The following is a 70437-nucleotide window of genomic DNA, read 5'->3' as shown; positions in this document are numbered from 1 at the left end:
TAAGTAATTAAAAAGAAACTGATAATTAATTCAAATTCAATTTAATTTCAAAAATCTTTTAAAATTTCTACAACGATGACTTTATATCGTTTTGATTTGCTTCTTTGAGTAATGACCTAGTTCAGCAACAGAGCCACCCTTGGGCTAGGGTGGGCTCTAGCCCCACCTAAACAAAATTAATATCTATCATATTTTTTTATCAGCCCCACGATTAATTCATGGATTATTCGCTTCAACCCTATTGTCTTTTTTTTTCCCTCTTATTCATGGGTTCAAATCAAAATTACTTTGATTTGACATAGCTAAGTTAAAATCAAACAAAATTTAATGACTTAGATCGATTACAATGATTTACGGTATTTTTTTTGAGAAAATTCTCCTTTCCGTTTTTCATTTCTATTTTTTTCTCTCCTACGCGAACAACTCCCACCGCCTACGACACTGCCATGCTGATCTTTGCCTCTTTTCTTTTTTACCTTCTGTTTTCCCTCCCTCCTTCTCCCTTTCTTTTTCCCACCGCAGTCTGCTCCTTTATTCTCCGACATACTTAATCTTGCTATTTATTTTCCAGCAACATAACAACAACACCCCTAGCTGCTCCAATAGCAGCAATTGTTACCCTCTCCCACCGAGCAGCACTTTACTATGTGATAGGACCCTTGGCAGACAGGTAGAGGGGGGTAAATAGCCCCTGCACAAATTAAAACAAAAATACCTTTCTCAACTTATAACTTAAACAAACACTTGCATAAAAAAGAATAAGAAATCAAAAAGACAAAGGCACATAAATTTTTACTTGGTTACAATCGGGAAGATTGTTAATCCAAGTAAGTAGAGCGCACTAATATCTCCTTCAAACGCCTATTTACAGCAATGATCACACAAAAAGAAGAAGCTAAATAGAAAACTGGAAGCGTACATGTGTTGTTGCAATAATGCTTGTCATATTTAGCTTTTTGCACCAAAGTTGTATTTATAGCTTGGTCGGGGCGTCTGGAAGGATTCCAAGCGCTTGTAGTGAGATAAAATTTTATTCCTTTCGTAACAGATCGTAGTCAAATGTGATCCGGATAAAACTCCGTTTCGAGCGCTCGGACCAAGAATGTCAACCACGTTGACTTTTTTCAGTCTGGGCCTTCTAGCTCTGATTCCGCTTGCTTCGGTCCGGGTCTTCCGCTCTGGCTTCACTCACTTGGATGATTTCGGCCATCCGGAATAGGGCTCACCCGAACCCAACTTCCGGCCTTCTCAAGCAAGCTTCCGCTCTGACTTCTCGTCCCTCGGAATTGTCGTGTGCTTCCTTCTCATATGCCAGCATACTCTTTCATAGTTCTCCATCTCTCGGATGCACCGAGCCCGTCGGCTCTCTCCCGTGCCGAACTTCGCGCTAGCTGCATCTTTCGCTCCTCGAGCAATCTTCCGCTTCAACTTCTCGTTCCTCGGAAACACCGCACGCACCCTTCTCGTCCGTCGATGTACTTTTCCGCAACACCTCGTCTCTCAGACGCACCGAGCCTGTCGGTTCTCTTCCGTGTCATCCTTCTCGCTATTTACGTCTTTTGCTCGACTTCCTGTGCTCCTAAGTTCCTGCACACTTAGACATATGATTAAACACAATAGGACCTAACTTAACTTATTTGATCACATCAAAACAACCTTGGGATACCAATACTATGCTCTTTCAAATGCAACAACAACTAGCTTTTGACCGGCCAACAACAGCTTCTTCCAAGGTTTTAATTATCCATTAGTGAAAGCAAAAATTAATAATGATACAATAATTAATGAGTTTGATTAAGAAGAGTCCAAGATCACAACTTCAATAGTATGTTTACTATATGTTTTTGAATGTATTGGATATTAAATACTTTTGTTCTATAGGTTCAAACAATTAATATTCACATTTGTTTTATTTATATTTTAAAATTAATTAATTTATTATATCAATTATAGTCGACAGTCAACTCTAGTTAAATTTAGATTATGGTTACACGTCTGACCTGGTTAAAATAATATTTCAACTAGCAAAAAAAATACGTGCAAAGTATAGACTTTATGACACTCCTTAGTTTTCAAATAAACATAATATAATCATGATCAAACATATAGAAGCTAGCATATAGTTTCTATAACGTGTGACAACTACATACTTACTTTTACACGTTGTAGAAGTTAGTCAAGAGCTTTTATACATGATAGAAATTACTAGGTAGTTTTTAAATAATACTGAATCTAATGATATTTTTGGATAAAATCATGAGAAGATCGTCCACTAATATGATATTTCTCTTAATTTGGGCATCATTTTAATTTTTACCCTTTGAATTATTTTTAAATAAGTATGAGTATTTTAATATATAATATAATATTTTTAATTAAATTAGAATAATATTATTTTGATAAAATAATATTTTACAAATGGCAATTTTAATTAAGTTATAACTAATAATTTTGACTAACAATACTAAAATAAAAATAATTTTGAATGAAAATTATGATAAAATATCTTTTGATCATTTTCCTTTTAACAGAAGGGTGTTTTTTTTTAAGTATGTATTTTTAGCCTTTATGTTCTCTTTGGAAGGGCAGATAAAATATTTTTAAAGATAAGGATTTACAAGAAGAAAAAAAAGAGCATGCTAGTTTACTTTGAGGAATGAAAAGGACAAAAAAAAAAATTGTCCCAATTTTTTTTAAAAAATATCTGTAGCATAAAATTTTTTATTATTTCATTTATATAAAAAAATATTATATAATAATATTGTTTATTAACTTATCAAAATTACATAAACTTTATTAAAATTATTTTTAAATTGATTAAAATCGCTTTAAAATAACTATAACAGGTACCTAGCTACTTAGATAAATGCTAAAGTATTGTATTAGTTGTTTACAATATTGTAGTAGCTAAAGTTGTAATAACTATAATACTATAATAATATTGCATTAGTTGTTACAGTCAATGGTATAGTCAAAATTTTCAATGAGGAGAGGCGAATTTATCTCAAGATCATCTAAATAGAAGCCAATATGGAAACAATAATGAAATCAAAAGACTAAGCTCGAGTCAATATTGTTGAAGTTCTTGCAAGTACAACGAAAAGTTTTACGTGAGTTGGTGCGACAATAGGAGACCTCGTCTTAAGGGAGAAATAGTGAGGTAGAAAAAGAAGTTTCGATTCTAACATCATGTCCAAATTGATTTTGACTTTTTTTTTTTTATATCAGCCTATTGTACATAGACTATTTATCATAAATTTCATAACTCATTTGATAATTCATCAGTATTAACAAACCGATTATTAGATCCTACATCTAATAACTTAAATCCTCCATAATACTGGTCCCGATGTGACCGATGAGAGGGAATTAATAGCCTAAAAAAAATATAATAATCATTTTTTACTTTTCGAACTTAGCAAAGATGCACAATTATATTAAACAACAATAGATAATTAACATTAAATAAATAATAACTTTAAAAAAAAATGTGTAATAGTTATTTGGTTACAACTTAGATGATTATTAATCCAAGATAATTGAAAGTTCAATAAAAATCTCTCCTTCGTTGAAGATGAAGAAGCCTCTTACACTCTTTGAAAACTCAAAAATAGACTAAAATTGATTACAGAAATTGTTTTGGAATTCTAAGTCAAGAGGTTTTTTTATAGCTTATGGAAAATGTTATCTATAACTTAAAGGTGTCTTCAAGATGGTCAAAGACATCTTCAATAGGATATGTTTTATCCGTCGTAGATAAAACTTTATATTCAGCTAGCGGCTATTAAAAGAGCCTTCCGTGAGACATTGAAAACACCTTTCATAGGTCATGGAAGACGCCTTCCACAAGGTAGATCAACCTCCAGTTGGTCTTATTTGCATGAGTAATGTTCCGATTATCCAGAGTTGAGCTCACTCGAATTTAACTCCGACTTTCTCCTCGAACAGATTTCCTCCCTCGCCTCTCGTCCCTCAAAAGTCATGCACGTTATTCTCGTCCACCGTTTACTCTTCCGTAACTCATCGTCCTTCAGATGCACTGAGTCTGTCGACTCATTTCCTGTGTCATTTTTCTCATCCGCTACGTCTTCTGCTCGATTTCTAGTACTTTAAATTCCTATATACTTAGACATAAAATATTAAATACAACAAAACTCAACTTAATTTGATTGATCATATTAAAACTATTACAAAATACTTGTACTAACACACACCACATGTTAGCACATGAGATGAGATGGAAATTTAATCCTTAGTAATCACCCTTGCAATATGGATTTGCCGATTATTTTTCTTTTAAATTCAGCAAATTAGGGTCACATCAAAAGATTACTTAGGTGGTCAAATATATTTAGCGTATTATTTATTAATTTTGATTCAATCATTTTAATTCTTCTTTCAACTTTTTATTTATAAGTGGGCGTAAATCATGGAACACTTGCATGCCACGTAGCGGATCGTGGATCAAACTTTCACGACGCTATTGATGTACTCCAGCAGCAACAGCCGCCTCTTGAACTCGCCGACCTCCCTCTCCATCAATAAAAATCGCTCATTTATCACCTGTTTGGATGGAGTGAGTAAAAATTCATTAATGTAGGAAGAAGGAAAGAGAATTAAGTATTTAATTTTGTTTTATTTGGAAAGGAAAGAAAGTTGATTAACATAATATGTATTATTTTGTTTGAAAGAAAAGGATGAAAAATAAAAATTAAATAGATAAAGTTATAAAAATATTTTTATTTTTTAAATTAGATATTTTTCATAATATTAATATTTATTTTATAAATATAAATTAGATATTTTTAATGATAAAATTAATTTTTTATATTATTATTTAAATTAATTATTTTTATTATCGATAATCAATTAATTAATTAAATGAGAAATAATAAAAATAATGATTTTAAAAATTTTAAATAAAAAATTTGATTGAAAGATAATGTTGATAATATAAATTCCTACTCTTTAAAATTTATTAAATTTTGATGAAAAAATTAAAAAATAATTAATATCCTCTTAAATTTTTAAGACAAAAATAATTTCTCCCTTAAATTTAGTTAGAAGGTAAAAGTGATTTTTCCCTTCAATTCAGTTAGAAGAAATGTCAGATTCGAACTGTGAATAAGACGAATAAATTGGACTCCAACGACATAGTAAAATTAGAAATTGAAAAATTTCTTAAACTATTAAAAATAGAAATAAAAAACCTTTTATTTTCTCTTCTCCTTCCTTACACCCGGTAAGAAAATCTCTTTTTAATGAGTAAAGATTAAAAGCTTACCCTTCTTTCCTTTCCCTCACTCCTTTTCAAACAAGGTTCAAAGTTTCAATTTCCCTTATTTCTCCTTCCTTTCCATTCCCTCACCCCCTCGCAAACAGACCGTTAGAATCAGGTTCTCCTCCTCCATCTGCACTATCTGCGCATTCTGGACGTTCGCCCTGCTCTCCATCATCTCCTATCGGCATGGCGATCGGAGTCATCGCCAGGGGTCCATCTCCAACCAGTGTCATCCGGCAGTTCTGAACGAGGCGCTCCACCCCATGTTCTCCAAGTCGCTACCGCTCGACACCGCCGTCGGCTCCTCATTGTCGTCGTCCATCATCCTCACCCTCGCCGCTAGGCCACTGAAGGCGGATCAGGCCCTTCATCGAGCCGTACCCGTCGACGCCCCACTCCTTGACCATGTCGGCAAGGTCCTCGCTTGACGAGGAAAGCTTCGGGGTTTCGAGGACAGCCGGCGTGACGGAGCACGGCAAGATCAGAGGAGCGATCCCACCGGACTCATTCGCGCGGATAAGGAAGGAGGTCGTGTTCAGGGGTGCAGTGCGAAGGGGGCGGAGCGCACGAATTTCCTCTTCCGGTAGTAGAACCGGCACGCTTTCACAAGGTCCTCAACGGAAGCACCGCCGACAAGAGGCGCCATATCGCCGACAAGATGCACCCCTCCAGTGACCACCGCAGCCTTCTTGCGCTTGCCGGCAACCTTCTTAGCTTTCCAGTTCATCATGCATCCGGGAGCAGCACCACGGAGTATGCCAGGAGGGGTCGGAGAACGCCATCAGAGCCTCCGGCGCCGGAGACGGCCAGTTCCTAGTGCCACTGCCCATCCACTGTTTCAATTATAGAAAACCTAGAATCTGTTTTCCGCCCGGAAGCGATCGAAGACGCGATCAAGAACCCTAGCTACACCGAGATCGAAGGAAAGTAGTGATCAATAACACTAAAAATTGATATTTTGAGATCGAAGAAGAAGGAAATTGAAGTGATTTGTTTTAGCTCCCTTCAACTTTCGCGTCTCTTCTTTCGCCTCTTTTCGGAAACAAACAGACAGAAAAAGGGAAAGGTTTTTTATACAGATTTCACTCTTAGAAGTGTACCCGCCTACCCGGGTGTCGCTCTTACGAGTTCAGCTTCGGTGTCGGATCGTCCAGACTCGGTTCCGAAACTATGCCACGTGGTTGCCCCACTGCACTCACCAGGCCAGAGAAAAAAAAAAAAAATCATAAAATTAAGAATTAGTTAAAAAAACAAATTTAGATTAATTTATTTTTGAAATTCGTAGTTAGGTTGGATTTTAAATTTGAAAAAAATACGAAATTATCACATTATTTATTTTCAAATCTCGAATTTTCTTTTCAAGAAAACGAGGAGCTCTATTTTTTTTATATATATTTTTTGATAAAAATCAAAAGAGTGATTAGTTAGCCTAATGCCCAAAAATAAAGGTACTACCATATTTTTTTTTATCAAAAATATTTTTATTCTAATATTATTATAACCGTCATAGCTATTACAAAATACTACAGCTACTATAGTTGTTGCAATGTGTCTAATAAAGTTTTTTTTTCCAACTTAATAAATATTACTTAAACTTAAAATCATCTTAAACAATGTAATAGTCACTTAATAGCGGCTATAATTATAAAAAATAATTAATTGATATTATAATGTTGTTTTTTAGAACAGGGGTATGATTTTGATTTTTAAAAAGTAAAAGAGTATTTTTTTAACGATTTTCATAATCAGAGAATCTTTTAAATTTTAAGGTATTTATTTTGCATATAAAAAACAAAACTAGTTTCCTTTGGCGGGTTAACGGATTCTGTCAAGTTATGACTTATCCGACAAGGAACCCCGCGTTATCGACTCGGAACTGGCACGAGTTGACTCGGACTCTTCGAGTATCCCATCGGATCCAACGTCACTGGTGCACTTCGTAGTCACCGTTGCGAGGATTCCCGCTTTTCTTCTCAGCGACCATCGGCCGGCGACGACAGGTGTTTCTTCCTTCTCTTCGTCCTCCGATTTGATCCAGTGAATTATTTGGAAAGCTTTCGTGGCATTCTTCTCGGCTTCTCCCTCGCACATCGTTCCACACGCTTTTCTTGGTGAACGTCATATGGTTTCTAGGGTTCTCATGACTCCCATAAGATACTCGATTGTATTTGTTAGCGTCGATATTTATTGATTGATAGGTTTGATTATCTTTTCTTCCTACAGCTTGTTCAATGAACCCAGTAAAGCGTTTGCCGAGGAGTGTTCATGGTCCCCTGAGATCTAGCGTACTTATGTTTGACTTGCCGAGAGTGGTGGAAGAATTGGTGAACAATAGTCTAGATGCTGGTGCCGCTAAGGTGTGGCCATAGTTTCAATTTCTTACAATTTCTGTTTGTTCAGATCATGGCACGGCGACTAATTCACTGTTGTCCTTGTTCATTCTCTTACGCGATATATGTGGTTTATTACTTTACTGTTGCCTCTAATTTACTTCTACTTCCAGGTCTCTGTTTTTGTAAATGTGAGAACATGTTATATCAAAGTAGAAGATGATGGTGCGTGAATTTACTTCTTTCATCATTTTTCTTTTTAAATTTCATCTTTTAGAAATACTCGCTGAAAAGGTATGTGTAACCTTTTCTCTGATTCCAGGTCGTGGTATTTCGAGAGATGAACTGGTCATCTTGGGAGAAAAACGTGGTCTGAAATTCTCTCTCTCTCTCTCTCTCTCATCTTATGGGCTGATGAAAGTGCACGTTTTTAGTGAAATTAGAGTTCTATCTGTATACCGGTATTGGATACCATTTGGAATTTTATTGAATAGGGTGTGAATTGAATCTGACCAAAATTTGTTGAGCTGGATGAAAATGTTTTAATATATTTCTTATATGTCATGCTTCTTTAGCTCATTGGTTATACTTTTTTAGCACTATAAGCAATAACTTTTAGCTTTCACCTGTGGTACAACATTCCTTTTGCGTGGCAGCATCCTTCCATTGAACAATAGGATAAATGGAATTCATGTTTTTATTACTTTTCTCAGTTATAAGAGTGCCAAATTAGATTTATATTACATATGTCCAATTGAATTTGATGGTTCTTGAACATAGCTTCATTTTGACCAGTTGCCTCCTCGATTGCTATAATTCTCATTCCTTTAATGTGCCAGCTCAATTCTCTATTTAAACCTCTCTCACATGAATCACTTTAGACTGTAGAATGTAGAGGACTTATTAGCTCGATATTTTGACTGCTAAGATAAAGAAGTCTTATGGTGTGTCAACAGCAACTTCAAAGTCTGCTCTCTTGGATGACATAAAAGTTGGTAGTCATGGATTAGGTTCTGAAGGAGACATGATGATCTCACTTTCAGATATTTCAATAGTTGAAATTCGAACACAGGCACGAGGCAAGCCCAATGCATATTGCAAGATTATAAAGGTACTGATTTTGCTTGATTATTGGTTAGATAGAATTGGACTTAAATTTCTTCAATAAATTATTTTAAATTGCCAGGGATCAAGGTGTTTATTTCTTGGAATTGATGATCAGAGAGAAGATGTTGGCACAACAGGTAGTTTCCTTCTTGAAGTTTCCTTCCCCTGAGAGATCCTTCTAGACCCCTTATGATGGTGATGATTATCTTTCTAGATTATCTGAATCAGAATTATCAAGTTTGTGCTATCTGTTGTAAATTTTAAGACTCAATTTATCTAATGAAATACTGAATTCTAATTAATCCAGCACAAGTACCCCAGTCCTAAAATGGTGCCTTATGGCTCTCTCTCATCTCCTGCAGTTGTTGTTCGAGATTTATTTTACAACCAACCTGTTAGGAGAAGATACATGCAATCTAGGTTGCTTTCTTTGAACTTGTGCACCTTGTCTTGTAAGTTTATATGCTTGCACTGTTGGCTACGTGTTAGACAAAATTTTAATTGGGAATCTATCTTTTGTTTCATTCATCAAGCACACAAAAAGTGATTCATTGTGTGAAGAAAGTTATTGTACGAGCTGCTTTAGTCCACCCACAAGTTTCTTTCAAACTGATTGATATTGACAGGTGCATCTTTTTACCAATAACTTACTGCATATTTGTATATTTCTATCCAGTTAAATGTTCTTCTTGTGGATTATGATGCAGAGAAGATGAGCTACTTAACACAGTGCCTGCCTCATCTCCTCTGCCTTTGGTTTCTAGTATGTTTGGCGATGTATCTTGTTCACTTCGCGAAGTGGGTTTCTCTGATGATATACTTATGCTTACTGGATATATTTCTCGACCGAGCGAAGTTTTCTCTACGAAGGTTCATACTTAACTTAAGAAAAACAACATTGTATATCTGATGTATATTTGTTAATAACAGACATTGCACTTTTTCAGGCTCTCCAGTATCTATGTATCCTTTTTTCCTCTTTGGTTCTAGTTAAACTCTTGACAACTTGGCATTGTCTTCTTAATTCTATTCAGATGTGAACTTGAGGTTTGTCAGCAAGGGTCCAATTCATAATTTGCTCAATAATCTGGCATCAACAGTTATGTGTTCTTCAGCTCTTCATTCTGTTGATCATCTTCTGCAAGGCAGAAAGAAACGAAAAATACAAGCTAATCCTGCATTTATACTTAACCTACACTGCCCTTTTTCTCTCTACGGTATTCATTTTGAACCATCAAAGACAATTGTTGAATTCAAGGTGCTAGCTCTTTTACACGTTCTTAATATTTCTTGTGCAAATGTTCAATTTTTTTCTTTAACATCTTTGACTTTTTTCTGCAACAATGAAAACCTCCATGTATTGTTCATTTCTAAGTTCTACAAATTTCTAACATCATACCTGTGAGTCACTTCACTTTGGCTTCTATATGATCAACTTTACATGTATCAACACACTCAATGACCCAACATCAACAAGCAATATTAGTCCCAACATGTGGTTGGCCATTGAGATTTTTTCCCTCTAGTGAAATTTATGCAAGGCTATATCACTGTTTATATCTAGATATCTTGAACCACTTCTGATGATATTTTTTAGAGTTTTTTTGGTCTCTGTATATATCCTAGACCTTCAACTAATCAATTCAGCTTGTTTAACTATATAATCTATGATCATCTTTGAAATTCCTATACTCTCTTAATTTATTTTATCCTATTTTATTTTCTAGTTGATCTAATTGCTCCTGGTGATAATATATTTTAACACCATCTAAAAAAGCAGTCTAGGTGACCACATGTTCTGCAAAGGATCGTATCACATAAAGCACATGCGGTCCCCATGTGGTTGACTTGAATATGCAGCACTAGATGGTCTATGCAGCCCATGTATATGCACACACAAAAAACTGAAAACTAGGTTCGTTCGTAGTTTCAGGCCTGTTTATTTTGTTTGTCCAAGTTGAGAGAGCTCTTGAGTCATTGCAATTCCATTTTGACATTTTTTTCTTTCTTAGACCTTGAAAGGACATCTCTTATGAAACATCCCTACTTTTCTTGTGTGACCTTAAACATTAGTTATAGGTGTTGACTTTTTAAATGTTGTTTTGAAGGATGATATTTCATAAGATACACAGTTAAGGAAAAATTTATAATTACTTTACTTGGATGCGTTTGACTAAGTCTTTATTCATTTTTCTGAAATGTTACATCATGGAATAGTCTAGTGAAGATTTATCTCTTTATAATAGATCATCAATTTGTGCTATTTTTTCTTTTTCTTGAACTAGTGATGGGTCTGAACCCTTTATAGACCTGCTTGCTAATGCTTTCTGAAGTAGAATTTCTTTTGCATTTGACTTGGAATAATTTGGTTTAGGTAATATTTACTTTTTCAGTCAATAGATGCAATTTTTGGAAGGTGTAGTTACATCTTGCTGTTTCTTTTTAGGACTGGGAAAAAATCTTAACATTCTTTGAGGAAGCTGCTAGACATTCTTGGCAGCAACATTTGGCACCTCCTCAGCAAGGTGCTACTCTTAGACATGCACTTGCAAATTTAAGGAACATGATGTTTTGTTCTTAATCACATGCGTCTATTGCTCATCTGTTGTTTGTCTACAGGAAATTCTTTTCCCCAGCAAAATCACAGACCTAGAAAATGTGAAGCACAAGATGAAGGTGAATACAGTGTTTCTTGATAAACAAATTTTTATTTCCAATGGCTGGATGTGTGCTCGATTAGTTTAAGGCTGTATTGTGCCATTTTTTTTCCTTGAGTTTTTTTCTCCTTTTTTTTTTTTTTTGCAAAATTTTCTTTAGTGGTTGACATGTTAAAATTCACATAGTTGAAGTTTGGAGTAAGTTCTTTCAATTGTTTCCACTGGATATTGTTTTCAGAAACTTCCATTAGAGATACTATGAAGGGTGTTAGCTTCATGAAGAAGAGAAGCAGTTGCCAGATACAACAGAACTCTCCCCAGACACAAATGACAATCCCACTAGGTTTTAATTCAGAAGATACCGATGTTTCTCAAGATCATGGAAGGTCAAAGAATGATCTCAATAATTTTTTTAGGAATTCTGAATCATGTCAATTTGAAATTGATAAGGTCAAGGAGTCAAGTCCTCTCCAAATTTTCAAGGAAAGTGCAGAAAATTTGCTTGATTCAACATACCATAACATCACTTGCATGGACATTGATTCTTATAAGGGCTTTAGCAATTGTTTGTTGCAAAATAATGTTATTTCAGATCCCGTACCTCAGTTTGTAGATGAGCATGATGTGCTAAATTCTTGTTCTAAGTACATGTGTTCTAAAGAAGTAGGAAACTCGAGTGAGGCGGCAGCTTCTGATGCTACTTCACCTAAGTTTCAGGATGCCAAAATAAAATATCAACAAGTTGAGTTTTCACCTCCCTTTTGTTCTTTGCTCAGCAAATCAGGCACTAAATCTACTAATGGCTACTCTTTAATGAAAAATATGAACTATGGCTCGCCATACTACTCGAGGCATAGCGAATCGAATTGCAGTATTGATTGGTCAAGAAGTGACTTGTCTTGTGACGATATAGATCTCATGATTTCTGGATATAACATTAAGCATTTAAACTACAGAAGTACATTTCCTTGTGAAATAGTTGATGTCTCTATTCCTTCTTTTCCAACAGTTAGAAAATGCCAGACAATTAGGCATCCTTATGTCTCATCTAATGATTTGATCAGCCCTTATTCCTTTGGTCATGATTGCTTAAGCAGTTCCCAGGGGTTTGATATTGGTCTAGGAGAGTGGGCAATTAGTCCCCATTATGAAATTCCTGGCTTATGTGTCTGGCCTACAAGATCAACTGTGGAGGAATTTGGTCCTAAAAATAGGAGCCCTTCGGAAAGCAAATTGATGCCTTTTGAAGGTTATGAAAATTGGCCTTGTCAGAAATCAGAATGCAAAGATGAATGTCTGAGTCCAACTCAGGATAGTTCAACTGTTCTTTTTCCACGCGAAAGATGCATGGCAACCAAACTGGACTGGAATTTCTCACCAAGTCCCATGAGTAAAACACACAGTTTTCAACTTGCGGATGATATGGACTCGGAAAATGTTTGCTCATTTCCTACAGTAACTAAGTTGGACTGGAATCACTCTCAAAATCCGTTGAGAAAAACATATAGTTTTTGCCCTAAAGATGATATGGTATTTGACAATATTTGCTTATCTGGTAAGGTAAATGATGATATTAGCTGCTTTTCAATAGGAACTTTGGATTGCAATTACATGGAGGATAAGCCCAAATGGGATGCTGTGCAAAAGGATACTGTGAAGGTAGGAAACTTGCAGGATGCGCAAGAATTTCAAAGTAAACGTTTACCTTTGAATTACATGGAAAGATCAAGAAGTCAGTCAGCTCCTCCTTTTTACAGAGGCAAGTGCAAGTTCTCTGTCCTTGGTTGTCCAACTACCGTAGCTGCAAAGAAATCTAGTTCTCCATTCTCCAAAAAATCAATTGGTATGACAGTTATTTTTTAAAACTATTTTCTTCTTTGCTTAAGCCTGTTTTGGTGCTGCTGGCATTCATGGATTATAGATGCGCTTTTCATTTATTTCTGAATTATAGTAGTTTGTTTTTATATCTGGCAAATACTACATGTTCACCAGGTGATTTGTCACACCCTTATGCATCTCAGCCGTTCCTGCAGCCTTTCGCCTCTGAGGATTGCCTGCAAGATTCCATGTAACTTCCTTGTTAATAGTTTTCCTTTGATTGTTTGCCACTTGAATGGTCTTTTATTAATTTCATTTTTTATTATTTTCCTTAATTAGAGAACCCAGTAGTGAAAAGATAAAAATCTATGATGTAAGATACCCCTGCCCAGACAATGCAATCAATGATATACAAGAAGATTCAACATCTGTGTTGGTTAAATGGCGTCCTGGAGTTTACCAGACTAAGGTTTAATATCCCTGATTTGTCAAGTTGAGTTGATTTATGATGCAATCGACTTGTGATGAATGAACAATCTTTTCTTCATTTTTCTTAGGATGGTGGCAGTTCACAGAAATCTTTCCAACAGGCTGATGATATACTTGACATTTCTTCTGGTCTCCTACATTTCACTGGTGACTCATTAGTTCCTGAATTAATTGATAAAAATTGCCTGCATGATGCTAGGGTTCTCCTTCAGTTGGACAATAAATATATTCCAGTGATGGCTAGTGGAAATTTGATGGTCATTGATCAGGTATCAACTTTTCCTTTTGTGAAGATGTGGTGAAAATGATTGCTTAACATTGTTAATGTTGCAAATGGATTATTGTTTAGATATTTCAGAAGAATCATCTTTCTTTCTACCATCTGTGGTGAATGTTTTACTTATTCACACCGAACATTAACAACCATTTAGTGTCTTTTATTTCTTACCACTGGTCAAATCTTGATGTTCATTCTCTTGCTAGCTTACTTACTGGATATTGGATGCATAGTGATTCAGGTGCTTTGAGAGAGTAAACTTTTTATGTGCTTCAAGTAGCTTGCTTGTGCTTTTCGGATAAGACATCTAATATGCAATTCTCTGTTGTACAGGCGCAGGTTAAATTATGGTTGAGTAATGCAATTTGATTTGCAGGATTGGTCCTGTTATACCAAATGATGTTAACTTGGTGTTTTTCTACACTTAGATATATATATTTTATTTGAACATAGCAATATTTGGGTTTATTGACAATCTTGAATTTGAATTAGAGATATTTGGGTTGGTTATAATTTGAGAGAATCTGACCCAAACGTGACAAGTCATATGGATTATGCCATCCACTAGGGAGTATTATTAGAAGACAATCAGAAATTAAGGAGATATGTATTTGTATTGGAATTATGGGCAACTTCCATGTACCCCCCTTGGAGCTTCAAGCATTCCATGTATCCCATATCCCAAATCTCCACTTTGGTCTAGTCACTTCACTAAGCTCATGTGGCAAATTTAAATCTATAAAATGGTAAGGAAAAAAAAATCTGTTCAATCCATTTGAGATTTTGAAAGTGGTATCATGCAGGTTTTTTATTTTCCCTCATTTCATTAACATAATTGCCATGCCCTGGTTGTTAAGGATCACTGGTCCAGCTAGAGGGGATGGGGAGTGAAGAGATGTTGCACAATTTTCTCCCAAATGCACAAGCTCAATTCAAATCGTTAGACACAAGTGCGTGCATGTGATGATATCAAGATGATAAATAATATGCAGCAGAATAAAGTAAAATAGACACAATATTGGAATAATTAATATAAAGTGGTTCAAAGACTTGCTCTTACATCCACAACTGTTGTTGCGTCTGATGCTGACACCCTCTATCCACCATTGTGTTCTTTAACTGAAGCAATGGAGGAAGCCTCTAAAAATGAGGGATGAAATCTCACGAGCTAGCTAAAGAGTTCTACAGGAGGATGAAACCTCGCCAAGGAATCAAGGATGAAAACTCACGAGTTAGAAACCTCATTTGGTATCTTTGAGACTTTAAATTTTGCTTCCAAAGCTTCCTTATGATCTTTTGGCACTTCAGTATTGACGGAGAGTAGCTAGAAATAATTTTGTGCAAGTTCTGACACCAAAAGAACCGCAAAAATTTGATTTAAATTCAGCTTCAACAATCATATCCTGTCTACTTAATTTGATCTACCAAATCTTAGGTCAGCCTAACTTTGGTTTTCAAATTGTTGGTGCAAGCATTTCAAATCTTATATTGACCTATAAAAATCTTAGATCACCTCAGCTAATCTAGGTAGTTGACCTAATTACATTATGTAATTTAGCTGCGTAGACTGCTGTGTAAGCTGACCTAGTAGTTCCCTTGGGTTAACCTTACCCTAGTTTGACTTAGCAAAACCTTGTTCAAGCAGTGTTCTAAAAATCGGCTTAGGCGGCCACCTAAGCACTAGGCGCCAACCAACCGCACCGAAAACATGCTAGTCGATTGGCCTTTGCGCCTAGGTTGGATTAGGCGGCCCTAGGCTCTGATTAATCGGTCGAATCATTAGTTTTCATGATTTTTTTTTCGTTTGAGGTTTTAAATTTAAAGTCTAATTAAAAAAAAACTGAAATGTAACTTTTTTTTTATAAGCCTTAAACTTTAGTTCAACAAGGAAATCGATTTGTTGGCCTGCCCTAGTAGTTAGTACCAAACTTCATCTTCATCGTATCGAGTAACCAGAGCCGGAGAAATTAGAACGAATGAAGAAGTCCATATTTATGAGAAATCAGAGAGTTAAAAGGTTGGAGAAATCGATTTGAAGAAAAATTTGTTGTCGGATCTTTCCTAGCGACTTGGACGCGATTGAATTGAAGGTTGGTCAAAATCTCATCCATTGGAAACGCCATTTTATCAGACAACTCCGAAGAAACTCTAGAGTGAGAGAACTTCGCGAGGATGATTTTGCATCCGAAGAAGAAGATCATAATGATAATATTGAGTTGTGTCTGATGAAAAACAAGTTGTTGAAAATTATGGAGAAGTAGAACAAATTTGTGATATTTTATTAGATGTGTAATTTTATACTCATTTTAAATTTGATGTTATTGTGTTGGAGTTATAGAATGTGATTTATTATGTAATTTATGTTGATACTGTGGAATCCGCCTAACGGCACCTAGTCCCCACTTAAGCGGCCTAGGCGCTAGTATGGCGCCTAACGAATTTTAGAACCTTGTGTTCAAGTTACTTCCTTCTAGGTAATTACAAACCCTAGTCAACCAAATAGAAGGTGTTGGTCGACCAATTTCTAAACAAATGCTCGCATTCTTAGAAAGCACCATTAAGGTCGACCTAACAAAGACCCTAGATCGACCTACCTTCATCTTCTAGGGTAGGCATCTGATAAAGACTATCTAAGACCTAAGTTGGCTAACATTTGAGCACTAGGATCAAAGGTTGTAGCTAACCATCTCTACCTATAAGTTAAATCAAATCATCACAATATTTCTAGCCGAAACAAACCCAAAATATTACAATGATCAATATTGTGGGTCTTCAGTGCATCTCTAAACTTGATCATCCTTGAGGTTAAAGCTCTACACGGCTCCATCCTTAATCATGTAAGTCCATCAACCAAGCTTGCTTCACCATCTCCGAGATCAATATGATTAGACGTGCACACTCGTAGGAGATCATCAAATGTAAACACCTAACTGAAAGTGTTTAACAAACATCAAAACTTTGTGATTAATTCTAATCACAAGGGAGGAATGAGTTCCCCATCACTATTGATTAAGGGGTAGGACCAAGGAATGAAGTATCGTTCCGTGCTGCCCGGCACGAATGGTTTTTTCCGTTTCGTCGGGGAGGCAAAATCGGCACATCCCCGGCGATGGTCTCAAGCAGCAAGGATGCGTTGCCGGAAGCTTCCGGTGTCGTCGGAGTCGTCATGGGGCGCCTGAAGAGTCGCGGGCGTCGGAGGCATCGCAAGGCGACGTTTCTGGTGCCATCGGAGGTGCCGCGGCCGCCGGAGGCGTCCGCAGGGCATTGTAGGCGTGTGGCGTTGGTGTCAAGTTTAGGTTTAGGTACTTTGCAAAATTAATATTCCTATTTAAATAATCAAACAATTCCTACTTTAAGTGTGATATTTGAAAGAGATTTTCATTAAACCTAATTAAATTATCCCAATAAAATATAAAAAAAATATTTTAAATTTTAAAAAATAATAATAAATTTTATTAAATAATATTCTGAAATTGTTTTTTATGTTTTAAATTTTATTTAAAAATTCTAAAAAAATTTAAAAATTTCTAGTTTTTTTTTTAAATAATTTTTTATAAAAATTTTAATAAATCAAATTTATATTCTTCTTCTTTTAATTATTTTATATTTATTTACTATTTTAATTTTTAATTTATATTTTATTTTTTTACTATTTTACATATATATTATTTAAATTATTAAATAAATAAATGGTTAATTTATATAATTATATATAAAATAGTATTTTGTTTTAATTTATATAATTATGATTATTTAATCTAGACATTGGAGAATTATGAAGGTTACCTAAGCAAAATATTAGAAGAACCCTTTTAGTATTAGTAATGTATCAATTTTAATTCGAGTTATTGATAGATCAATTTTCTTTAAAAAAACTATATTTAATTATTTTTTTTAACAATATTGAGTTGTTTAATAATGGAGAACTTATATAAAATCAATATATAACTTATTTTTAAATTATACACAATAAATATATTTATCTAATAATTTCTATATATATATATATATATATACCGAAACTGTATCGGCACAACACGATATGATATTGAAATTGTATCGTTCCGGTCTGGAACCGAAACATTGGCACGGGTCGATATTTTAAACCTTGGGTAGGACTGACTTGGAGAGCATTGATTGAAGAGGGTTACTGCATACTGCTAAACTCTAAAGGGTAAATATGATTATCTTTAAATTATTTCCTACTTTAACTACTACAAACAGTAACTCTGTCTTAACAAAACTGTTGACTTGTGTGTGTGTGTGTGTGTGTAATGTATTTGTGACAAGTCTGTGCCTGCAGGTTTTCTGTCACTGGTCAAGTATTAGCCACTTTTGTACTCAGCTTTCTATGGTTGATAATATAAGCTACGAGAGTGAGACTTAATGGAAGAGAAAAATATGAATAATTAGCCATAGCCGTTCTGCCTTGCCCTAATTTTGCCGTCATCTTGTTCTCCAACATATTTGTATCTTTTATTTTTTATATTTTAACTGATACAAGATGGTATAATACCCAATATCAAATATGTACAACGTGCAGTTGAAGTGATAGTGTACTCACTCTTTGTTTAAGGAGGTCTTGTGAGTCTGTATTCATTTATCTGGAATGTTTTACTTGTTATCAGCATGCAGCAGATGAACGGATTCGTTTAGAAGAACTGCGTCGAAAAGTAAGTTGCATACCGCACTGAAGTGCTGAGCATTTTCAAATTATGTAAACAGATACATTATGTTGTTCCTCAAACTTATGATTATGGGTGATAGGTTCTGTCTGGTGAAGGCAGAGAAATTACTTACCTAGATTCGGAGGAGGAGTTGGTGAGTTGGTATTTGTCTTATTGCTAAACTCTCTCCTTTTTCTTGAGGTTCTTTGATTAACTTTTTTTGTTAGTTAATAACTTCTTTGTTTTTTTTTTTCACTGGTAACTATTAGGTTCTTCCTGAGATGGGGTTTCAGCTGTTGCATAAGTATGCTGAGAAGATAAAGGCATGGGGTTGGATTTTTAATAGTCAAAGTCAGTTGCCTGAGTTATTCCAGAAGTAGGACCTTATTTATGTTATTTCCTTATCTTTCTGTATAAAAGCATTTTGTTCTGTTTGTTTTGCATGAAATGTCTGTTTGTACAAAAATATTAAAAGAGGTAATATTTCCCCCTTCTTTGAGGCTCTATTCAGCTGATGATTGGCGGACGAGGGAGGGATCGTAGACTAGCATAAAGGGGTCATTGAAGTGAGCAAAGGGGTGCTCGACGATGCACACAGACTCATGAACAAGGGTGGATGTTGGAGTGAATGCTCTTCTATGAGGGTGGAGGTCTTGCAGACCGAAGGGGAGCTCATCAATGACAGTGGAAGGCTTGTGGACAAGGGTGGTAGGTAGAGGGGTAGGCTCTTGGACGAGGGTGGAGGGCTTGCAAATGGTGGGGATAAACTGCCAATAGAACTCGATTGCAAGTTCCCAACAATTTAGTTCGAAAATGAAAAGATGCAAATTAAGGGATGACAGTGAAATTGCTCCTATGGTTTAATGAGCAAGAGCCATTCAAGAATTATATGGACTCACAGTTTCCCTACATCTGATCTTTCTTCATACTTGTTTTGTGTAATTTTGTTGCAACAGTGAATTACATATTCTCATTGTAACTATATCATGTTTTTAATAGCATTTTTATCTATCGACCAAGTTTGGTGTCATATATATATATATATGGACTAAATAACACCCTTTTTTTTTTCAGGAACCTGAACCATTTTAAAAGAAACCAAGGTGGTGTTACTCTTGTTGCCGTGAGTAGCCTTGCTCTTTTAGTGCAAACAAATCAAATATATAATTCCAAGTAATTACATGTATAATTATGCATTCCTTCTACACATGCATGGCTTGTTTCTTCTCATGTATACCTTGATATCAATGGTTTTCATGTAATGATACATCAATTATTAGTGAATTTGTTCTTGTTTGTAACAAATTATTGATGCTAAATTGTTCTTTTAATATTAGCAGTCTTCGAGTTACGCCAGTTGATATGCATTTTGATATTTAACTTCGTCTGTCTGTCTTATTTAGTGTTGAATTAGAGTTAGCCAAACCACAGGGAAGTGTTGCATTTCTGTGGATATGATGCCCAGATACTTCTTGCCTATGATTTTGCCCTCTATCTTCATATGAGATTTATGGTGTCTCCACTCTATACAAACATCAAAATAGATGAAATGAAGACTGCAAGATGTGGGAAGGTCTTTTTAGTCTCTGGTCTTTGTTGTGTTCTGGGAGTTCACCTCTGTTGGAGCAAATGATGAGCTTTGACATTAGATTCTTTCCTCCTAGAAATCACAATAGAATCTCAATCTTAGTAATCATGTTGAAAATCTTTATTATTCTCAGGTGTAACAAACTTTTGGTTAGCTTAGATCTCAATACTCAAGTGGAAGTTTGAGTATTGATTGACAAGATCATGTAGCTTTGCTGAAAATTAGTCTTTTAGAACTTTCCAATGCCACCTTTAGTTGGTTTTATGTTTTGTCTTGATTATTATGAATCCTTTTGAGTCAAATTTTTTTCTTCATTACACTTTTCATAAGATTGGTATGCTACCTTTAACTGACTATGTCCATTCTCTCCCAAATAATTGCACATTCTCAAATTGTCATGCAGGTGCCTTGTATCTTAGGTATTAATTTGACCATCAAGGATCTTCTTGAGTATATCGAGCAGGTATTATTGATTCTTTTTCTAGAACTTCGTTTTATTCCAAGTTGGATTCATCACACTTTTCTGAGGTACTTTTTTATGTTTATTCTCATTACTCTTGCTAATCAGAATGAAATTGTCTTGTATGGTATGTTATTTGGGTCCATAATCAACTGAAGCAGTTCTTCCTCCTGACTTATTCTCGTCTTTCTCCCATCAATGCAAGTTAACCTTCACAACCGCCCCCACGGGCTGGATCAGCTGGTTAGGCGCCTGCAGCTTGCCAATGAAGTCATGGGGTCGAAGGTCGCCAGTTGCACTTGGGGATAAAACCCTGGTCTGCTGCGCCAAAAATTCCTTCGACCCCCAGTCACCTATCCTGCCCAGCATTAACCGTGATTTACTCCCTCTGGAATCTTGTGGGGCCGGGGCCAGGGCCAGGGGGCTGCTAGGGTGGCGGTTCCACCTTTTTTGCCAAAGTTAACCTTCACAACCAAATTCTTAAACAAGTAACCATTACCTTGTAGTTAACTGCACTAATTTTGCTACTTGAGAGAGTTGGTAGCCTTCTGTGAATGAATCAGAAAGATATATCAATCATAATCAAAATGATGTTTCTGTCAAATTCTATTTGCAATTGGAAATCAAAGAAGTCATTTCCACGGACCATGGCTAAACTACCTGTCATTGAGTCACTGAGGAGCTACCAGTGAATTGTATTGGACAGGGATTAATGTCTCCATGCCATGTATATATAAACCATTTGCCGATATAATCGGAGTCTTACTACCAAGACAAGCCCAGGTCAATTGGTTGATGATTGGATGGACCTGTCTTCCCCTGTTTTTGGAGTATTTACTAGAACCTGATTCCATGATGTTGAGGTTTGATTTACCTATGTTGAAAAGGAGAGGAAAATGGTCACAAAATTGCCTTGCCCTATACAAGTCATTTTACATTTTTTGGCACCTTCCCTCCTTCCTATTCTCTTGCTAACTTTTCATCCAAGTAACTCCTGCCTAAGAATAGTTTGGTAAAACATATAAATATGCTCCATCTAGATCATTAACGTACAGCTTTATGTTATGGAATTGTATATATCTATAATCTCTTTCTTTAACAAACAGTTTACATAGGTTCGACAAATTATCAACAAATAGGAGAATTGTTAAGTTTGTTACTTTTAATATAACATTATCCTTGATATCCTAGAGTGCCAAATGTTTTGTGGTTGAATTGTCGCACTCAGTATTACAATAAAGATTGATATTCGAATTCTCACATACATAGAAGGCTGCCACCAAATTTACTCTTTTTGTTTTTTGTTTCCCATGCGAAAGTATTATTGGTAGTCCAATATTTTTTTTTTCCAATGTTTATATTACCAGCTTGTCGAGACTGATGGATCATCAAGTCTTCCACCTTCTGTTCTTCGGATTCTTAATTCCAAAGCTTGCAGAGGTATGCTTGTTTCTCTCTTTCCTTAGTTTGAAGGTTAGAATCTGATATTCTTTGATTCAACTTTCAAAAATAGATTCTCGCATAGTACTGCTGCATATTTTTTGGATGTGGTTATCCACAAAGGCATTTTTATTGGCATTGTTCCCAGTCTCAGTTTCCTGACTGAGTTTTTTCTCTAGGCGCAATCATGTTTGGTGATTCTTTGTTACCCTCGGAGTGTTCTTTAATTGTGGAAGAACTGAAAGCAACATCCCTATGTTTTCAGGTAAACTAATGACTTGTATGATTTACTTGGAAGGTTTTCGTTTTGTTCTCTTCTAATTGATTGAATAATCTTTCAGTGTGCTCATGGAAGGCCAACCATGGCCCCTCTTCTGAACATCTCGGCGCTTCATGAGCAGTTGGAGAAGCTTAAATTCAACAATGGGGGCGCAAATGAGGCATGGCATGGACTCCGCCATCATCCCCGTAGCATTCATCATGCGCAAATGCTTCTAGACTCCAGTAATAGGTTTTGCAGTGGATGATAAGTTTGCCTACTAGTGTTCGAGTTATCTTCGATATATTGTCGAGAAACACCATTTTTCAATGTTACGATTCACAATAATGATCCTTGAGCTTTTTCGATGTAAGAACCACTCATTTGCAATTGCTAACAATGATATATGTTAGTCTCAACTAGCGGGGTAAACGAGTCGAATCTCAATCAAATAATATAAAAATATCTATATTTGAGTTTGACCTTGAAAAATATATGTGATATTGGCATTTGATTTGAAGTTTAAAAATACAAATAATTTTTGCTCGAGTTCGATTTGAAATAAAATTTGAACTCGAGTTTAATTTGAACCATTCTAACGTTAATTTGAGTATAATCAAATTATGGAATATATTCGAGTTCGGCTATAATTTAATAATTTTGAATTTTTTTTGAGCTGGTTCGATAATATGTTTGATTCGATTACACTCTTACTCTCAACTAATTTACTAGCTTCAATATGCAAAGCCTGATTCATTGATTGACGGATGCTACTAGAGGTCTCAATCAGGTCGGGCTATCACCAGCTTGGCTTAACATGATTTGTGTCATGCTCGACATCACCCAAATTCAATTGTGACCAACGTCTAATCGGACGAGCTGGGTCTAACATGACCTGAGTCTAATCGGGCTGAGCCCGATCTAACATGGCCATGTTTGTAATTTAGTGTTGATGTAGGTCGATGAATATCATATGGGGTTGGACAGGTTTCGATATAGTCGTTCAATTGAGAACAAATTACATTAACATGATTTTATTTAAAAAAACTAAACCAAAATCAAATTCAAAACTTTTCAGATTGAAAACAAATTGAATTAAACTTGACAATTTAAGTTTATTTTAGTTCCTTTTAACTCAAATTTTTTTTAAAGTATTATAATCAACAAGGCAATAAAAATGATAGACATATTAACTTAGCTATATATAAACTTTTTTTTCCTACTTTTGAAAAGCGGCCGCTAAAGCCTAAAGATACGCAAAAGTTATATTTTATGATTTATATATTTAAATTACTCATTGTTATTATTTAGGTAGAAAATTAAAAAGGAGGCCCTTAAATATTCATAGTTATTCATAGTCACCTTAGAGATATATTATTCTAGGGTGCTGATAACTTTGATTATAATTATTTAAAAAAATAATAAATCTAATTAGCCTTATTTATTATCTTTGAGATAATCAGCTTGATTTTATAGAATTTTCTCACAAGACGAGCGGTTAAGAAGTTCAACCTCTTTGATTGCACGTCCTTAAAAATACGCGAAAGATATATTTTATGATTTATATATTTAAATTACTCATTGCTATTATTTATATAGAAAATTCAAAAGGAGACCCTTAAACATTCATAGTCACCTTAGATATATATTATTCTAGGCGCTAATAGTTTTGGTTATAATTGTTTTAAGAAAAAACAGAATGATAAACCTAATTTTCTCATGTGGCGGGCAACCCATCAAGAAGTCTAGTATTTTTGAATTATACGTCATATTTAGAGGAAAAATTTATACAAATATATCATAATTAGATATCAAACTATAGATATCTAATTGTTTAATTGTAAATTTTATAATTAAACACTCATAATTAGCAAAAAAAATAATTATCAAATATGTGATGACAACTTGTAATTTTTTTTTTATAATTGTTTTAAGGTAGAATACATAGGAGTATTTTAGTTATTAAATTTTGAATATAATATTATTTAACAAATTTTAAAAGAGGATTATACTTTTGATAGTATAGATAAAAGGGTCCCTTTTGATTTCTGTCCTATTGTAGCAAAAAAAAAAAATAATAATAATAATTGCCTTCATTCCAATCGCCCTTCGAGATGAAGGGATAAAATGATAATTGTAAAAATATTTCATGAAATAACACTCATAAACGTGTGAAGGGCGAAACGTTATTAGCGAAACTATAAGGGCCATTTAAAAAAGTAACAAAAGTACAAATAATTATTTTATTTTTATAAAAAAATCAGCAAAATGAGACTTACAGAGGAAGAAAAGCGGCAAATTCGAAAAGCAATTGAGCGAACTCCCGCGGTCCCGCGCCAATCCCTCGTCTTCGGATCGCTGCTTTCTGCTCTTCCTTCCTCACCGAGCTCTTCGTTCCTCCCTTCCGATAGGGCCGGCTAATCGCTCTCCATCGCCTTCTCTTCCAGATCGTCGAGAAATCGGCGCCGGTCTTCGAAGGGGATCGGGCCATGGCCGCCTCGCCGACACCCTTTCAAAACCCTAACGCCGGCAAGGCCCGCCCCGGTGCCTACCAGATCGGAGGCGTCCCCGTCGAGTTCCCTTACAAACCCTACGGGTCCCAGCTCGCCTTCATGGGCCGCGTCATCCACACCCTCGACCGCGCCCGCCGCCAGGGTCGCTGCCACGCCCTCCTCGAGTCCCCCACCGGCACCGGCAAGTCCCTCTCCCTCCTCTGCTCCTCCCTCGCCTGGCAGCGCCACCAGACCAGCCGCTTCCTCTCCGGGCACGCCGCTCCGTCCCAGGGCCTTCCGCCGCCGCCCACCTCTGATCCCCTTGTAAATGGCGGCGGATTCATCCCCGAGACACAGCCTTCTAGTAAGGAAGAACTAGCGTTTTACTTCGTTTTGTCGCTTTCCAAGATCTAGGGCTTCGCTTACCCTTTATCGACGAATTCTAGATGATGCTGAGCAATCATCAACGCCAGCAAGTGCTAGAGCTCAGAGAAGACAGACATCGCCTAAAATATACTATGCCACGTGAGTGATATATAGTCGATGCAATGATTAGAGAAAACAAGGCTGTTCCTAGAGTAAGATTTTTTATTGATGTTTCTGATTGGCATGTGAAGGAGGACTCACTCGCAGATAACTCAGGTGATTCGTGAATACAGGAAGACATCTTATCGAGTGCCAATGGCAGTGCTGGTTAGTGAATTTCACCGTGTTTAAACATATAATGTTTTGGATAAATATCGAGCAAAATTCTTTGCGTCAATTATCACCTGTGGGATTTAATCTCTGGTTTCTATGCTTTAATTTCTCTATATGTAATATTTTATCTGTTTAAACTTTGGCATAAGGCTTCACGCAAACACTATTGCACCAACAAGTTTGTGTGCACTAAGGCAAATTTGGATGAAGAATGGTAGGTTCTTAATCATCCAGCGAGCCACTTTAACTATTCTCTACATTATATTTTCTATTTTTTTGGTTTTGAATCCCCTCTTGTTTTGCTTTAGTAAATTGCTTCTGAAGGGCGAAGCACTGGGATGCTCTGAATTTAAGTGAGTTTTTGTTTCTTAACATACCATGCATTGCAATTCTTTAGTAATCCCTTTAATTTAACTTGGACATCTGCATCAGAAATGCAAATAAAGTCAAAAATCATCCTTCACTTCAGAAAGGTGGCTGTTACGAGGTTCATGACATTGAAGATCTTGTAAAAGTTGGGAAAAGTGTAAAAGGTCTGTTGCCTTATTTTTATCTATGAATGAGGTCAAATGATTCTAATACTTTTTTTTTTCTGTGATTGTTGTAGGTTGTTCATATTTTGCTGCACAAACGTTAGCAGAGGAAGCTCGACTAGTTTTCTGTCCTTACAGTTACATAGTTAATCCTATAGTTCGCAGAGCCATGGATATAGACTTAAAAGGAGCCATTGTGATTCTAGATGAGGCACAGTATGCCCTTCAGACTTGTCTAGTTTATAGTTGTATCTTGCTTCTTGCATTATTAACAAGTTTATGTCTGCGCCCAACCTAAAAGTTCAAACATCTACCTATATCACAAATTTCCAGATTCCAGTAGTGTTCTATAAGCTGGACCTGTAAGTTTTAATCTAATTCCCTTATGGTTTACTCTTTATAGCAACATAGAGGACATTGCACGTGATTCCGGAAGTCTAGATGTGGAAGAAGATGTACTTTTTGGTAAGTCATGCTGTGCAATACTTCCATAGTCATACAAAAAATTAAAAGCTACTAGTTTTCACTTGCCTTTATTATAAATGCTACATTTAATTTCATTGTCCATCCTCATAAATCCTAGCATTGCAAACGGAACTAGGACAATTATGCATGGCTGACAATGACGCTGCAGTATACCAACCCCTGTATGACATAATTCAGGTACTTATTGTGTGAATGTAATCTTCCTAATCTAGTTAGTTCTTTGACCAAGAGAAAGTTCTCGCCAATATACAGGGAATAATAAGTTGGATGGGTGAGAGGAAGATGGGCTTGCAACAATGTGAATTTGAGCACTACTCTTCATTGTAAGTATATTCTATATGGAACTTGTTAATGCTTCGGGTTTCTGTTATTGAAATTGAGCACAGTGCCGCAATTCAGATGTAATCATTTATTCCCTTAATTTCATTTGTAACTAGATTAGATAATCTATGAGAAAAAATGTCTTAGAGAGAACTATATTGGCAGCTTCAAATCCAGATGGTGAAATTCTAATTGAAGCAATGATGAGCTAAGCAGATCATTTCAGCAAATTATTCAACATACACTTCTAGGTTCTAGAATATGGCTAAAGCAACTCCCCTCGCTTTCTTATTGTCCATATACAAGTCTAAGCTACTTCTACTTTTATTTTGGTTAAAGAAGCTAATAATCATAGTTATTAACCAAATGGGTATATAACTTGTATCTTACATACAGAGTAAAAAACTATGAACTAGTGAAATGAATCAACTCAATAGGTAAGTCATGAGATAATTAACTTATTTACTACACCAAAAACACATGCAAGAATTAGTACAATTAGATAAAAGAATCATAATTAAACATAAAAAATATGTTTGAATTATAATTTATCTAATGCCATATTATATCCTTTGTATTTTAATTATAAAAAAACATTTGTAGATAAATAACAAAAATGTATGCTTTTAAAAAACTTTTTGGTCCATTTTTAAAAACCATGCTAATAATCTTCTAATAGTTCTAGAGATTTTTCCTAAATCATTTTTGTGTTGCTGTCTTTTTACCGTCCCAACCTTACATGCTATGACTATAAGAGTATGAAGGTATATGATGTAAACCATCATTTTGATAATGGAGCTTCATTCTATGGAATTTATTTGTTTAGAAGGGAGGGAGGGAGTTTAAAATCTTTTCTTTTTGTTTCGTCTTTTCGTCAAACCGAATCAAAGTAGCAGCGGAATAATGTAAAGCTAATAAGAACACAATTCGATTTTACTTAGTTCATATTCCACTATTACTTTAAGGTCTATGATCCTTGATCATTTCGATGGACAATCCACTATAGCTCTTCTCTTTGAAATCTTTCGGAGAAGAAGCAAACTCGTACTATGAAAGAGGAGGGTATTAACAACACTATTATATCCTTTAAATAAATGCAAGTGAAAACAAGTATACTGACAACAAGATGTAGGAGATGAAGCGTCCTTGTTGGAGAGCATGTCGGAGTCGTAGTAGGAGCACTTGCATGAACAGAAGTGATAGAAGCAGATTGGACGACCAGAGAATTATTGATCTACCTCGGACCTCGAGGCTTTCTTTTATAGGCTTGTTTGGTTGACTGAAAGATTGTTCGGTTGACAAAATTGTTTTGTCGACTAAATCGTCGATTGATTGCCGCAGCCTTCTTGTTTGCTCCAATTTGATCGGATCGTTCTCGTAAATCTCATTGTTTGATCGACTGAAAAATTTTATTTGTTGACGGAACCCCAGAGTTTCCTTTCCTGTGCGATCCAATCAAATCTTCTTCTATTACCATGTTTTATCGGTCGATTGTTAATTCTTACAAGTTGACGAAACCTCTTTTTTCATATTTGTTAGACTTTGATCTTATCCTTGCCAAGCTATTCGGATCGGTTGATGGAATCTCATATTCAATCGACTGAATCCTCGGTCAACCCAAACTTGTTTTCTGCAAAATAGAGTAGCACAATCAGAATAATAATAGTAGTCTTACAAATAGAGTTAGATAATAGTATACGTGAGTAATGTAGACAGCTAAAATTGTTTTGATCTCGACTTAGAAACCTCCCTTGGTTTCTTTATTTAGATCATCGCTTAAGGTTTGTCTCGATTGGGACATGACCTCTTCACTTCAGGAGCTTACCTCAACTTACTCGCCAAACATCTGGTCCTCCAGACCTGTTTGGACTTCATCTGTTCAACATTTGATTGGCCTTATTTACTAAAACTTTTCCTACAATACTAAATTAGCACAATAATAATAATAGTAATACAAAATAGTGTTGGTAAAATTATACTCAGGTTTACTAAAATCCGCTGGTTTGGTCGACCGCGAATCTTTTGGTCACACTTGCCAGAGTTCACTCCTCCAAGACTCCTTATTACCTAGGGTTACCTCCCCCTAGGGTTTTTCCTTGCTTAGAGTTTATTTTTCAAGACTTCTCATTACCTAGAGTTACCTCTCCTAGATTTTTTCCTTGCTTAGAGTTCATTTTTCAAAACTTCTCATTACCTAGGGTTACCTCTCCTAGATTTTTCCTTGTTTATAGTTCATTCCTTCAAGACTTCTTATTATCTAGGGTTACCTTCTCTTAGGATTTTCTCTTGCTTAGAATTCACTACTCTGAGACTTCTCATTATCTAGGGTTACCTCTCGTAGGGTTTTCCTCTTGTCAAGCTTCTGGTCACCCTTGACTTGCTTGGACTTTCTAGTTATTTGGTAGACTACTCACTCTTGCTAGTCATCTGGTCACCTTGACTTGCATGGATTTGTTAATCACTAGACTACTCACCCTTGCTAGTTATCCGATCAACCTTGTCCTAACTAGACTCTACTAAACATATTGTTAAACAAACATTAAAACCTTGGAAGTCGGTTGCACCAACATTATGTTTATGACCATGTTGTGACTTGCTATTGAAATTCTAACTTCATCAACCATGTTGATCACTTTGATTTTTTTTTTTTTTGGATTCTTTAAAAAAGAAAGTTTAATTAGGGCAGGTTTTTTTTTCATGGAAGTGCTTAGTGTTGGGTTTGAATTTGAAGCCTTTTGCTACTGTTCTATTGCCTCAAACACTGTTAGCAGGCATATTGATGTGTCATTTCCTTGAGTTGATAAATGCTTCTGGTCTATAACATTGGCAAGTTTGTTTTATTTGCACTTAAATAATTTTGATTCTTACAGTTGGACTGCTGATAAGGCCATAAGTGAGCTCCAACATGCTGGAATTACACAACAATGTTTCCCAATCTTGCAAGAATGTGCAACGAAGGTGCTTTTATGTTAACTAGTGTGCTCTATATCTTAGTTGTCATTCAAACTTAGCTGCACCTATTTATATGCTCTCATTGTCGCCCTAGGCAATTAAAGCTGTCTCAGATGCAGAGTCTGTTGAAAGTCATTTAAGCGGCATGTCAGCAATTGCATTGGAGGGTAATGTTTAGTGCATTTTTTATATAGATTTGCTCCAAATCAAAAGCATGTGATCTTCTGAATTTTCTCTATAACATGCAGGCCTATTTTCCTCGCTTACTTATCTCTTCTCAGGAGATGGTACTAATGCAACTGATTATCAGCTAGGATTGCAGCGATATGTTAAAAGAGATAACAGTGAGTAATATATAAAATGTGATGCTTGCCCTATGAAATTAATACATATAATAGTTTTGATGAAATAAATCAAAATGCTAGCAAACCAACAGTAGTTTCTTCAAACTCTAGCAAAATGACCAATTATCTCTCACAGGATTCATCATTAACCTTAGAAAATCTAGGCAGTTTTGCTGAGCACATCTAGGACTATTTACTAAAACTATTCGGATTTATTGATGTTAATTAGCACTCATCATACTCTACTAATTTACTGCAGTTTTAATTTGGTAATTGCTTTTGATATGTTGTCAGGTAATGCTGTGAGTGACTGGATCTGCAAATTGAGCTTGTGGTGCCTAAATCCTGCTCTTGTCTTTAGAGAGATTGCAAATCTTTCTCTTTCAGTTATCCTTACATCAGGGTACTTGCTATTTAATTATATTGTTTTGCTCTGCATCTGCAAAACAGCCTAACTATTCCATGTTATCAGCAAATTTTTACACCTCTAATTATGTGTCTGATATTCCAATTCTGCCTATTTATTCTTTATATCTTTTTGCATGAATTATGCCTATTTTCACATCTAGGATTTACATAAGAATAATTCCATGGTTTTCCTTTGAAGTCAAAACTAGGCAACCTAGAGGTCACGGGTTCGAGTTTCAGAAACAATTTCTTGCAAAGCAGGATAAGGTTGTGTAGAATAGATCCTTTCCTAGGATCCCGCATTGGTAGGAGTTTCGTACACCGGATTGCTCTTTTAACTAATCTATGCTAAAAGACTATTTTTAGAAACTGAAATTTAAAAATATGACATCTTCTCAAAATCCCATTGGATCCAGAGTATTCTTTTCATGTTTTTTTTCTTGAAATGAAACTTATCCGAGCACTTACTGAGTGCACTTGATTTACCCAAATGATGGCATTCCATTTACAATCGTCTCATTTTTGGCATGCTTTTTCTACACAGAACTCTCTCCCCAATGGGTTCATTTGCATCTGAACTTGGAGTGCAGTTTGAAGCTTGCATGGAAGCACCACATGTCATTGACCCAGAATCGCAGGTGCATTCTTGTTCTTTAACATTTTCAGTTCTTTGCTTCCAGTCTGTGACTGGCGTCACCTGTTTTTGTCCAAAGCTTTGGGCTGCAGTTGTTTCCACTGGTCCTGGAAATTGTCAATTGAATGCCAGCTATAGAACTGCTGATGGATTTGCCTTCCAGGTAATTTACTGGAACCAGTTGTAAGTGTACTCTTTAAACTGCAACTCGATGACATTTAAGCATGCTTTAAAATGAAGGATGGACTAGGAGTTACTTTGGAAGAAATATGCAAGATTGCACCAGGAGGAATTCTTGTTTTCTTTCCTAGCTACAAATTGTTGGAAAAGCTTCGTCGTCGCTGGACTCAGACAGGTCAATGGTCTCGTTTGAATGCTGAAAAGCCACTGTTTGTTGGTATGGTCTTGGCAAATTATGTATTTATAGCGTGCTTTTCCTTTTGTTATATGGTCTTGCTTAACATATTGTTAATTTTTGTTTTGATGAGTACTCTTTATCTTATAGAGCCAAGAGGAGCCACGGATGAATTTGAATCTCTTCTTAGAGGTTATTATGATGCAATTCGTGGGAGTACAAAAGTAGTTCATGAGAAAAGTAGACTTGGTTCAAGGCGAACCATTAAACAACCTTGCAGCAAGGTGTGCTCACAAAATACTCCAAGAGGAGCTGCTTTCCTTGCAGTTTGCCGAGGCAAGGTGTGCTCTTCAATGTGCCATTACAGAGATTCGTTGCTTTATTTATGTTGGCCCAAAAATTCTTCTTCTAGGAACTTTCTCTTCCAGCACCTATTATTACTTTCAAAGGATGAAATGTAAAAAATTTTAAGCTGCTTCCCTTATATAGCTCAGTAAGTAACATGATTATCATCATCTAAATAATAAATTGCAATTGCATGTAAATTGTAAGTCTAGATATTTTCATTTATTTGTTTCTTATATCTCTGCTAGATTAATTATTTGGATTCTTCTGCAGGTATCAGAAGGAATTGACTTCTCAGACGAAAATGCTAGAGTAGTTGTATCCTTCACATTGCATTCAGCTATGGATGATGTTTACGTATAGATTATAATGATCAGCCTCCTTTGATATTATTACTAACTAATCACTTGGGATAGGCTTATTATTATCTTGCCAAATAAATGTTTGCGTCAACATTTAATTTCTTATGTGATTTTCATACTTTATGTTCCATAACCAAAAGTAGGTAGTGGTTGGTATCCCTTTTCCAAACAAGTAAGCACTGAGCGTCTCATTCCAAGATACCTTGAATTATTCTTCCATCACACTAATTAATTCAAACAATTCAGGAATGACATTCAGGTTATGTTGAAGAAGAAGTATAACGATACACATAGATCAACAAAGCATCTCCTTAGTGGGAGTGAATGGTATTGCCACCAAGCATTCCGTGCTTTAAATCAAGCTGCAGGTAGACATGGCCTTTTGTCTCTGATTTGTTCTTAAGCTTTCAAAGTTACTGAGCCATTTTCAAATACATTGGCAGTATTTCTGACTAGGGATGACAAATAGATGCTCTCAGATGTTCATAAGTTGTCCTTTCTTAACCTAGATTAGTTGTTGAGTGTTCATCTAGTTTCTTGTTAATTTACCATGACAAATAATTTTATGTATCATCTTAGTCATAAATCTCAGTTGTCATCCTTCAAATATCAAGTACTTTGGTCCAATTAGTACCCTTCATTATTGCTTATATATACGCCTGATTGGTTGGTTAGTTCACAGAAAAGATTGCATTGATGCTAAGCTAAGTTCTTTGACTTTTTAGGTCGCTGCATAAGGCACAGATTTGATTACGGAGCCATCATTTTTCTTGGTATGATAATTCTACTCAGCATCCATTTCGTTTTCTACTAGAATTGTATGGCTATCAGCTTATCATAGCGAATGACAATTTTTTAAAACAAAATGTATGACTAAGCTCAATGAGAATATGGACAAAGGAATTTGATGTAAATAGCTGGATTCTAATAAATAGTATGATATCCTTGAGAGGTTTCTTGAAGGCTACATCAATTTCTGAGTTCCAGTTATTGAAGATGCAGTAACTTCATTCAGCCTGAATAAATCGATCCTAGCAACAGAATTTGCAATTAAATCTTACAATCATGACTAATTTATAGGAAATGACATATAGATCTCTAGGTGCCGCTTCAGCACTGATTTAGAGCCTCACACCTATTTACCTTTTGGTTGATGACTTTTTTTCTGTATTCATCTGTGGTGCAATGATAATTTTCAAACAGGTGCAACTGATGTCTGGGTTGCTTGTGCATATAGATCATTATTATCTGTTAAATACTTGCAGCCACGATGCATTAGTATATTCCATGATCATGGCTCATGAGTGTCACTACCAGAAGAGAATTATCCTTTGCTGGAAGCCACACATAAACAATGCTATGTAGAATTACAGACAGCAATTTAAGTTGGATTTTTCATTTATTACTGAAATTTGTAACATTATTTAACTTGTTACTTGCAGGTTTTGGTTCATAGTGCCTTAGCATGCTGATTGCATTTTTAGTTTGCGTTTCATATCTGTTTTTCCTTTCTATTTTTCTTTTGTGATAATCTAGGTGTCAGACTTTGCCCGACTAATCCTAGAGGTAGATGGTTTTCTCCCTAGTTCACCTACAGCCTATTAGAGATTTGAATTTTGATTCTCTTATTGTACTATTGCACCACACTTCCGGGGGCATCTGTCTTTCTTTTCTAATCAGTAGGAAGGGTGGCAACCATGTAACAGGTTAGATTATGCGACAGTATACTTTTGAGTAATGCTATTTTCAAGTTCAATTAAGAGATAAAATTCAGTTGGCTGTCTCCAAATAATTGAGATTAACATGGCTTCTTGTTATAATTGTTGTATTCACTTTAAGTCATCTCTATTTCTTTGAGAGGAAAAATGAGACTTATAGAAAAAGGGTTTACCAGCAAACTAATGGGTAAAGGAGCCATGGATTTAATGTCTTTCATCCATTGAGTATTCATGCTTTTTACAGCTTTCCTTTCCAGCCTTTTCTTTAATCACTGTTTAAGAATGAGATGCTAGAAATTCCTCGTGACCTTTAGATCATATATGCGGATCAGTACTAAAAGAATGCTAAACATTTGAATGTTCTTGTAGACGAGCGATTCAAGGAGGAGCGAAACCTAACTTACATTTCAAAGTGGTTGAAGAACTCAATCAAGTATTTCCATAGCTTCAATGAATCCCTAGTGGGATTACAGAACTTTTTTGAATCTGCTCAGGTATTTCAAAGTGGGCATACACTATTTTTCTTCTAAGCATGAACTGCATTCTCGAGTTTGTAGTCATTGTTTTTTGGCAGGAAAGCTTTGAATTATACATTTTCTAAGACAGTAGGGTAAGCATACCCCAGGATTGCTATATTCCTAGCCTAACGTCTACATTGTCTCTTTAACAGAAGCGGTTTGGTTCTGCGAGTAGTCATTCAAGATCCGAGGATGTTTCTCTGATAGAAAAGGAACCTGATTTTAGCGAGCAGAATTCAAATTTGAACCAAGGGATTCAATTGCAGAAAACAGAAAAAGACAATGTCAACTATCAGAATGCAAGAAAAATGAGCAATCAAAATGGAGCAGTTTCTGCAAAACTGACGAAATCATCCAAACTTGACAAGAAGGGTCCTTTCCTGAAGGATCAAAGTCAAAATGGAGTTGAAGGTGCTAGTGAGACAATTATCAAATGCTTGAACCCTCATACTGATTTTGCGGATTTAAAATCCAGTACCACAATTCAGTTCCAGTAATTCACCTTGCTCACAAGGCTAGTTCTATAAACCCTATATTTTGATTCCTTGTTTCTCATGCTATCGTTTGAATGTTATGCAGATGTTTGGAGGCCATTTCTGCTAAATCATGCAAAGCCGATTTGCACCAGCCTTTAGCCACTACAAATTCAATTGTAAGAGACCACAATGCTACTCCCAAAAGTTTGGAGGTTGAAATGATTCAGCAAACTGTAGGAAATTTTTCTCCCAAGACGATCTCTATCGGAAGCATATCTGACACTGCCTGCACACCAGAGCATTCTCCTGAAGATATTAAAGAAACAGATTCCTTGAACATGAGTGTAAACTCATACAATCACAAAAGGAAAAGAATAAATTTGCAAATGTCTGTTTGCAATCAGATAGACTGTCTTAGTTCTGATACTGACTCTTTCTACCCAGTTGATTCTATCAGCAGCATATCAAGAGAAACTGATCTGATACCTGAATCACCATGCCTTGATAACAGTTCAGTTAACCGACAACGAAAGCTCATTGGGAATGTGGTTGATACATTGACAAAGATGCTAGAATTAAGTTGTTTATACTGCAGAAGCCCACTGGGGTTGCAAGAAAATGATCTCTTAGTGAACTGTTCATTGACTTCATCCTCCAAAGTCTATTTGGCATACGTTCTGAAGCATGGACCTCCAAAGGACAGTAGTTTCAATTGTCCTCCTACATCACCAGAGAGAGATGTGCCTGTTGTAGTCTGCGACAGTTCATTGGTCGACCATCGTGTTTTTGAAAATGGCTGCAAAGAAGCAGTTTCACATGGTATCTGGTCTGAAAAAGATAGTTGTGTATTCAGGGCTCTTATTTGCCCCTTCTGCACCGTCCCAAGGTGCTTAGGGGTGCAGATCATTGCAGCAGATGCATCCAATAGTCACTTGTTGAACAAGGTAATGTCGATATGATAGTCTGTTACTCATAAGACACTGCTTTTGCTTCCAGACGAGCTAACTCATTCACTATTTTCTATCAAGGTTCTACTTTTTGCAGATCATTTGGATATAAATGACCAACAAAAACCAAATCAAAAGGTTGGTCCATCAGTTTTCTTCATTTATTTCGCAGTCATTTACTTTTCAGTACCAGTGAGGTAGTGAAACTTGAACACTGACATTTTGAATCATGTGCAGAGCATCTTTAGGTTTGGAAAGGTAAATCCATGCGGTTTGTGGTGTAACTATTGCATAGCACATGTGATATGTAGTGACATATGAAAGCATATACGGTCTATACACAAATATTAAAAAATTTATTTATATTAACATTTAAAATAAAAAGGTGCTTTTTTGAATCATATTTTCAAAAGAAGGCCCTTTTAAAAATTATTAAAATGGCATGTTATCCATAATTTGATAGGTAAATAGCCTTTGTATTCTACCTTAGAGCTGCATTGTATAGGGTATCTCCATTGAGTTATCAAGTTGCCAGTTTATGTTATTGTGGTTAGACCGGCTAAAATTAAAAGGTTGAATGCCTATTCTTTTAATAATATGTATAAAAAGGGCATAATTTTGATTTTTCATATTTATTATTTAATAACTAAGCTACAGGTTACTAAATACGGTAGTTTAAGATTTTAAAGCGATATGGTTTAGTTTAAATTTACTTGTGGATATATCATGTGATTATATGTCATTGCTTTGTGATCTCTTTCAAAATCCTGCCTACATGCGCTTTAAACTCATGAAAACGAAATCATACAGAACAACAATTTTTTTGTTCTATATATACTATGTTTCATTTCTTCTTTTTGGCTGCATAGGATGTGACGCCCATTTGCTCCACTGTTCCTGGTAAAGAATCAGCATCACTTGAGATAGAGAAATATGCATATACTCCTACTCTGCCCAAGCCTGACCTCAATACGAGAAAACTAAAGGTTTGCAGTTTCGAAATTATTTTAACTCGATTGGTTCTTACACATGCTGTGTGGTAATTGACTATCATCTGGTCGTAGCAGCTCAGTCTCCCCAAAAGAGTCGAGTGTTCTTTAGAGCATCAGGATGTACTCTAAGCCTTCATAGCTTTTCTCCCTTGTTTCGAGTGGAAACTGATGGTGTTAGCATTCCAGGAATAGAGAGCTGAGCAAAACAACACAAGGCATCCCACATCTTGATGTTTTCCAGAGCATCGAGAAATTCTTGGTTTTTTTTCGCCCTAGTTTTGAGTTGAAACTGAGTGTCGGTGCCGGTTAATATAGAGCTAATGTTAATATAAGATACTTTGTCAATGACTTGCAATAGAGAACTGCACGGTTAGAACGCTCAGATTATTGCAAGGTGGGCGAAAGGATCAGGTGAAGAAAACAACGCCAAAATAAGAGGAACAGTTTGTTCTTGTTGTCACATTTTCCACTGGATATATGTATTCTCTTTAAATGTGTTTTGTAAATATAAAATATTAGAAATTCCCATCCCGTGAAGTTAAATAGAGAATTTGAGGAAATTATTAACCGTTCATACTCTCTTCTTTTTTTCATTATTTTCTTGGAAAATTATAACCACTAAATTTTATCTCATTAAGTAAAGTTGATCATGGAACAGAGCTTTGATGCAACCATTTTGAAATCATGGATTATAGTTGTGAAAAGTGTTTCTTGCAACAATCCTTCTTTTTAAATAAAGTCAATTATATGTTTTTTTTTATGTTATTAAATTTTATTTATTAATATATGATTATTTATTCAACAATACCAATCTATTTTATTATTACTAAATATTTTTTTTTTTATTTTCTTCTTTGCATTTTGTAGAGAATTTTTTTATTGAAGTACCAAAGCTTCAAGGAATATATCCATTGGTGCATTTGACGCTCGAAAGGGCATTTTAAAATTTAAGCTAAATTTGGAGAGGAAATATTAATTTCCCCAAGTAATAGAAAAATGGGAAGCATTACAGCAAACTACTCAAAAGGCATATCAAAATGGCTTACAAGTGATGCTTCTAAGCTCGAATCACTCTACAGTAGTGCTACCAGGTAAATTAATGTTACTGAACCAAATATAACGGAATAACAAGGTGGCGGTTGTGCCACAACGCCACTTTTCCAACACGAAACGAAACAGTATCGATGGTTCGAGGGTGAAATAAGCACGATTTAAACAGAGATATCTTGATAATTTTGAAAAAAAAATAAAAAAAAATATAAACTAAAGAACGAACTAAAATTTTTCTGCAGTTCTATAAGCCCTTTACAAGGATGGGCATTGAAGTGTTGGAAGCGTACTTGGGAGATCAGACTCACTTTCTCCTAATAAATGACTTCACCGATTCGACGACCACCTGAATTCAGCACGAGAAACATCAAATTGTCTCACAACAAGAAGGGCATACATAGCAACCAATGCGATGCTAAAATTCCAACATGCTACTGCTTTTGTTGGTCTATTCTCAATTTTTGAGACATACAAATATGAAAAATGTAAAATTTCACGAATCAAATGCAGCCTGAAGACTCACCGTCAACTTTCAATGCGAAAGGAGATTGCTAGTACAGAAATTTATGAATTTATATTGAAAACAACTGTGACTGACTCCAGGAGAACAAGAAAAAAAAGTTGCATTCTTTAAGAAATAATGTCATGGAGATCAATTTAAGTAATTTTCATGTTTGAGATGTATTATTATAATGCCAAACAAGCTAATCTGGAGCAGTTGTTACTGGTTAACGCAAAGATTATTAACATGAGATGAGGAGATTAAGATCCCATTTAACGATTCCAATTCAAACAGGATTGCAAAAATAGATTGAAAATATTTAATGAAATAAATCCTAAATTTGCATTTCACGGCATGCATTTTAGGATAAAAATCATACCCGGCCATCATAGGACAATGATGCAAATATCAAAGGTTCCCGTGTGCTCCATGCAAGACCTACATTTTTGTTACAAATTAGTAAACAAATTTGATCATGTTTTACATACTAAGAACAGACAAAAAATGAAAGTGAATTACCATAAACGCTATCTTCATAGTCAGTATATGAATTGATTAGTGAATTTTTCAACTGCGCCGATGAGACAAAAAGACTGAGGAAAAAAATATACAAGAATAGGGGGAAACAATTAGCCTACTGGTAAACAGCACTTCAGTCAGTGGTATAGTTAACAATGGACCTTTCATTCGATAAATCTTCAGTGGCAGGAAGGTCAGCCAACCACAAGTTGACAGTTGAATCTGTGCCAGCACTCTGTATGTAACCATTGTCATTAGTGAATAGGAAAAGCGTGCAACTTACATGCATGAGTGAGAGAGAGAGAGAGAGACCAAAATGAGTTCATCGTATTCTGGATTATGCCTGACCGCCCATGTCCTGCAAGAATGTGGAAGCCAACTTTGACGTAAGCCTTATTTGGAATCTTAGATCTGATTATTCCAAGTAACATACATAAGTAAATCGTGCAATAGAATACAGTAAGTACCAATGTGCATGCCCAGGGAGTTCTTTTACAGGAAACTTGGGTCTTCTAAGATCCCATAGTCGAATGCCAGATACATCTTCTGCTGTCACCTGCAGTGCCAACAGGTTTAGAAAAAGCAGCATAACATGAGAACTGATAATTTAGAGAGCAATCAATTGCTTATATATAACAATAAAACTTTCTGAAGGCAATTATATTACAAGCTTAAATCATGAAAAAAAAGTGATCCATTGTTAACTATGTATGATAAGTTTCCTAATTCGGAATGGTTAATTGTGTCCAAATATGAATATGAATATGATGTTGATGAAATGTCAGATTTCTTTTAGAAACACTGGCATAAAATATACAGTAAATAGAAAAATTAGCCATTCTTAGAAAGAGACGACCGCCGATGATCCGAATGTGCATAGGATAAAAGAGTTCACATCTTAGCAAATAAACTATATAATTATCGGATGATGCAGAATGCCATTGCTTTGGCTAATTTTGGAGACAGTAGAGCAGTGCAACCGATAAGCATTTTTATGATGTACTCACAAGCACGGAAGAGATGTGAAGCCTGCTAAATTAGTTAAGGTTAAAGATAAAAGATCAATTATATAACCTCTTGATTACTTCCTCCAAATCTAAATCTCCAACAAAGAAATGCAGAGTTCATAGAATATGCAACAAAAAAATAAAGCTTCTCCAACAAACAAAAAGAACACGGGAGCAACTTTTTCTCATTAAAATTAATATCTTACGTACTATCCAATATAATATTACAAAGAGAACTGAACTCACAAGAAGATGCTGCTTTTTTGAATTATAATCAATATCCCTAGTGTGTGCTTGCTCAATAGAAGTAGTCTTCCTGGATAAGACAGTTACATCATTAAGACAATCCAAATCCAAACTTTGGAGGAAACAAGCTGCACAAAAATCTTGAGGAATAAATTTACTAGAGTGCACACCTACTACAGGAAGTTAAACTTCCACCATCTTAAAGCATGCACAGAATAACAATTCATGATATTTTGAAAAAGAGAACAACTGCTCATGAAAATTGGCATACAGAAGTTTCATAGGTAAAATTACTTATTAATAACACACAGGAGTAAAACCATATTCCCTTATGGTGTAAATCTAGCACTTTATTCTACAAATAAGATCAGTGAAACCTGAATGTACACGCTGAAAGGAGAAGAAGTTCAGCAGAAGACAAATAATTTCTAAAAATATTTTGAGAAAACAACTTAGAATTGCATATAAAACAACTTCGTATGAAGCATAAACATAATGAATTGAGAAGATGGTATACTTCATTGTCCGGAGATCCCAAAATTGAAATGACGAGTCACATATACCGGCAAGAGCATTTCGATCATGAGGATCCCATGCACCACCTGAAAGGTTTTGAAGCATACCAACAGATTCTTGTGATACCACCTACGTTTTTAGAAACATGTATACGATTCAGCAAAGTGTAAAGATGGCTAGTGATCACCAACACATTGAATATTAAGAAATTAAATCATCTCGATGTTTTACTTTGTTTTGGCTAAACTTTACTAATAAGGCAAAACAACATAACAAAGACATCCAAAAATTTATCTTAATGATATCCAACTGTATTTCAACCTACTAACTAGTAAACAAATAGTTTCCTCTGACATTCAAGATGATTTATCTATTTTACTTTTGAAAACAGGCTAATGGTAGTCTGTGACATATTTGTTGCAAACAAAAATGGTTATATACTTTGACCATTTAATTTTAGACAATTTTCAACAATTACCCTAAAAGAATAGGTGGGCCATGTAGAAAAGTCTCCTAATGACGCAGAGTTCATCAAAGTTAGTCATCTTTGGAACAAATATTCAACAACTTAACACCCTTTCTTCTAGTTGAAGTATATTTTGGACTTCGCAATACACTCTCACACACTAGGTAATGGAAAACAATCAGAATAGTTCAGACTAAGAAAAGTTTCCATTTTCCCTAGGTGGGAGACTAGATCTAATTTTTTTCCATGGCCAAGAACTTGGAAAGTTGTAGTATTCTATGTCAAAGCTCATACCTTAAACTATAAACCATGGGCTTGATGCTTCTGCAAACCAAAACTAAATCTGCTCAAAGCATCAACATTATGACTCGACAAATAAATTTGTAAAGCTTTAGAATTGTCTTCTCATAATTTTTTTCTATATAACAGATTCAAATTTTACAATCAGCTGAAATATACTAATATAAACCTAAAGCAATAGACAACTATCACATTGCAAGGTTTATCATTCATATCACAAAGGAACCTAATAGCACAACCATTAGTCTTTCTAAAGATAATAGAAGGTTCTTTAAGGAGCTTACCTTGGCTACTTTATTGGACGAATCTATACTCCAAAGGAAAAGATTTCCTTCATCAATGCTGATTAGTCTATCATGCTTCCCAGATGGCCACCAAAGGACGCTGACAAGCATACCAATAAGGAGTCATTAAAAGGTGCTTGGAACCCAAGTATCTTCTTTTCTTTTAATATCAGAAATAACTGGAAAACACAAACATGCCAAAATGAGATTACCACTTGATCTTAAAAGAATGCTTGTCAAGGGAGACCAATTGTTCGAGTTGTGGGGCATTCGACTGTCCATAGAGCTCAGGAATCTTCCAAACAGAAGCCCCATATGCTTCACCTTTAGTTCAATGCAAACTTTATTAGTTTTAACACATATAGGGCTGGAATCATTTCACAGAAAAAGATCAATACCCTAAAAGTATTAGCATAACTGTACTTCATTCAAATAGAAAACAAAAGTGCTCAAAAACAAATCATAGGGCAGAGTATGATTTTTAACTCATTCAGGCACAACAAGAATGACAGAAGTGCTAAACAAGATAAACAAAATAAAAAATATTTCCACAATAAACTATAGCTCCTCGAACAAATTTTCCCCTGAAAGAAATTTTTCATGTAAACCTGTATATACTGTCCCTTTTCTATAATTCACAAAATTAAAAAGGATTCAAAAGTTAGATATATGATGCAAGGCTAAATCTCATGAGTGAATAAACCATACATTCATCATTCCATTTTCGAACAGCTTATGTGGTTAAACAAATTTCCTTTCTTTCCTAGAAAAAAACCAATTACAGAACTACATCGAGACTAAACATAAGGGTCATCTAGCTTAGCTTATTCGCATTCAGAAACACTCACCTACTTACTATTCTACATTTCTGAAGAACACACTGCCACCCATTAATTCAAGATCAAGTTACTACGGCTCCAAGTCATCGTTTACTCACCAGAAGTGAACACTGTAGAGAAAATCCTGGGATCGAATGGACAAGTCTTGAGATCCCAGATCTCGTTTGGGTGATAGAAGAGACCATCGCATATGAGCTCCGATCCTGACGGCGAAAGTCGGATCAGATGCACCTAATAAACAAAAACACCGAAATCACCCACAAAATTATTAGATCGAGATCGACGAGAGAGAGATGAACCTCGTTTTCCTCTTTGAGGCTGAGAGTTCCGGCGAGGAAGCTGGTGTGGTCAACGTCGGCCTTAACGTCGGCGATGCATCGGGCCTGGAGAGGGAGTGGAGAGGAAGACGAATTAGTAGAGTTCCAAAGAAGAAAGGAGTTGGAGTGGCTACCGCCGTTGCGACCTGGTACTTGAGGCCGCCATAGACGATTCCGATGGAGGTCCCCCGCATTGTGGCACGAGTAGGGAAGGTGGTTTCCGATCGCCGGCGACGGTGCAGGTCTTGGCTCAATCGGCTCCGCCGGGGCAGTTCCGCAGCGATGGGGTCGATGCGATGCTCGTCGAGGTGGAAACTGAACGTTGAGCGGCTCTGATCGACAGCTGTGATTGGATCAAGTAATTTGAAGTGAGGCCCTGAATTTTATTCTATTTAACTTTGAGACCCTTGAGGATATGAGCAAAATTTAAGTTTAGGAAGATGAGAATGAGAGAATAGATTCATTTTCAAATTTTATATTTGGTTGATGAGAATGGAATTAAAATTTTGAAATGAAAATTAAAAACTTAGGTATTGATAAAACCCACCTCCTCAGATTTTGATGGGAATGGAAATGAGACTATGAGAGTTAGGGGCGCTTGGTATATATCTGACAATAGGAATGATAATGAGTTTTAATTGAGAGGTTAATGACAATGAAAATGATTACAGAATTGATGGTGCTTCGTATAGATATTGTTCTTATTAATGTTGCTTGGTTTGGCTTAAATTATGGAATGAGAATCAACTGAAATTCTCATTTTACCCTTATAAGTTAAATACAAAAATAATAACACGGAGTCATGGACAGAACCATTTTATTAAAAATGTAACATGGTAGCAACAACTCTGTCAACGGTCTTGAATAATTAAAATATCTACCACAAAATCAAAAATGATAGAAGCAAAAAAATATTCATCATATCTAATGACAACACAAGCATACTATTACAAGCAACTAATATAAAATCAGAAACTTTAGAGAGATCCAAACTGAACAATAACTCAATCTGTACAGAATCTTCACAAATTATTTGAGCAGCCTTGTACTTGTTCTTACCAACAAAATTATACTTTTCTAACATCTCAAGAACTTGTGACATTTTTGAGGATGTACCTTGAACCCAAGATGACATTGACTCAAAGTGTGAGCTAACAATTTGCATAAATCCCTCAACCTGATTATTTAGTAACTTTAAGTTAGAATCGACATTTTGCACAGCTGAGTCTTTGCTCTCTTCAAAAATTTTTTGAATTCTATCAATGGACGATTTCTTTTTCTCCTTGAGTGAGATACCCTTGATGTAATAGAAGGTTATTGATTTGACATTAAATCAACTTCAACTCCTTTTTCAGTAAGTGAATTGTTATCCAATATGGTCAACTCAACATCCACATCAGTGATGTTTTGTGTAGCCATCATAAGATCTTTCGCAACAAGGCTTGTTGCTCTGTCTTTGCCATATACCATCTCTAACTCTGAAAAATAAGGAAATGATACATTATAGAGACTTTTGGTGTCATTGTGATTCTATCCAAAAACAAACCATAACAATCAATTTAACAAAGTTTGATAGCATGTAATTTGAAAAAAAAAACAAATAATGACTAATACACGTACCTTAATCCATTTAATCTACTATGTTTCTTCACAAGCCATGTTTATTGAGCAATATGTTGTGCAGTTGTAAAATTGCTTGAAGACATAGATTGAAATGGCGACTCACTGTCTCTCGACTTTGTTGTATAAGGAGACTCATCATTCAATTTTTTTTATGATGTGCCAACACGTAGACAAATAAGACCACAATTTCATCAATAGTGACATTTTTGTGGCTTTTAAACCTCCAACATCTTGAACCATATCACACAATATCTTGAATGTTCTCTTATCCATTAGAAGTTCACTAATACTTATTTCATTGCTTACTTTTGTAAGGTTGAACATCTATTCCACACATGCAATCGATTTGTCTTCCCTACTTTTTATTTGGCGAATCCTATTTCGACGACATACAAGTATTGCAATTTAATAAAGTATGACAACCAAATAACTCATGAGCATTCTATACATATTCTACAAAATGCATAATAATCTACGTCTTCTATAGTTAAACGATGGTCGTGTCATGTTTATCTACATTATATAACAACCGATGGCACCAATAGTAAGTCAAACCAAAACCATACATGAATAAATATTAAACAATTATGCATACATAAATAAATACAAAACCAAATCAAAATAATACTCAACATTTTAGATAAAAAACATGTAACTACAATGTAACATACTGTTGGTAAAAACTCACATTTGCAATCATAGCTTCTTCAATCTGTAAGGAGGAGAAGAAAGTTTATGCAATCACAACTTCTTCAATCTCTAGGGAGGAGAAGAGAGTAGGAGAAAGGAAGACAATGAAGAAAAGGAGGAAGAGAAGGGAAAGGGAGTGGAGGAGCTCGGTCTGCTGAGCAGGGAGGAGGAGGAGAAGAGGGGGTAGGCCGAGAAAAAGGGGGAGAAGAAATGGGGTGGCCGAGAGGAAAAGGCGTGGGCAGTCGGGGAAGAAGAAACGCGGGTCGATCGTCGACCGGGGAAGCAGAGCCGCAAGTGAGGTCGGGGAAGAAGAAGCATGGGCGATCTGGGAAGAAGAATCGCAGGCTGGCAGGTAGCTGGGGAAGCAGAACCACAGCCGGGGTCGGGGAAAAAGAAGCTCTAGTGGAGTCGGGGAAGAAGAAGCACCGGCAAGCGATCGGGCAGCCGGGGAAGCAGAGTCGCAGGTGGGCCAGCGAGCGAGGAAGCAAAGACGCGGCGGCGAGCGAGGAAGAAAGGCGCAGAGATGAAACACGAAAAGCAAAAGAGAAGAAAAGAAGAAAAAGGTTCGGAGGCATGGGGTTGGGCCGTCCAAAAAAAACCACACGAATAGGGAGGAATGAGTTTAGTGATAACCTAGAGGGGGTGAGTTATGAAATTAGGGGTATCAAATCCATATTTTAATTCCAATTCTCATCTACTAAACATTAAGAATGGGAATGAAACAGATTTCATTCCCATTCTAGCCTCCTAAATCCGCCTACTAAGCACCCCTTAGAATTTAGACAAAAATATCTTTAATATATTTGTTCAATTTTTCTTTCATATCACTTTCTTTCTCATTGATCCGGTGGTAAGGATGGGAGACCCTCGTTGGCGGGAGGTCAACGACACGTGGAGGTCAATGGTCAAGAGGGTCAACTTCAAGGTCGTACCGAGCGGACAGAGGTCATGCCGACCGAGCATCCGATCGACCGAACATCCGGCCAGGGGTCTCCCAGGCCGGACGAAAGACAGCCCGACTAGGGGTCGGGTTTCTGATGCTCAAGGTGAAAGAGTCTCTGGGCCGAGCGGACAGGCCGCTCGGTTGAGCCTCGGCCACAGGACAATAAAGCGCAATCCCATCCGAGCACATAAGCAGGGCTTCCCCGCCCGGTCCGAGATATGCGCATTCCCGGAGGCCATGAGCGCCGAGCGGCCGGTTCGCTCGGCCCGGGAACAGGCAAGAGGCGTAAAGGGACAGCTGGTAACATCATCCTCGAGACACCTGCCGCCGACAAACAGCATGGTCGGCGACCGGAGCGGACAGAGTATCGTACGGTGGAAGTTTCCACCGTCACGTCAGGGATATGCTCAGACGATTGCGGAATGACGTCAGACATGCTTTTCTGATACAACCCTACTGAGGTATGTTTGGGGAAGCGTGCACACATCGAGAAGCGTACTCGCGCCTCTCCGAGGTCCTATATAAGGACCCCCAGACTTCGACGGAGGTATGCGATTCTCATCACTGTAGCCACAGTAGCGTTACTTTGTTTCTCTTCTTTTTCACTGTCTGACTTGAGCGTCGGAGGGTCGTCGCCGAGAAATCCCTCCCGGCTCAACTTCTTTGCAGGTTCGCCGGAGGTCTACACCATCATCAGAGGACAGCGGAGAGCGCCATGTCCCCAGCGTCCATCGACTCAACGCTCGGACAGAATCACTCATCATACTTTCTCTCTCCTCAATATCTCCTATCATATACTTTCTCTCCTTATTTTCTTTCATCACACATTTTCTCCCTTCATTTTCTTCTATTACACTTTCTCTCTCCACATCCTCTCTCACCATACTTTCTCTCTCATCACACTCACTTTATTCATTTTTTCTTATCATGCTTTCTCTCTTATCATACTTTCTCTTTTCTCAAACTCTCCCATCACACATCTCTTTTCTCATTTACTCTCATCACACTTTTTCTCTTTTTATTCTCTTCCATTATACTTTCTTTCCTCTCATCTTCTCTTTTCATACTTTCTCTCTCATCATACTTGAAATCTGGGGTTCGAATATTGGCATAGCTGAGGTAAATGTCTCTCTTATGCGCTAATTTCTATTCCAAGGCTAATAGCCACCTATGATTTACCTCATCTATGTTGACTCTGAGATGAGTTGACAAGGGCGCTGGGAGCGAGCGTAATCGCCTTTTGCGAACATGCTTCCTCTCCCTTCACATTTTCATTTTTTGTTCTCATCACACTTTCTCTCTTATCATACTTTCTCTCTTTTCAATCTCTCTCATCATACGTTCTCTCTCCTCAATCTCTCCCATCACACACTTTCTCTCCCCATTCTCTTTCATCACACTTTCTCTCTACATTCTTTCTCATCACACTTTCTTTCTCCTCATCCTCTCTCATTATACTCTCTCTCATCACACTATTTTTCCTTATTTTTTCTTATCACACTCTATTTCCTCATTTTCTCTCATCACATTTTCTTTTTCATCATTATCTCTCATTTATTTTGATAAAAAAATATTTACTAACCAAATATTATTTTTAAGAGTGATATCTATACTCATATCTATTCTCATTCCAAAATATTATAATTTCTATTCCCATTAATTCCTCAAAAAGTTTAATTTCACCTCCATAGTCATTAAAACACTTAGAAGAAAGTACTCTTTATGCATTCAATCTTGAAGAAAGGCAAAACGAACCGAACCGGTTCGGTCCGGTCCAATTGCACCTCTGCAGCCGAACTGCTGAGGAACGTGAAGAAGCCTGTTTCCTGTCTCCGACAAGACAGCGTGTCGTCCAGCTCTCAGTTGCTGCGGCAGTTGATGAAACCACATCGATCTCGCATTTTTGATCGCAACTTCCTTTGGTGACCGTGGGATTGGAACTTACTCCATCTAGACCGTCCGTTCATTGCTCCTCCACCACCCCAGAGGTTCCGTCTCATTTTCCCGATCGGATATATAAACGGCGGGAGCCATCGTGCGAAGGGCGAGAGCAGGAGAAGGCGCAGGCGCTGGCGGAGGCGAGACGATTTCACCTTGTCTCCCTCGATTTGCCATCGAATTCTTCGTTTTCTCGTTCCTCCATCGCCCAAACGGTGAACCTTTTCTCTTTCTTCTCGATCGATTTGGTGCTCGAATCGCTCTTTCGTGAAGGCCTCCGATCGATTTAGGTTTGAAAATTTTGGTTTTTTATTCAAATTCTTTAATCCATTATAATTTTAGATTTCTAGGGTGATCCATCGTGATCGTTGTTTTACAAATATTCAAAATTCTTATTTGCGACTTTTGTGCATTTTATTCTCTAATTCTTTGATCTTTGCAAAACATTGGGTGAGTTTCATAATGTTGCTGCACTTTGAAGTTACGATTTTTGATTTGGTTCACTTGTGCTTTTATCAATGTTAGGTCTGATGAGAAGTAATCATTGAGTAGTTGCTATACGCTCCTGTTTGATTTCGCGTCATCATGATGGGCTCCTTCTTTAATAGGGTTTTGATGTAAGCAAAGCCATTAAGCCTAATGAAGTTAGGCAAGACAAAAGGCTAAATTTTGATTTCTTACAACAGTTTTCCTTCAAAAAGATTACTACTTGCAGATTAGTTTTCGGGTATGCTTACCCTGCGTATCAGTGCTTCAAGACTGTGGAATTGAACAAGCCTGAGATAGAGCAGCTACGCTTCTGGTGTCAGTATTGGTCAGTCCATCTGATCTTAACCAGAAAATTCTTTGGTTTTGTTGTGAGTTTAGCAATATGATCATTGGTGATGTTTCAGGATTTTGGTTGCAGTATTAGCAGTATTGGAGAGCTTTGGTGATGTTTTTCTTTCTTGGTGAGTATTCAACTTGTTTAGGGTTAATCCCTGTGATTTAGTTTCCTTTCAATTTAGGTTAATCACTGTTTTTCTTTTCTTACATATCTGTTTGAAGGTTGCCAATGTACAGTGAAGGGAAATTGGCACTCTACATATTTTTGTGGTATCCAAAATTAAGAGTATGACATTTTTTGATTTCTTATATTTCTACCCTTTTCTGTTTTCCTCATCTAATTTCATAAAGAGAAATTGTTTTAGGGAACAAATTATGTCTATGATACCTTCTTCAAGCCATATCTTACAAAGTACGAAAGTGAGATCGACTGCAATTTGCATGAGCTGAGAGTAAGAGCTGCAGATATTATGCTGATGTACTGGCAAAAAGCTGCTATCTATGGCCGAACAAGTTTTTTCGAGGTCTTGAACTATGTTATCTTGATGGTACAAACATCAAGAACCCACGTGATTCAGGTATGATGTATCGATCTAAGGTTACTTATATTTTTCTTTCTTAAACCATATTAATGTCTAGATTTGCTTAGTATTGTTGCTATTCATTGTAGCCTTCCTTTAACTCTCGATATGTTTCACTTTAGTTTGAATGTAATCTCTTTCGACTCATGGTAGAATGCAGAAGATGCTTGTGCCTAGAGTCCAAAAAAATCAAAATCCTACTTAAGTTTCAAATTCTCATAGTTCTTTTACTTTAAGAAAAACAATATCTCGAAGTTGGAAATGAATTTGAAGTTGAAGTTCCGTCTTGTTTCTGATAAATTTTCGATAACTGACTCTTACAAGAGGCACATTAGGATTACTAGCATCGATCTGTATCACTCTTTGCTTTGGTCCTCTTCGTAAACTTACATTCAAGTATGTGATTGCAGAAAACTCAGCAGCCACAACAACTCGAGCAAGCTCAACAATCAAGTCCTCCATCTTTACCTGCAAGTCATCAAGAACCTCAACAAGATGCAAAAATGCCATCCATCCCCATCAAGCAGCGCGTCCAAGAACATCCAAAAAGGTCAAGCAATGTCCATCACCGGGCATCTTCTCCGGCATCACCTTCTCATCAAGCTACAGCATCCCCGCAAACACAACAAGAAAGAAAAGTGTCACATAGCCCAGTCAAGAAACGCATAGCTCTGAAACCAGTATCACCAGCTCAGCCACAAGGATCAGTCCATGAATCAGATGGCACAGAGACTAGAAACAAGCCACCTTCTCCACGAGAACAAGCCGAAGATGACTCGAATCCGCCAGCAGATGAGTCTCGTATCGATGAAGCGATACATTCTGCTCGGAGTAGATTGAGGAAAAGAGGTTCTAATGCTGCTGCTAATGCAGTATCAGTCTAGTTGTTTCAGAGCTTCCAATTCTTAATTCCATTTTTTATTTTTGCTGTTATTTTTCTTTTATTGTGTGATTCATCAATGCGTTGATTTGTTGTTGGAGGATTGCAATATAATTGTTTTGTTCATAAACATGTATTTGTTGTTTTTTGCTGTACATAAAGATGGACTTTGATGATGCCTAACACATTCGAGATTGATGATTTAGTATTGTTGGAAATTGTTGATGTTGATTCATCAGCTCGGTCAATCAGCTCATCGATAAATCGACAGCTCAAACCGTAGAGTTTGGTATCACAATGTAGATGGTGCAATCTTGGTCAATATTGCTACTCCAAGTTGGTGCAGTTTTAGTTAAGATTACTAGGATTCATTGTACGTAGTTTTATTTTATTTTTTGCAATAGGTTATTTTCGAGATTTGAATCTGTGATCTTTTCATCATAAAGTAATAATTTTATCGTTGCGTCAAACCTCCCTTTCTTAAATTATAGACCGATTTTCAAGAAGATATTATTGGTTATTTCTTAAATTATAGACTGATTTTCAAGAAGATATTATTTTAACAATGTGAATAATTAAGGAATCCTTTTAACTTTTTTAAAAGAAATTAATCTTAAGTCCAATAGTATTATTTTTTTAAAGTCTGTCCATTCGTCATTGTTTGCTCACCATTTTGATGTTAAGTTCTGGGTGCAAAATGCAAAATGCAAAATGGCAAACAGATAATTGATAAAATTCTGAGGGTTAAAAATAAAAGTTGCACGCTACGGCTTCTTAGGAATCCCCATAAATCGCCGTCGACCTGTGCTTCCGCTTCTGCCGACGCCGCCACCGCTTTGCATCGCTCCGCTGGCGATGGAGAGGAAGTTGACCCTCCTTCAGACCGTCCTAACGGCAGGCGTCTTCTCTTCCCTCACTTTCTGGTGAGCCTCTGCGCTTTCTCCATGGAGCTTTGCTTAGGGTTTGTAGGCTTCGTTCCTCACTTGGATTTCCTCAGGTACGGATTCATGTTCGGGAGGGAATCTGCTCGGAAGGAGCTCGGAGGCCTGATCGACGATCTCCGGCGCAGCAATGCCGCGGCCTCGGACGACACGACGACGGACGCTCGGGATCAGAGGTCTCTCTGAGGTACTTTGGCCATGCTGGATTTGAGTACAATTGGCCCCTTTTCCCTTCATTTGAAGGAACATGTGATTTTATTGGAAGCAGAGGTCTTCTTGTTCAAGATTGAGTCTGGTGGAAAATGATTCTCGATAATTTTTTTTTTTTGTATTTTGGTAGTTCTTGGTGTTTTTGAATTGCATTTTGGTATTAATATTTACTTATTCACTGCTTTTCTCTGAAATTTTGGAGAAATTTCACGATCATATAGCAAAACCTAGTCTTGACTTACAGGTTGCCTTATGCTCTTCACATATCTAAATGCATGACAGTAATTTTGTTAGTTTTAATGTTTTTCAAGTGAGTCTCAGTATTAATATTTTTATGTTTCTCTATTTCCTCTGAAAGTTTGGAGTTATTTCGCAATCATATAGCAAAACCTAGTACTGCGGTATGTTCTTCTCATATCTAAATGCAAATAACTTCATGTCTAAAGGGTGGTTGCTCTATGTTCTTCACAGTAATTTTGGTTAACTTTTAATGTTTTTTCAAGTGAATTTAGGTATTAATATTTTCATATTTCTATATTTCCTCTGAAGTTTGGAGCTATTTTGCAATCATACAGCAAAACCTAGTATTATTTAACAGGTTGCCGTATATTCTTAACATATCAAAATGCAAATAACTTCATGTCTAAAGGATAGTTGCCTGATGTTCTTCACACTAATTTTGGTAGTTTTTACTGTTTTCTCAAGTGAAGGGATATTAATATTTTCATGTTTCTCTATTTCCTCTGAAAATTTTAGAGCTATTTTACAATCATACAACAAAACCTAGTAAATTATTTAACAGATTGCCACATGTTCTTCACATATCTAAATGTGAATAACTTCACGAGGTTGCCCTATGTTCCTCTTCCTCACAGTAATTTTACTTCTTTTTAATGTTTTTTTCAAGTGAATTTAGGTATTAATATTTTCATGTTTCTCTATTTCCTCTGAAAAGTTTGTAGGTATTTCACAATCATTCAGCAAAACCTAGTGCTGTTTAACAGACTGCCGTGTGTTCTTCTAAATGCAAATAACTTCATGTCTAAAGGATGGTTGCCCTATGATTTTCACAGTAAATTTGGTAGCTTTTAATGTTTTTTCAAGTGAATTTAGGCATCAATATTTTCATGTTTCTCTATTCCTCCCCTATGTTCTTCACAGAAATTTTGGTAGTTTTTAATGTTTTTCCAAGTGAATTTAGGTATTAATAGTTTTATGTTTCTCTGTTTCCACTCAAAGTTTGGAGCCATTTCGCAATCATACAACAAAATCTTGTTTTACCTATCAGGTTGCCGTATGTTCTTCACATATTTATATGCAAACAATGTCATAGTTAGTTCATATGATTGAGGCGTCCATACCAATTTTAGGATATTCTTCCGGAGACAATGTCATAGTTACCTTCATGAGATAGAACTGTTACTCGTCATTGATATGGTTTTTAGATGCCGAGTTCTGTTATCTCATTGAGAAAATGTTTAGATCCTTTTCATTCAAATTAGGAATTGTCGTGTAGAAATCAGGTAGTTAAATAACTTGTCTCTTTCCCTAGATGCCAATGATTGTCTAGTGAAAGCAAAAGTTGCTAAACCATATTGATCGACAAGTAAGCGATCAACCACTACGAACACATTTCAAGGATAAATTAGGATTTTGCTTTGAGTTATATTGGACTGGTTTTAGTGATAGAAAGAAAACTAGCATTGGTTCACTTGAACTTCTTGCTTTCCATAAATTGCACAATCAGCCTATGCCTACAGGAGGGTCGCATATCATATCGCATATGCAATGTGGTCTCCTCTCCAAACTTCCTAGGGTTGCCTTGGCTGCTTTATAGAACACTTGGTGCATCTTTCATTTTGTTCGAGGACCCGGAAGCTATTAGTTTTGTTCTATAAGTTTTTACTAACAGAATGCTCGTTAAAATTAACTAAGAGTAAGGTGGTGAGCTCAAGCTCCTTGTTATTCTGCTTTAGCTAAGAACATAGCTCATACCCCTTTAGAAATTGGTACCTCGATCAATCTGCGGTCCTCAGTAGGTGGTTCTCATGTCTTGCGCTTGCGTTTCACCGTCTATACACAATACTTGCCTCACGAAGGATCATAGTTTGTGAAATGATAATGTTACCTCTTTGATGAAACATTAAAATTGAACCGTCAATCATTTTTTTTCTATTTCTTTTTTATCACACATCAGCCAATTATCTGTTATTTATCTTTATTTTTTTTAAAAGTATTATCTTTTCTGCGATATTTATTTTCTTGTTAGCTTTAATTTCTTCGTGGAAGCATGAATGCTATGACAAGCCATGATCAGGCATGTTTCTTTTTCGTTTGTACACAAACTTATCGCTAATCCAATAACCAAAGTCATGTAAAAGGACTAGAACAGACTACCTAGAGATAAAGATATTTCTAAAGCGATTTAACTCGAACTATCGTATGTATGAGTTCCGATGTCTAAGTTATGCTCGTGAGTGCCAATTCTATAGTGATTTTCTTTTATCACAATTTAGCTACCAAATGGGCTAGGCCATTTGTGGCTCGGTCAGGCACAATACGGTGGCAAAAGATGATTACGCTTGTCCCTAGTGTTTTTGTCAATCTGTCCTAGGGTTAACATAAAGGAGGTATATCACGGATGACTACTAATCTTTGGAATAATGACTGACGCATGAGAGAGATATTTATCTTGATTATACAGAGATTTAAATTCAGATTTCATGGTGGCAACACTTCAAGTGCTAGTCATTAGACTGTCTCGAGGGGACTTGGTTAGACACAACACGACCAGAAAGAAAATGGGTTGAGCTAGGTCTAAGTCTAATGGTGGGTCCATGCTAAGTGAGGTGGTCATGATAAGTAGGGTTGTAAATCAACCAAGCATTCGTGAATAAGTTTAGTGTTCGACTTGATAAGAGTTTGTTTATATTTGTTTAATATTTATAAAATTAATTAAATAAACAAGTTTGAACAGTTTGTTAAGCTAAATAAATAAGCTTGAACATATATGTGTTTAGCTCGTTAACGTTTGTGAATAATGTTCATGAATAATTTTCATAAACAATGTTTGTGAATAATGTTCATGATTAATGTTCATGAATCATATTTATTAATAAAATTCTTTTCAATATGCTAAATAAATAATAAAATAGGATAAAATAATTAAATAAATTTAAATTATTAAGTTCAATAATCAATCAAATAGTTAAAAGTTTCAAACAATCAAACGAATTTGAATTGACAGTTCAATAATATCTAAACGAACTAAGTTCGATCCAGTTTAAGTCAAGCTTGAATTAAGTTCAGGTCAAACTTGAATTGAAAGCTTGATAACATCTAAATAAACCAAGTTCAAGTCAAATTTCAAACAAGTTTAAGCTTATGAAAAATAAATCATGTTAAGTTTGAACAATCATTTAAAAAGCTTAGTTCATTTTAAGCTCGACTTGGCTCGATTACTTTATAAAAAAACTTGAACATCCCAAAAGCTCAGCTCAACTTGGCTTGCTTACTGTCCTAAAAGTAAGTTGGGCGGCTGACCGAATTTTAGTGACAAGTTTAATATAACTATTTTATATTAATTATGATAAATAATCTTTATGATGTTCCGGATTCTTATGTTAAGTCGGATTACAAGGTTAGAAATAACAGTGATTAAAAATAGTGAATATATATCAGTCGATAAAGCAATATGTATCGCTCAGGGTGCAACAGCAGGACATTTAGTGGATTCTTATAGCGCTGGTTCGATCCTCGGCTAAACATGCTCATTTTCTATTTGGTGGGAAAATTATGGGGAGTGACATGAAGTAGATTACTCAGATGGAGTCGGATGGTCCTCATTTGGTGTAGCGATCGTGTTTGCAACCCATGACTCTAGTATTCAGGTGGAGCATAATATTCTACCGTGACATTACGAAGGTTGATGTGCTTTTCTTTTTTATAATATATATTGTAGATGTCTCATTGAGCAAATTCAAATTAATTCCATTTTCATTTGTAATACTCCAAAATCCGCGAATCAAGTTTGGAGAATATATATATATATATATATATGATTTTGATATATTGCGCGACGCGCACTGTGCACGTTGTGCAGTATATCATTATTTTTTTATTTTGATTAAAAAAGTAAATAAAATATATTTTTTATAATTTTATTGGTAGGGTTCAGACATCCTAATTGGGATATAATTTTTCAGTTAATTTTTTTTAAAGATTTTACCTCTAGGATTTAGATTTTCCAATTGGATTATAGTATTTAGTTAAAAAAAAATTAAAAATGAAATAAATTTAAGTATTTATTTCATCAACTATCATCCGGGTAAGGTTAACGTGGTAGCTGATGCTTTGAGCCGCAAATCCGCTATGTTGTCGCAACTAACCAGCCAACAACAGTTGATATCGGAATTCCAACGATTGAATTTGGAGGTAGTAGCGCCAAGGGAGCAGCTTAAATTGTCAGCATTGATCGTAAAATCAAATTTACTGCATCTGATCCGGGAAGGACAGATGGTGGATCAACAGTTAACAGAGTGGAAGCGGAAAGATGAAGAAAAAGGGCAGGCTATTTACTCTACCGTGGGTGGAGTCGTGCGATACAAGGACTGCATCTGGGTACCTAAGACGGGTACACTTCGAGAGGATCTCATGAATGAAGCGCATAACACCCCATATTCCACACATCCGGGGAGCACAAAAATGTACAGGGATATGAAGTTATTGTATTGGTGGCCAAGTATGAAAAAGGACATAGTCAAGGTAGTGCACGAATGCCTCACATGTCAACAAGTAAAGACTGAGCATCAGAGACCAGCAGGACTGCTGGAGCCACTTCCGATCCCTGTCTGGAAGTGGGAAGAAGTTGCCATGGATTTCGTGGTGGGTCTACCAACCACTCCTAAGGGATCAAACGCTGTATGGGTTATTGTGGACCGATTGACCAAGTCGGCACATTTCCTACCGGTAAAAACCACCTTCACGATGACGCAGTATGCAGAGCTATACATAAGAGAAATAGTGCGGCTACATGGGATCCCAGTTCAAATTGTGTCAGACAGAGATCCAAATTTATCTCGGGATTCTGGGAAAGTCTACATAGGGGAATGGGTACCAGGCTGACATTTAGTACTGCCTTCCATCCCCAGACGGATGGTCAGTCTGAACGGGTGATTCAGATTTTGGAGGATCTGCTACGAGCATGTATGATGGATTTCAAGGGAAATTGGGAGTCAAAGCTTCCGCTGATAGAATTCACTTATAATAACAGTTATCAGGGAACCATAGGTATGGCTCCATATGAGGCGTTGTATGGAAGGAAGTGCAGAACGTCGTTACATTGGGATGAGGTCGGCGAGAGGACAATTCTGGGCCCAGACATAGTGACCCAAACAGTGCAGCTAGTGGAGAAGATTCGGAATAGAATGCAAGCAGCGCAAAGTCGTCAAAAGAATTATGCTGATCAGCGACGAAGAGATTTGGAATTTTCAGTTGGAGATCATGTATTTCTTAAAGTGTCACCAATGAAAGGGGTACTGAGGTTCAGAAAGAAAGGGAAGCTCAGTCCAAGGTATATTGGGCCATTTGAGATTCTGGACAGGATTGGAACACGAGCTTATAGGGTTGCCCTACCACCAAATCTGTCCGGGGTACACAATGTGTTCCATGTATCTATGCTCAGACGATACATATCTAACCCCTCTCATGTGATCGGACATGAGTCCATGCAGTGGACATCAGATCTGACCTATGAGGAACGCCCGAAACAGATTCTTGAGCGTCAAGTACGGAAATTGAGGAACAAGGAGATCAAGATGGTGAAGATTTTATGGGGAAACCAGCAAATGGAGGAGGCCATTTGGGAAACGGAATGAGATATGCGCGACCGCTATCCGGATTTATTTGGTAAGTCAATTTCGGGGACGAAATTCTTATAAGGGGGGGGGGGAATTGTAAGGCTCCCTAAGCCCCAGTTAGGGAGGTTATTAAATAAAGTAACAGAATGAGGCTTCATGGGCATAAACGGAAGGTTTAAATTACTGAATTTCCACAAAAAAAAAAAGAGATAGTGACGAGGTTAGAAGATGAATTGGTATAACAGGGTTAGAATGATCAAAATGATAAGATTAGGAGGAATTAACTAGGGGTTAAATAACTCAATTTACCTACGTTAACATCAACTAAGGGAAACAAATATAGATTTAAATGGTTATACTTACCTAAATTGACACTCATTAGGGAAACAAATAAGGGTACATTAGCCACCCTCACCTAAGTTAATAACCTAAGCTATTGCCAACTTAATAACCCTAGGTATAAAGAGTCCTAATCTTCGCATCACCCGGCACCCCATAGCTCAACCCTCCGTCTCCTCACGCGCCGTCAACCCCTCGGCGGAGCTACTTCTGCGACTGTGGAGGCTGAGGGCGACGCTGGATTTGGAAGCCGATCGCCACCGTGGGGAGCAGATCGGACGGGGGAAAACGAGGACGCGCAGTGGAAGTCGCGGGGGTCTCGGGGAGGACGGGGAAGCGCAAGAGCAGACAAGTGTATCTAACTGTGATATCTTGAGATCTATGAAGTATAGAGGGGTGGAAGTCCTAAAGAAGGTGAGGTTTAGTAAGAAATGTGATTGGCTTCTTCCTGTAGATGCTCTGATCAGTTTTTTTGAGAAGATGTCCTGACTTGTTTGTCTTAGAGATGTTTCTGATTGTTGGTTTTTTTCTCTTATGGATGCATCCGATCGACTTTTCTTTGTAGATGTTCCGGATTGGCTTCTCCTATGTAGGGATGTGTTTTGTTGGAGGATTCGGCTAAGGATTTTGCTTGGTTTGTATATGCTTTCGAAATTTTTGACAGTGATTTCAGTTTTGACGGAGTTCGAGTTCCACAGTATGTGTTCCTGGAGATTTTGGCTGGTGTCCGATGTGTTGGGGATCGAGATTGAGTTCGTGTTTCTTTCTGTGATGAACATTGTAATATGTTAAGGGGATATCGTAACGTATTAACTACTTATATAAAGAAATATTATTTTTTTAATTAAAATGTCTGTGTTTTGTTATTTTTTTTTAATTTTGAATTAAAAAAATAATTAATTTTTTTTAAGATTTTATTTCTAGGGTTCAGATTTTGGGTTATAGTATCAAAGTTATTTTTTTTTTAGATTTTACCTCTAGGGTTCAGACTTTGGGTTATAGTATCAAATTTATTTAGGGTTCAGGCTTTGGGTTATAGTATCAAAGTTATTTTTTTTTTAGATTTTACCTCCAGTGTTCAGGCTTTGAGTTATAGTATCAAAGTTATTTTTTTTTTTAATTTTACCTCTAGGGTTCAGACTTTGGGTTATAGTATTAAAGTTATTTTTTTTTAGATTTTACCTCTAGAGTTAAGGCTTCCCAATTAGGTTATAGTGTTTGGTTTAAAAAGAAAAATCAAAATAAAATTAATTTAAGTATTTATTGAGTATTGTAATATGTTGAAGGGATATATTAATGTATTAAAAATTTATATAAGGAAATGTTAATTTTTTAATTTAAAATATAAAAAATTAAAAAAAAAAGTTATTAATTGATCTCCTGCGTGACGCGCACAGTTGTGTACTGTGCGTGTTACGCAGGAGATCAAAATTATATATATATATATATATATATATATATATATATATATATATATATATATATATATATATAAAAGTTTGTACATCTTTGTACTACATATTCATGGGCGGCCTTACAAAGTCTGGGTGCTCGGTAAGTTTGTACATCTTTGTACTACATATTCATGGGCGGCCTTACAAAGTCTGGGTGCTCGGAAGCACTCTCAAGTGCCCAGATTTACTTTTCTATTATAAAAAAAAATGATGAATCATGTAACACTAAATTTGCGATGATTTATTCGGTCATATCGAAGTTTTTTACCGACCGTTAGCGACAGACGGTCCAGAAGTAGGCCTGGACCTAAGACCATCTCCAACCGGTATCTTTTTACATCATTTTGATGTAAAAGGGACACCAAATCCCTTCCAATGGAGATTTCAAAATTTGCACCAAAATGATGCAAGTACGGATTTTTTAAATATAATATATTATAATATTAAATTTATATTTAAAATATTCTTAAATATTATAAATTAATATTATTTAATTTAATTGAATTTATTATGTAAATTTTATATATTATAAATTTATATTAGTTATTAACTTAAATAATTAATATTTAAAACATTTGTTATATTACTAAGATTATAAATATATTAAAATTTATAATATTGATAATTTCATAATATTATATCATAAAAATTAGTTATCATCTACCATAAAATTTTTAATTTTAATTGTAATTATTATCGTAATAAAAATATTTAATAAAATAATATGTATGTTGAATAATAAATTATAAGATGCAAAAAAATAGAATATTCTAAAGAATATTCCTTTTAGTATAGGAATGGTGTGCATTGATTGGAATTGAAAAAAATTTTAGTGCTCAAATGACACCAAATTAGTGTTGAAAGTGTACCAAAATAGGTTTTGTGATTGGAGATGGTCAAAAGTGAAGCCCAAGAGACGCTCACCTCATGCCCACTTCTTAGATATATCCAAAAATTAATAATTTGTTGTCATTTAATATTAAAATTTTAATATGGACGAAATAGAGTTCGTGAAGTGTCGATCCTCATTTTCCTAATTTTGTCGTGAGCTCCTCTTCAAGGTTGCTTCCATGTTTGTCTCCTATATGGTTGGCGATAGCAGCCTGTTCGATTCATCTTCTATTTTGATAAGTTTCTGTTTGATTTATCCAATTTTTGTATTGGTATTGCTTGTTTCCAGTTTGGCTCATAAAGTAGGACTTTCTTTGGTTCTCTCTTTGGTGGATTGGTTGCTCGTGAATGTTTCTTTGTTTCGAATTAGATATGCTTGTGATAGATTAGATCCCTCGCAAGGTTGTGTTTATCTCACTATAAATTGAATTTTTTTCGGTTTGGATGCATTGGTTTGTAAATACTTATTTTCCTTATATTGTCTGAAATATAGATTCGTTATATTAACGACTATTTAGTATCAACCCTATATATATAGAGAGAGGTATATATAAGTATACAAATGTTAGGCGCATGATGGGATAAATTTCAGATCGTTAGTTCTTGAAAATCAACTTTTGACTATTACGTTAGAGATGTCATACGTCCATTGTCTGTGCTACGTCCTGGGGGCACTTTTATATTATTTGAAACTTACAACGAAAGTGAAGTGGATCAATTCGGCATAGCCAAAGATACAGAGTTCTTTCTAAATTACACAAGACTACGAAAATCTTCCAGTAAAATTCTCCGTTTTTTTTTTTACCTTAAATATGGATTTTTATTTCTCATCTTTCTTTAGCTTTCTTATATTTTCTTTTAATCATTTAAACTTTCTCTCTCTTATCTTTTATTTTAATCATTTAAACTTTCTTTTTTACATTCTTATTATTTATTTATTTATTTCTTATAATATATTTTTATTTCTTAACTCTAACATATTATTTTTTTAAAAAATATTTTTAGGTATAATACATAATCACATCTTCAAAATATTCATAAGAAACACAGAAAAATGATATATTCAAAGTCAGATAAGAAATATTAATAAATATTTTAATATTAATAATAAAATACAAAAAAGAAGAAGATTAAACAGATGATGGCGTTGAACGGCTTGAATGAAAAAAGATGTTAATATTTTTGATCTTCAGCTTACAAATAGAATGCGTTCAGTTCAGTGTTCAGTATTGAAATTACGATAAATATTTAATAAATAGATTTATTTAATTGTTATATTAATGTTAAATTGTTTTTCAAAAAGAATATATTGTAGGGTTCGACTGTAACATCTCGGTAAGATTATTACATCTCCAGAACTCGTGCAGGGCCGGTCCTGACTTTTGGGAGCCCTTGGGCGAAAAGAAAAAAGAGACTTCTATAAGAAAAAAATATTAACTTATAATTTGGATATAGTTTAAAAAATCAATATATTTAATTTAAAATATGATAAACTCCATACAAAATATATTTCTCAAAATTCTTCAAAAAAGTACAACAAACTATGTTTCCTAAGTTTCTCCAAAAAGTATAATACCTACTAATATAAAAAAAAAAGCATAAAATAATTATCGAAAAAACTATATCTTCTAGCATTTTGAGAAGCTAAATCATCAATAAGGTCTTCAAAATAAGTTTTTCTAACAACTCATTTTCAATACATAAATTTGTCAAGTCATTTACATTCGAATCATTATCATCATTTTATCTCAATTCTTCCTGCTCATTCATTGCATGATTATGATCATCATTTTCTTTCGATTCTTCTTGCTCATTGATTACATGATCATTTAATTCTTCTTGATTACTCGATTGCTGCTCATTTGTTGTATGATCATTTAATTTTTCTTAATTTCTTCTTGTAATTCATCAACTGAATCTTCAATTGAAGAGCTAGCTTTAAAAAATTTACGAAGAACACCTTTATGAGTTTTAATAATTTGTTCCACTCTTTTTCTTTTATTTCTTTTAATACTCCAAGATTGATATTATTTTAGAAATATATAAAAGAATATATTTGTACTATAAATTTTAAGTGTAAAAATAAAACACACAAAACTAGCAACAAAACTAACAATAAAACAAATACAAGTAGTGAGAATAATAGTAAAAAAATAATAAAACCTGGTTTGTGCTTGAAGCAATCGATATAATATATTCTATGTTGATTACAATTAGGATAATTTATTTAAACTCATTTAAATCGGTAAGAAAAATCATAAAATATTAACTCCAATATAATATTAAAAATCAATATTGAATATTGATGATAAGAAAACATATAGATAAGTAAGTAACTTACGTTGTAAGTTTATATATCAATGAATGATGATATTGATAAAATTAAAATTTTAATTGGAGAATAAATTTTTTTACTTTAATTAGAAGAGATTCAAAGGAGAAGAAGGGAGGAAGTTAGAGTTAAGGATTCATACTTTATTTATCTTATGACTTATGTAAATAAATTAATGGGAAAAAAGTTATACCAGAAATAAAATCTTAGAAAGAGAAAAAAGATCGTTTACCTTCCTTATGTTTTTTTTTCTCTTTTCTTTTCTAGAATTCTTTTTTAAACTTTAATAGATTTTTTTTATCTTTATTAAAACAATTCAACAATATATATAAATATATATTAAAATAATCCAATAAAATATATTTTTTTAGATTTTATTAAAACAAACTAATTATATATAATATATATTATATATACATGTCAAATTTAGGGCCCCTAAAAATCGGGGGCCCTTGGCCGTCGCCCCCGGTGACATGCCTCAGGGCCGGCCCTGAACTCGGGTGTAGTGTTAAATATGTAAGAGTTCGCGTTACAGATCTGATTATAACGTCATAGTAAGGACCGTCACATCTCCATGAGAACTTAGGTGTAATATTAAATAGGCAAGAGTTTTCATATCATAGGTTGGATAAGAATAAATATGATAGGAAAATTAATAATCTAAGATTTAGAATATGGAACATAGGAATTTTCACTGATAAATCAATGGAGGTAGTAGATACGACGATTAGGAGAAGAATTAGTATTTTATGTGTATAAGAGACAAAATGGGTAGGTGAGAAGGTAAAGATGATAGAGAACTCAAGTTTTAAGTTATGGTATACTAGAAAGAGTAAAGTAAGAAATGGAGTGAGTATTATTGTAGATAGTTTGTTAAAAGATAATGTAAAATACCGAAAATAGGCGAATATTAATAAGGGAATTTTCCGAAATTTTTGGAAATTTTTCGGGAATTTTTCGGAGCTCATATGGATGAGTTTGCGGGGATAAAAACGGGGTCCGGGAAAGCCTGTTTAGGCTACCCCGTTTTAGTGAGGAAATGTTTAATTTCTAAATTCTTTTTCCTTCTCTATTTCTTTTTCTGTATTTTTCTTTTCTTTTTCCTCCGATCCTTTCCTTCTCCCGCGTGCCCGCGCCTTTCTTCTTCCCCTGCCGAACCCGAGCCCTAACCGCACTCGTCGGTTTCCTTTCTCCTTCCCCGAGCATAAAGCTGTGATTTCTCCTCTCCTTTTCTTCTCTTCTCCACACACTGCCGCTACCTTCTCCGGCCACTTCTTCCGCGAGCCCTAGATTTTTGCCGCCGGCCGAGGCTTTTTTTCCTGCACGACCCAACGCAGCGACGCCAACCGATCGCCGGCCACGAGGAAGACCTAGATCCGAAGCACCTGTTCACCGACCGTGATTTCCTCTGTCCTAGCGCTGACCTGGTTCCGTGGCTACCAACCGATCGCCGGCGAGGGTGGACATTTAAGGCTCAGGGGGTAAGCTAGCTTCGAACAAACCTCCTTCTCTTGATTTTTCTTTGATTTGGTGCCTAACCCTAGTGCTGATTCATCTTTTCTCTCTTTGGTTGATGATGGTAGCAGTAATCTTGGAGAAGGGTTGTTTGATTTCAGCGACCACAACACTATGGGCTGGACGTTTACATCGCTAGATTTGGGATCAGCACCTGTAATTGAAGAGGAAGAGTGTGGTGATTCTGGCAGGTGAGCAGCTACACTATCCGGCAATACCCTACCCGGCGGTGGATCAGTATTAGGGGCTGTGAGATTAAGGACTTCGACGCGAGACGAGCATCTCGACATTGGATTGGACCGGATACGATCTTCTTATCGGAGGCGGGTACCTCTTGACTTATCATTTATGATATTGTCTTTGGATATGCATAGTACTTTATAACTACAAGCAATGAACATGTTTGTCTTTGGTATGTCACTGTTTGATATCCATAGCATGTTAGGTTTGTCGCTTGTTATGTATCCGTGCTTATATCTCGTGATTTATTACCATGAGTATCTTATTGCCATGAGTACTGTATTACCATGAGTACCTTAGTTCCTAGAGTAAGTGACATACCATGCTCTACTGAGGTTAGGACTAGGTTCTGGATTTTATTTCTGGCAGGTGTATCTAGAATATCTGATACTTAGGTTTTTATACCATACCTGGCTTGTGTACCTCTATTTGTATATCATACATGATTCGTGTACCTAGACTTTGATTCTTTGATCTGGGTATATTGTTGGTACATATGTTTTGGAAGGGGAATAGGTTTAGGATCTAGGTTGTTATACCACAAAGGACCTGTATACCCTAGATCCGTGGATTTGACTCGCTGATACCGTGGGACCCATTTTGTATATATGGATATGGTTATGTTGATCAATTTTTGTTATACATAGTGACATGCATCATGATTGCATGCTGTGCGATTGTCGGCTCCACTATGGTTGAGCCCATCGCCAATTACATGTACTGCACACACCTCCACTCATGGTTTAGTGGTATATCAGGCAGGTGTGTGGTGGTTCTGCTGTTTGGCTCCGTTGGTCACATGACCCAGCGTGGTAGCCGGCAGTCAGTTCCGCTCTGTTTGGCTCCGCTGGCATTTAGTGTAGCAGCGTAGTAGCCGGCAGACGGTGGACTCTGTTTGGCTCCGTTGGTCAGGTGACTCAGCGTGGTAGCCGGCAGAGATACCTCCCCGTCAGCGTGTACCGGGAGTTGAGAGCATTGAGCTCCCCCATTTATGATTTGGGGTCACAGGACAGGAGTACTCCGACAGCATCCCGTCCACTCGGTCACTCATCAGGAGCAGTGACGACAGAGTGCACGGTTGGCACAGCCCTACCCACTTGGTGTGAGATGACTGACTGACGTCAGGGGTGACCAGGACGCATCATTAGCATCATATGCATTGATGCATTTATATTCTTATGATTGTGTTTGCTGCATTTGGTTGCTGCATTTTGGTTGGATGCATACTTTTGACCTGCATACAGGATTATTGACACTTTCGGTTTGACGACCCTTTTGTCTGGATAGGAGTTCCTGGTGAGTACAGCTTCCTCAGTTACCTTTCAGTTTTGCATATTCCTTATATATGATTAGGAAGCTGTATTCCATGTTTGTTGCTGTTAGATATATCTTACTACTCATGTCCATTGGTATTCGCTGAGTTGTTGAACTCACCCCCGTTGACAGTATCTTTTCCAGGTACCAGGTTATTTATGGTGTCGCTTGGAGCATCCTGTCTGCTGGTCCCTACTGTTGGTGCAACATCCCTCAGGTCAAGGTTGACCTGGTTGACCAAGCTTGAGTCTTGGTTTGGGTTTCGATGTTTGACAATGCAAGGTTGATTGAAGAAGAGTCAAGTAGGTCAAGGATGACCGGATACTTGACTGGGAAGTCCTAGTGAGTGAAGCTAGGCAGGAGGAAAATCCTGGTGAGTGAAGCCAGGTGAGAGACCTAGTGAGTGAAGTTAGGCAATTGGGAAAGTCCTGGTGAGTGAAGGCAGGTGAAAGACCTAGTGAGTGAAGCTAGGCAATTGGGAAAGTCCTGGTGAGTGAAGCCAGGCAAGAGAAATCCAAATGGGTCAAGGTTGACCAGACATTTGGTGAGAATCCAAGTAGGTCAAAGGGATTGACCGGATACTTGGCACGAGAAAGAAAAGTCCAAGTAGGTCAGAGGGACTGACCGGATACTTGGCAAAAAGAGAAAAGTCCAAGTGGGTCAAAGGGATTGAACAGACACTTGGTGAGAGAGTCCTAGCCGGTCAAGGGTGACCGGATGCTAGGTCTTATGTACCAACAAGTCATGGTTGACTAAATGTTGGTTTAGGGGGCTTTAGACTTGGTTTTGGACAAAAACCAAGGTTTGGATTGATCCGTGGATCGATCCAGCAGATCTGGATCGATCAGTGGATCGATCCAGAAGATTCGGATCGATCCGCCGATCGATCCGGTGAGTCCCCGCGAACAGAACCCCTCTGGATCGATCCGTGGATCGATCGATCAGTGGATCGATTGGGACGCTGCTGCTTCGCGCGATAAGCGCTGGATCGATCCGTGGATCGATCCAGGCATTTTTCCAGAGCACAGAGGCGCTCTGGATCGATCCGTGGATCGATCCAAAGCCTCCCCGATCGATTGGGAGCAATCCAATCGATTGGGATTCGACCGTTGGCGTCGTTTATAGTTGTTGGCGTGCGATTCCTTCAGCATCACTTCACAGATTCATTTCAGATCTTCACCAGCTCCTCCACAACTCTTCTCAAGCTCGAGATCGCCAGTTCTTGAAGGTTTTTGGAGGCTCTTCCAAGTCAAGAGGCGGATCAAAGCAAGAAGAAGAAACTAGGGTTAGGGTTTGTGCACTCATTGTAAGCTTGTAAGCTTGTATCTCTTTACTACCCTTTCTTCTTCTTGTATTGAGTCTTGTAGGGCTTCTCCGCTCTTGGTAGTTACCATAAAGGAGAGTTTCATTAGTGGAGGGTGCGTGCGTTGTGTGGATCCTTGGATTAGTCACCTCCCTTGGAGGTGGATACCAAGTAAAATCCAAGTGTTAGCGTGTTTGTATTTGTTTCTTTGTATTTCCGCTGCGCATCCTTGAAGAAACAAGCAACGCCGAACAACGAGAACGCGAAGAGCTATTCACCCCCCCTCTAGCTACTTTTGGTCCTAACACCTACGTCACATCAGAAGACTTATCGGTTTCACGTATGTTTTGTTTGTTTTATGTATCAGTTTGTTTAGCTCTGTACTCTGGTTTTATTTTTGGAGGGTTGATGTTGTTATGTGGTGTTTTGTATTTGTTATTGGTTGTGTAAGCTTAGCCGGCTAGCAGTTTTGTGTTTTGGTTTTGGTACAGCCGAGTAGGCTGTTTTATTTTTAACTGCGTGGTTGTGTCAGCCAGAGGCTGAATTTGATATTAACTGCGTGGTGTTTGTTTTCTTTTATTGTTATTATTCCAGCCGCATGTGGCTGAGGTATATAGTGCTTGTAGAAAAGTTTCAAATTGTCCGCCGTACAGGGGAGATGTTGCCGAAATTTCTTCGGACAGAGACTCCTCTGGGGCGTGACAGATAAGTTGTAGAAGTAGTTAGAAAATGATATAGAATTATAGCCCTGAAGATAATAGTGGCGAAAGAAATTATGAACATAATTAACGTATATGCACTATAAGAAGGATTAGATGAAACTATCAAATCAAGATTTTGGGACGACTTAGATGAAATATTACAAAATATTCCACCAAATGAATGATTTTAGTAGGAGGTGATTTAAATGGGCATGTCGAAGTGAAAATGAGGAATATGAGAGGGTACATGAGAGTTTTGAGTTTGGAACGAAAAATGAGAAAGGAAAAACTATATTAGATTTTGCGATAACATATGATCTTATATTAGCTAATACGTTTTTTAAGAAAAGAGAAATATACTTACTCAAATTCAAAAGTGGGAATAATAAATCACAAATTGACTTTCTTATGGTTATGAAGAAGGATATAAAGATTTGTAAAGATTGCATAGTCATCATTGGAGAAAGCTTAACTACCCAACATAGGTTAGTAATGTTGGATCTACGCCTCAAACATATTATCAATAGAAAGAAAATATATACGATTCTTAAATTAAGTGATGGAAGTTAAAGGATGGAAAATAAAATATATTTAAGAAGAAGGTAGAAGTACAAGCATTAGGTAAAATACACGATGACTCTAATACGACATGGGATAAGCTGATATCAGAGTTGAAAATAGTAGCTAAAATTGTACTCGATGAGTCAAAGGGACATGCACTATTAAGTAAGAAATTTTGGTGGTGGAATGAGAAAGTGAAGGAAAAATAGCTTTACCGTTCGCCACGAAATCGACTTGTTCTTTCTTCGTCCACTGATGTTCTTCTTTCTCGGCTCCTTGCTGATCCATAGGTGCTACAAAATCGTATTTTATTGTTAATAGAATATCAAAATCTTTTTTAAAAAAATACCTCTATTCGGCGTTTCCATGTTGCGAAGTCTCCGTTGAATTTTGGGGGGTGAATACTTGCACTAGCCATTGTCTTGATCTTTGTTGTTTCAGACGGCGATTAGTCCTTCTAAAGTTGTTGGGCTCTGATACCACTTGTTGATGCAACGGGTCGATAAGAGGGGGGGGGGGGGGGAATTGTCTGAAATAAAAAAATACCCTTCTCGTTATTTCAACTCTTAAGGTGTAACAATAATAAATAAAAATAAAACAACAGAATTAAAAAAGAGACTCAGGGATTGATTTGGTTACAACCTAAGTGGTTGTAAATCCAAGGCGGTTGAAAAGCTCAGTCAGAATCTCCTTCTCTGAAGACGGAGAAGCCTTTTACACAATAAAAGCTTAAGTAGTTGCTAAGAAGTTAATACAAGAGTTGATGATTAATTCCCTAACTCCAGGGCCCTTTTTATAGGGTTTGGAAACTCTATTTTCGGCTTGAGGGCGCCTCCCATAAGCATGGAGGGCACCTCCAACATGACATTTGGATAAAATTTTATCTAAATGTGAAACAGTCACTTTGACTGGTTTGAGGGCGCCCTCAACGCCATGGAGGGCGCCCTCAATGTGGAGGGCGCTCTCAATGCTGCAGCGTATAAATAGCTCCAGCTTTCCTTTGGACCTTTCGTTACTCCGTTCGCTTGTGTGATTGCGGCCAACCGAAATAAGGCTCACCCAAACTCAATTTCCGGCCTTCTCCTCGAACAGGCTTCTGCTCCGGCTTCTCGTCCCTCGAATGTCGCTTACATTCTTCTCGTCCATCGGTGTACTCTTCCGCAGCTTTTTCGTCCCTTGGACACACCGAGCCCGTCGACTCCCTTCCCGTGCCATCCTTCTCGCCAGTTACTTCTTCCGCTTGACTTCCTGTGTTCCTAAGCTCCTGCACACTTAGACATAGGGATTAAAACAAAACAGGATCCAACCTAACTTGGTTGAGCACATCAAAACAACCGCGGGGTTCAACAATCTCCTCCTTTTTGATGTGCATCAACCCAAGTTCAAGTTAGGGTAAAACAAATAAGTAATAATTTAATGAATTTACCATACTAATAATTTAAGCATAAAAATTGCAATAAAAAAATTATAACATTTAAATTAAAAATTTTCTAAGCTAAAATAAAAATATTCTCCGAAGTTATAATAATTTTCTCCCCTTAAACTTGTACTTATTTTTCCCCATTTAATTACACAAAAAAAGGAAAAAAAATCAATGTACACATTTTTAAAAATTTCGAATAAAAGTTACAAATTTTCAAATTTTCAAATTAAATAAAATTTGAAACAATTTTCAAGTTAGAAATTTCTAAAAAGAATTTGAAATGTTGACAAGAATTTAAAAGTATTATCTTAATTGCTTATCAATTTGTCAATTATACATTTAATTCAATCTTAATGGTTTAGACTTAGATTGTAAACGGAACTTAACACTATTGATCCAAGTCTGACCTATGTTACAAAGTTGATTAAATATTTATTTCTAAAATTGGCTCCTAGGTCAATCATGGCGAGGCACTAGGCCTTCTTGGGTATGAGATCATCCACTACTACCTCGACAAAGCCTTTTAAAGAAATTCAATATTTAATTTCCTAAAATAATATTAGGTTTAATAAAAAAGAACTATCGAATCACAAATTCGAAAAACAAAAAAAAAAACACAAACTCGAATATCTAATCCGAAAATCTAGAATCATATGCCTCTTGTGTTTGGAATTCATACAAAGAAAAACTAGTATGATGTGGAAAATAATTACTAGTTATACCTTTTTTTGTATGCAACGACCTCTTGATCTTCTATCGTATTCCTCTTCTTATCTTGGGCGTCGTGTGAGCGACGATCTACCGAGACGAGAACCACTCAAGCTCCTTCTTCTCCAAGCTAGTTTCGACCACCACAAAAAACTCCAAGAGATGT

At 36.3% G+C, this 70437-nt stretch overlaps 5 protein-coding genes and 1 long non-coding RNA gene across 19 annotated transcripts; 5 read left to right on the top strand and 1 right to left on the bottom strand.

The window, feature by feature from the left end:
* Positions 1–7155: 7155 nt before the first annotated feature.
* LOC121971372 (DNA mismatch repair protein MLH3-like) lies at positions 7156–22792 on the top strand. Of its 11 annotated transcripts, none has more exons than XM_042522607.1 (25): positions 7156–7281; positions 7505–7638; positions 7785–7836; positions 7934–7981; positions 8568–8722; positions 8798–8855; positions 9081–9138; positions 9252–9344; positions 9426–9588; positions 9666–9681; positions 9753–9976; positions 11165–11243; positions 11338–11394; positions 11614–13218; positions 13368–13443; positions 13533–13662; positions 13751–13951; positions 18588–18632; positions 18727–18780; positions 18896–19002; positions 19701–19749; positions 20618–20677; positions 22042–22114; positions 22294–22379; positions 22456–22792. In XM_042522607.1, the coding sequence occupies exons 2-25, from the start codon at positions 7513–7515 to the stop codon at positions 22639–22641; spliced, it is 3801 nt and encodes a 1266-aa protein (XP_042378541.1). In that variant the 5' UTR covers positions 7156–7281; positions 7505–7512; the 3' UTR covers positions 22642–22792. The 11 variants fall into 11 exon arrangements, 9 of the variants coding, with proteins under 9 accessions (XP_042378541.1, XP_042378543.1, XP_042378539.1 ...); XM_042522609.1 differs by having other exon boundaries at positions 7192–7392; positions 7934–7978; XM_042522605.1 differs by having other exon boundaries at positions 7192–7392.
* Positions 22793–24671: 1879 nt separating this feature from the next.
* LOC121971371 (Fanconi anemia group J protein homolog) lies at positions 24672–37470 on the top strand. 2 transcript variants are annotated; one of them, XM_042522604.1, is made up of 28 exons: positions 24672–25229; positions 25312–25390; positions 25483–25558; positions 25714–25778; positions 25873–25917; positions 25997–26097; positions 26172–26313; positions 26501–26562; positions 26681–26760; positions 26836–26906; positions 29775–29862; positions 29951–30023; positions 30105–30200; positions 30495–30603; positions 31153–31246; positions 31322–31405; positions 31483–31639; positions 31748–31938; positions 32216–32260; positions 32448–32476; positions 32551–32672; positions 33030–33077; positions 34392–34516; positions 34693–35033; positions 35120–35960; positions 36045–36101; positions 36833–36949; positions 37031–37470. In XM_042522604.1, the coding sequence occupies exons 1-28, from the start codon at positions 24863–24865 to the stop codon at positions 37082–37084; spliced, it is 3759 nt and encodes a 1252-aa protein (XP_042378538.1). In that variant the 5' UTR covers positions 24672–24862; the 3' UTR covers positions 37085–37470. The 2 variants fall into 2 exon arrangements, with proteins under 2 accessions (XP_042378538.1, XP_042378536.1); XM_042522602.1 differs by having other exon boundaries at positions 37028–37470.
* Positions 37471–37985: 515 nt separating this feature from the next.
* LOC121971370 (WD repeat-containing protein DWA2-like) lies at positions 37986–43348 on the bottom strand. Of its 2 annotated transcripts, none has more exons than XM_042522601.1 (13): positions 43148–43347; positions 42984–43067; positions 42783–42915; positions 42058–42169; positions 41846–41945; positions 40797–40924; positions 40280–40349; positions 39494–39582; positions 39339–39384; positions 39188–39261; positions 39027–39100; positions 38887–38945; positions 37986–38351 (listed from the first exon to the last, which is right to left on the bottom strand). In XM_042522601.1, the coding sequence occupies exons 1-13, from the start codon at positions 43193–43195 to the stop codon at positions 38310–38312; spliced, it is 1059 nt and encodes a 352-aa protein (XP_042378535.1). In that variant the 5' UTR covers positions 43196–43347; the 3' UTR covers positions 37986–38309. The 2 variants fall into 2 exon arrangements, 1 of the variants encoding a protein (XP_042378535.1); XR_006109120.1 differs by having other exon boundaries at positions 38334–38351; positions 39027–39078; positions 43148–43348.
* A 4938-nt stretch (positions 43349–48286) lies between these two features.
* On the top strand, positions 48287–50649 carry LOC121973704 (HVA22-like protein i). 2 transcript variants are annotated; one of them, XM_042525085.1, is made up of 7 exons: positions 48287–48410; positions 48721–48812; positions 48911–49009; positions 49089–49145; positions 49243–49306; positions 49386–49598; positions 50012–50649. In XM_042525085.1, exons 2-7 carry the CDS (start codon positions 48781–48783, stop codon positions 50483–50485), a joined length of 939 nt encoding a protein of 312 aa, XP_042381019.1. In that variant the 5' UTR covers positions 48287–48410; positions 48721–48780; the 3' UTR covers positions 50486–50649. The 2 variants fall into 2 exon arrangements, with proteins under 2 accessions (XP_042381019.1, XP_042381018.1); XM_042525084.1 differs by having other exon boundaries at positions 48305–48485.
* Positions 50650–51262: 613 nt separating this feature from the next.
* LOC121973703 lies at positions 51263–51858 on the top strand. The gene is made up of 2 exons (XR_006109717.1): positions 51263–51404; positions 51479–51858. It is a non-coding gene; the product is annotated as an uncharacterized LOC121973703 (long non-coding RNA).
* A 5065-nt stretch (positions 51859–56923) lies between these two features.
* On the top strand, positions 56924–57508 carry LOC121972820. The gene has a single exon (XM_042524447.1). It carries the CDS (start codon positions 56924–56926, stop codon positions 57506–57508), a length of 585 nt encoding a protein of 194 aa, XP_042380381.1.
* Positions 57509–70437: the final 12929 nt, after the last annotated feature.

This window comes from Zingiber officinale, chromosome 4A, assembly GCF_018446385.1.
Source record: "Zingiber officinale cultivar Zhangliang chromosome 4A, Zo_v1.1, whole genome shotgun sequence".
In the NCBI taxonomy this organism is placed as follows: domain Eukaryota; kingdom Viridiplantae; phylum Streptophyta; class Magnoliopsida; order Zingiberales; family Zingiberaceae; genus Zingiber; species Zingiber officinale.
The sequence above is the reverse complement of the archived record's forward strand: the minus strand, read 5'-3'. Positions and strand labels throughout refer to the sequence as shown.

Coding starts and splice junctions, on each gene's coding strand:
- LOC121971372 (XM_042522607.1), top strand. CDS start 7,513: ATGAACCCAGTAAAGCGTTTGCCGAGGAGTGTTCATGGTCCCCTGAGA. Junction 11,395..11,613: donor ATGTGAAGCACAAGATGAAG/GTGAATACAGTG, acceptor TATTGTTTTCAG/AAACTTCCATTAGAGATACT. Junction 20,678..22,041: donor TTCTTGAGTATATCGAGCAG/GTATTATTGATT, acceptor TTATATTACCAG/CTTGTCGAGACTGATGGATC.
- LOC121971371 (XM_042522602.1), top strand. CDS start 24,863: ATGGCCGCCTCGCCGACACCCTTTCAAAACCCTAACGCCGGCAAGGCC. Junction 25,918..25,996: donor CTGGGATGCTCTGAATTTAA/GTGAGTTTTTGT, acceptor CATCTGCATCAG/AAATGCAAATAAAGTCAAAA. Junction 26,098..26,171: donor AGTTGGGAAAAGTGTAAAAG/GTCTGTTGCCTT, acceptor TGATTGTTGTAG/GTTGTTCATATTTTGCTGCA.
- LOC121971370 (XM_042522601.1), bottom strand. CDS start 43,195: ATGCGGGGGACCTCCATCGGAATCGTCTATGGCGGCCTCAAGTACCAG. Junction 42,170..42,782: donor CTCTACAGTGTTCACTTCTG/GTGAGTAAACGA, acceptor ATTGAACTAAAG/GTGAAGCATATGGGGCTTCT. Junction 40,350..40,796: donor TGGGATCTCCGGACAATGAA/GTATACCATCTT, acceptor TGTCTTATCCAG/GAAGACTACTTCTATTGAGC.
- LOC121973704 (XM_042525085.1), top strand. CDS start 48,781: ATGATGGGCTCCTTCTTTAATAGGGTTTTGAT. Junction 49,010..49,088: donor CGCTTCTGGTGTCAGTATTG/GTCAGTCCATCT, acceptor GTGATGTTTCAG/GATTTTGGTTGCAGTATTAG. Junction 49,146..49,242: donor GGTGATGTTTTTCTTTCTTG/GTGAGTATTCAA, acceptor ATCTGTTTGAAG/GTTGCCAATGTACAGTGAAG.
- LOC121972820 (XM_042524447.1), top strand. CDS start 56,924: ATGGCTCCATATGAGGCGTTGTATGGAAGGAAGTGCAGAACGTCGTTA.